This window comes from Littorina saxatilis, linkage group LG4 (assembly GCF_037325665.1).
Source record: "Littorina saxatilis isolate snail1 linkage group LG4, US_GU_Lsax_2.0, whole genome shotgun sequence".
Classification (NCBI taxonomy): Eukaryota; Metazoa; Mollusca; class Gastropoda; order Littorinimorpha; family Littorinidae; genus Littorina; species Littorina saxatilis.
Genome location: NC_090248.1, coordinates 12,818,896 through 12,890,984, shown reverse-complemented (window position 1 = coordinate 12,890,984; position 72,089 = coordinate 12,818,896). Strand labels below are relative to the sequence as shown.

Below are 72,089 nucleotides of genomic sequence, written 5' to 3'. Positions count from 1 at the left end.
AACAAGAAAATAATCTAATCTTGCTTGCTGTGGAGGGTTGGGTCTTCTCCAAGTATACCTTAGTATTTCTGAATTAATTTCTCTCCACACATCTATGAGATCCAATTCAGAAGCAATGTCCATTACTTTTTCTTGTGCTTTCGGGTTATTGATGTGTTTATAATTACAGTAATCTAATGTTGGGTTTAATACTAAATTCCAGTCACCAGAAATTATTATGTTTGGGTTTTGCAATGATAAAATTTTTTCTTTCAAATTTTCATAGAATTCAGGATCATCATTATTGGGGCCATAAATATTTACCAAAATGAATTCTATATTCATTGTTTTGATCATCAAAATCAGAAAGTTGCCTCGGATATCCTTTATTACTTTTGTAACTTTAAAATCAAAATTATTATTAAAAAGAATTGCGACACCTCGAGATTGTGAACTAAATGATGCAAAAAAACACTCATAACCCCACTCAGCTCTAATCTGTTTTTCAAATTTCTCTTCGAAATGCGTATCCTGCAAAAGATAAATGCTACAGTTCTTCTGACGCAAAAATTGGAAAACATCTCTACGTTTTTGAAAATTATTCAACCCCTGGACATTACATGAAGCAATTTTCACGTTAGACATAGAGTAAATTCAGTCTTGTTTTCCAGATGCACCCTGAATGCCGCAAAATGTTCAACAATAATGCCTGTTTTTTTCAACACAAACCACAAAATAGCACAAAACAAAAAGGAATGTCTACCTGACATCCTAAATACATACAGACAATATATCAAATCAATAAGAACACTCAAGACTCCTTCCAGCACAACTCGATGAAATGAAAAGCACCCGCCTTTATCTATACAAGGGCTAATCAGAACTATAACAAAACTAGAAAACTAGGGTTCAAAAACAGAATATAGATTTCAAAGACAATGTTGAAACAGACTAGAATTAGAAACTACATGTAATGATGTATGTACCAGTTATCAGACAATGAAAAGCGTGTTATCGTTTGTAATGTGTCTCTGCACACTCAGATTACAATACTGCTAATCAAATAAAAAGACAACATTTTTAGATAGAATAAATTATGAAGAGTTTTAACTCAAACCTTAAAACTACAGTTTAGCAAACAGGTTAATATTTATAAACAGAACTTTATTCCTTGTTTTATTGCCATTTGTTACCAATTAACACTCCTCAGTGTTTCTTTGAATTAACATTATTTATCCAAGTACAGAGGCAAATCAATCAACCAAACATCAGTTTCAATTTTCTTTCGCTAGCTGTCGGCAAACAGAAAAACAAAAAGACAGGCAGCATCTTACAGCGCTGGTTAACAAATGTGTGACTGTTTAGCACAGAAACATTAAATCAGACTTGGGCTTTGAGGTTTAGGTAGGTGCCTGTGTCTTTATAGGCTGTGATATGTGTGTGTGTGTGTGTGTGTGTGTGAGAGAGAGAGTGTGTGTATGTGTGGCACATTCATTTTTATTTAGTCTCAATATACTACACAAATCACAACTTGCAACAAGGGGGATACACTGGTGTCACATATATATATAGATTTGCAAAATTCCACACCGATTTCACATGCAATTATAGGTTTCCTTTTGTATGATCTTAGACAATAGTCAATCTGATTTCGCTTGAACAGTTATAGGTTTTTATTTGCACAATCATAATTCATAACCATCACTGATTTCACTTTCCAGTTATAAAAAGGTTTTCATTTGTACCGTTACAGTCCGCAAGAAGCACTGATTTCAGACTCAATTGTCAGTTGAAGATTTTCATAAATTTACACAGTCCCAGTCCATACACACTGATTTCAATTGTCCAGTTAAAGTTTTTCATTTGCACTGCCACAATCCACAATAAATGTAAACACTGTTTTCAATTGTCCAGTTGAAGTTTTTCATTTGCACTGCCACAGTCCATAATAAAACACTGATTTCAGTTGAAGTTTTTCATTTGCACTGCCACAGTCCACAATAAACACTGATTTCAGTTGAAGTTTTTCATTTGCACTGCCACAGTCCACAATAAACACTGATTTCAGTTGAAGTTTTTCATTTGCACAGCCACAGTCCACAATAAACACTGATTTCAATTGTCCAGTTGAAGTTTTTCATTTGCACTGCCACAGTCCACAATAAACACTGATTTCAATTGTCCAGTTAAAGTTTTTCATTTGCACAGTCAGAGTCCACAATAAAAGTTGTAGGTTTTCATTTTTACATTCATCATCAACAGTCGACACTCATTTCTCTTGTACAGTTGTCGGTTATCATTTGCATTACATACTCACTGTAGGCATGGGTAGTTTCAATACATGTACTCACATGTGTGTATGTATGTGTGTGGGAGTATGTGTCTGTGTGTGTGTGCACCCTAATGAAGTACCATCAGTTGTCAGTTACATGTAATACTTCGCGTTTTTCTTAGCAAATTTCTTTTATCAGAATATAACAGCACTTGGAACACAATCATCAATCCCTCACGCATCTCATTTGACAAGCTGTCAATGAATAACAACACACAAAAAAAACAAGCGGTACATATCCAATTTCTGAACAATGGTTCACATTTTAGACCGTTTTCTTTTACGAATGGTAATACAGCAGACACATGCTACGTAATGTAATTTCTAAGGGCAGATTTCAACCCATACCCATCTCACCTTCATTTACCAGAATTTTTATTTATTCCCAGTATCTTTAAAGTCACCAATCAATGATAAAAATGTAGACTGAAAATATGATTCAAAATAGACATTTGCAATTTCACTGTATATCCTATCATTCTCTCTCTCTCTCTCTCTCTGTATGTGTGTGTGTGTGTGTGTGTGTGCATGCGTGTGTGTGTGCATGCGTGTGTGTGTGTGTGTGTTGCATGTGTGTGTGTTTGTTTGCTTGTATTATGTACATTTTTCTGTGTCACAAAAACAAAGGCTTTACTTGTGGCTTTACATGTAGCAATAAAACAAAACATGTACTGTTGCAGCGAAGAAGAAAAAAACAAATAAAACAAAATGCCATGACCTCTTATGCTCACACTATTTCAACACATAGTACTGTATAATAATTCCGAAACAAACAAACAACTCATCAGCAAAACAAGAGGACCGTCAAAAGTAGGTCAAGGGGGAGAAACTCATGAGTATGCGCATGAAGTTTTAGCGATCACAGTTCTTTCCCCTGATTGTATTTCACCGATCAGACTAGATTATCGTGATTTAGATCCGTAGGAAAGCTACGCATTGTGGTTGAATTCAATGTGACAAACAAGAATATTCGTGAGATTATAAGGTCTTCCACATATTGCCTTGCTTTTCTTGCAAGTACAGCCCCTTCCCCCTTTCGACAACACGCACCACTTTCCCGTCTTCTCTCCTTTGCTTTGCTTCCGATCTCAGTTCGGCACGAATTCTGCGAAGGCGAGGGGGGAGGTCCGTTTTCAATGAGAACTTTTTCCCCTTGAGCTTAGAGCCCCTTTTCAGCACGGACTCTCTGTCACACATACGAACAAAACGAATAATCACCGTGTCGCCTCTGACCGGGTGACAGGCCGCCATGTCAAAATCGCGATCAAATCCTAGCTCAGACTTCATGAAAGCATTGACTCTGTCTTGACAATCTTCAGAAGTAGTTTTGCCCAGACCCCACAAAAGCAAGTTGTACTTTCTAGAATTAAACTCTAATTCCTCAATCTTGTCTTCAAGTTGCTTTTTGGTAGACTCAAGCTTCCCTTCAACCATCGTGATCTTCTCTTCCACATGCGTGTTTAGATTTGTAATGGCGGTGCGAATCTCGCGAACCTCTGACAACAGAGTTTTCGCCCACTCTGGGGGCTCCTGCAAATTGGCAACCTCACCCACGCCTACCTCCTTGTCTATAAACTTGTCCATGTTAGCTTGATTGACCTGGTTGCTCTTCTTAGGCCCCATGGTTGGCTGAACGCAGCTTTTTATTGAGGCAGTGTTTGAAAGCGTGTGCTTCACGCGGTAGTCATACCGGAAGTCTTACTTTATTTTTTTTGGTAGAAAGAGCCAATAAGCACCATTGTACTTCCTATGTCTTGAATTAACAGCTTTGTGTTGCATGACCTTGGATGACCTTGACCTTGGGTCAAGGTCACATGTATTTTGGTAGGAAAAATGTGTAAAGCAGTTCTTAGTGTATGATGTCTTTGCTAGGTTTAGTTATTTGACCTCAAGGTCATGTCAAGGTCAAGCATGTGAGTCGTATGGGCTTTGCCCTTCTTGTTTGTTTTGTTTTGATTAGTGAACGAGCCAAAAAAAAAAGGGGGGGGGGGAGATCTTTCCTTCGAGAGAGCTGTATCTTTGAGTTGACTAATAGAGTTCTATTAATAAAGAATTACTTATATTGATAGGGTAGACTTTAATTTGTGAACTTTGAACGGTTATACGATTTATAAGTAGAGCTTTGCCGGGTTGCAAATTAATCGCACATGTGTTGTCAGCGTTTCTTCTGCGAACAGAATTCCTCTGCCGCGAAATGTACAACACACGGCACTGTTGAGTTTCTTTGTGCGCATCCGAGCGGGCGAGAGAATATGATTGATCGTAGAATCGAAATCGGACAAGTGAATAGAAATTTGGAGAAAAAGATTGGCATAGCGTTCGGATTTTTTTCTCCAATGTTGCAGACCTTACAAAGTGTTTCTGTCGCACATTTGTATTTAGATACGGCATAAACATATAGCATATTTACAGAGAAGTATACACGGGGGACGTGAACATCTGCTTGGTATTTCTGTTGCAGCAGACAGTAACTTCCAACAAATCAACCAAACAAAAACAAAACAAGTCGCGTAAGGCGAAAATACAACATTTAGTCAAGTAGCTGTCGAACTCACAGAATTAAACTGAACGCAATGCAACGCAGCAAGACCGTATACTCGTAGTCCACCGCTCACGGCATAGGCAGTGAAATTGACAAGAAGAGCGGGGGTAGTAGTCGCGCTGGGAAGGATAGCACGCTTTTCTGTACCTCTCTTACAATTTTCAGATTTTTAATGACCAAAGTCATTAATTAATTTTTAAGCCACCAAGTTGAAATGCAATACCGAAGTCCGGGCTTCGTCGAAGATTACTTGACCAAAATTTCAACCAATTTGGTTGAAAAATGAGGGCGTGACAGTGCCGCCTCAACTTTCACGAAAAGCCGGATATGACGTCATCAAAGACATTTATCAAAAAAATGAAAAAAACGTTCGGGGATTTCATACCCAGGAACTCTCATGTAAAAAAAACCACCCCGTGCGATACATACATTAACACACACAGACACACGCGACGGTGGCGCGGCAATACAGTATGTGTCTATTTTGTGCACTATGTTTTATGTTCGTTTAAAACAATAAAAAAAACACTTTGTCATATCAACTACTATTTGAGTTATATCACTGTACGGATGTGATGTGTGAGGCGGATGTGTGGCAGTGAAAGTTTGCTTTTATCTTGTGTTTTCTTATCGTCTTTTAAGTGTTGTGTGACTCTATCATTTGTAAATCCAAGCATCCCCAAAACATTCAACCACAATAATAATGCTTGTAATACATCAACACATTAAAAAATAAAATAAAAAGAAAGTTACTCTCATCCAGAGAGAGACACACACACACACTTACACACACACTTACACACACACTTACACACACACTTACACACACACTTACACACACACTTACACACACACTTACACACACACACTTTCACACACACACACAGAATTTTTTAAAATATTTATTTCAAAGGTGTACATTTTTTTTTACCCGAAATTCATGCCCATATTTTTTTTTTAGGACACACACACAAATCTCAAACCTTACAATTCTAAAAAAAAACAAAACAACTACATTCATTTCTCTTTCTTTTCTCTGGTTGGGGGAGCACTCTCGCCGGCGGCCTGCTTTCTTCTTTTCTTAGAAATGAGGATAACAAACTTTCGCACAATCAAAAGTGTTCACATGAAAGAAAAAAAGGTCCACATCACAAAACATCCATTCTTCTTCTTCTTCTTTGTTCATGGGCTTAGACTCCCACGTTCACTCATGTTTTTTGCACGAGTGGAATTTTACGTGTATGACCGTTTTTACCCCGCCATTTAGGCAGCCATACGCCGATTTCGGGGGAACAAAACATCCATGATATTGAGGTAATACAGCGGGAGTCACTTAGTGACCAGGGTTGTCCGAGAAAGAAGACGACCCTTGTGTTACTCGCTATTTATAAAGATTGCAGACGAGGTAAAACTGGTTTTTTTTATACTATGCAAAACCTTTTGTCATTTTTTATTTCACAACTTTTACGTTTCCATTCCTTTTACTGCGAATCACAGATTGTCTAAATAATTGTAAGGGCTCAACTTCCTTCGTTATTTTATTTGAGCTCAAAACCTTTTGTCATTTTTCATCGGACAACTTTTAGCTCAAAACCTTTTGTCATTTTTCATCTGACAACTTTTAGCTCAAAACCTTTTGTCATTTTTCATCTGACAACTTTTAGCTGAAAACCTTTTGTCATTTTTCATCTGACAACTTTTACGCTTCCATTCCTTTTACTGCGAATCACAGATTGTCTAAATAATTGTAAGGGCTCAACTTCCTTCGTTATTTTATTTGAGCTCAATAGCTGAAAACCTTTTGTCATTTTTCATCTGACAACTTTTAGCTGAAAACCTTTTGTCATTTTTCATCTGACAACTTTTACGTTTCCATTCCTTTTACTGCGAATCACAGATTGTCTAAATAATTGTAAGGGCTCAACTTCCTTCGTTATTTTATTTGAGCTCAAAACCTTTTGTCATTTTTCATCTGACAACTTCCAGCTGAAAACCTTTTGTCATTTTTCATCTTACAATGTCATTTTTTTTATCTCACAACTTTTACGTTTCCATTCCTTTTACTGCGAATCACAGATTGTCTAAATAATTGTAAGGGCTCAACTTCCTTCGTTATTTTATTTGAGCTCAAAACCTTTTGTCATTTTTTATCTCACAACTTTTACGTTTCCATTCCTTTTACTGCGAATCACAGATTGTCTAAATAACTGTAAGGGCTCAATTTCCTTTGTTATTTTATTTGAGCTCAAAACCTTTTGTCATTTTTCATCTGACAACTTCTAGCTGAAAACCTTTTGTCATTTTTGGCTCACGAAGTGTAGCCTATGCGATGCTAACTTTTGTCTGTCTGTGCGTGCGTGCGTGCGTGCGTATGTATGTATGTATGTATGTATGTCTGTGGTAGAAACTTTAACATTTGAAGACGTCATATTACATTGACGTCACATTATGACGTACGAGGGTTAGACGTCACGCGATGGAATTACTGAAAGTCTCGGTGATTGTTATTTTGAGCGGGCCGAGACTATTTGGCAGTCGTGTCCATGTAAGTAGGCTACATGCAGACAGACAGATCTAGATCTAGTGTCTCGCTTTCTTGCACAGTTTCACCTATGCTCTTTCTCTCTGTGTGTGTGTGTGTGTGTGTGTGTGTATGTGTGTGTGTGTGTGTGTGTGTGCGTGTGTGTGTGTGTGTGTGTGTGTGTACTGTGTGTGTGTGTGTGTGACGGAGTGATTGAGTTTGTGTTACTGTTTGTCGATTTCTTACGTGAGCCTTGAAGGCTTCGCCTCTTGTTCATCTTACAATGTCATTTTTTTTATCTCACAACTTTACGTTTCCATTCCTTTTACTGCGAATCACAGATTGTCTAAATAATTGTAAGGGCTCAACTTCCTTCGTTATTTTATTTGAGCTCAAAACCTTTTGTCATTTTTCATCTTACAATGTCATTTTTTATCTCACAACTTTTACGTTTCCATTTCTTTTACTGCGAATCACAGATTCTGTGTGAATAATTGTAAGGGCTCAATTTCCTTCGTTATTTTATTTGAGCTCAAAACCTGTTTGTCATTTTTCATCTTACAATGTAATTTTGTTATCTCACAACTTTTACGTTTCCATTCCTTTTACTGCGAATCACAGATTGTCTAAATCGAGGCGCAATTTCCTTCGTTAAGTCCCCAATGTTTTTGTTGTTTCATTCTTGTTTTGCCTTTTGTTCTTGTTTTGCCTTTTGTTCTTGTTCTTGTTTTGTTCTTGTTTTGCCTTTTATTCTTTTTGTTTTTTGTTCTTTGTTGTATTATTATATTGGGACTTATTTTTCCCACTTCGGTCGTTGAGATGTCGGTCTGACGTCCACCAATCAACCCCACCCGCTCCCGAGGGTATCTGCTTTTTATAGATGTTGAGGTGGATTGGTGAGGCCTGTGATTGGTTTTTTTTTTAAGGCCAGTGATTGGTTATGGCCTTTTTGTGTTCTTGGTTTTGATTGGTTGACTTTCTCTCGGGCGTTTTCATTGGCTGGTTGAACCCGAAGCACTTACTATTATTCCTACGACAAAAAAAATAAGGTCACAGCACTAATTTTGATTGGCTGCTAATAATATTGCTGATATTCCTCCTCCGCCACGTGACACACACGGAGAGATAGATATCTTTCCTCTAAAAAGAAAAATATAAAAAAAGAAGTTCTCTTTGAGCACTTTACTGTTTTTAGCAACATGCTAAAAAGTCACCACAACACCAAAGGACTTTTTTTTTCGTTTGAAATTCTGTGAAGCGAGTTTGGCCAAATAAACAAAAAAAGTAGTTCTCCCTGTTTTTTTGGTCAGAATCATGTATGTCTATAATATCGTGGCACAGCACTACTTTTTTTTAGCATCATGCTAAAAAGTCACCACACCAAACACCACAAGGACTTTTTTGTTTTAAAATTTTTCGAAGTGAGTTTGACCAAATAAACAGAAAAAGTAGTTCTCCCTTTTTTGTTTGGTCATGATCAGAATCATGTATGTCTATAATATCGCAGCACAACACTTTTTTAGCATTGTGCTAAAACGTCACCACACTAAACACCAAAGGACTTTTTTGTTTTAAAATTCTAAATCTCCGTTATCTGATCAACAGTACAGAGTGAGTCAATAGCTTACCTCTGAGACTACAACGCAGGTGCCGACGGTACAAGCGACTTAACTATGAAAACCTCCACCCCCCCCCCCCCCCCATTCCCCCATAACACCACCACTATCACAGCCCCCCTCCCTGCCCCCCTCCCCCGGCATTAAAAAGACAAGATCCTCAATACATATAAATGAAATATGGAAATATTTGAGAGCAAAGCAGACTTTTGTGCATATATTGATCGACTTGTTGACAAAGTTCATTACGATGTCCCACAGCATTTTCACGGTTATTCCAGACTTTCAAGCTGGTTTTAAGCAAGGTGTGCCTTTGTCTGTTTAATGTTCATTACATTTAGTCAACTTGACTAAATGTTTTAACATAGAGGGGGAATCGAGACGAGGGTCGTGGTGTGTGTGTGTGTGTGTGTGTGTGTGGCACTTTTCTGCATGGCTTGTCGATTTCACTGCCTTTGCAACGAGCGGTGGACTGACGAAAAAAGCAGTGCGTTCAGTTTCATTCTGTGAGTTCGACAGCTTGACTAAATGTTGTTATTTCGCCTTACGCGATTTGTTTTGAATTTCGAATATTGTCGGAAATCGCAACCGCATTAACATTGCTGATTATGGCGCGACGCAAGGGAAATAATTTGCCGTTTTTTTCTTGCAACCAGCAAAATACACGGTGCTCCACCTTTATCTGAGATTCTCTGTCTGTTGTCTCTCTCATTGTCTCTCTGTCTGTCTGTCTGTCTGTAACTCAGTTTCTCCGCACTTTTAATTTTTTATTATTATATATATTCCGATTACATTTCGCATTTAAAAAAATATTACTTCCCATGTGTATGATTATCTAGCGAATATTACATGTCTAGTATTTGCATAAGGATGTGCAGGTTGTTCAAAGTTCGTTCTTTCGTTCGTTTGTTTTTTCGTTCGTTCGTTAGTTCGGCCGTTCTTTCTCTCTTGGTGCGTTCGCGCGTGTGTCATCATCTTCATCCTCATGTGATCTGGTAGCTATTTTGTTTTGTTTTGAAAACTACAACTAGGTACACACACGTGTACGATTTGTGGTTTTAGTTCCATTGGTATTACTTCCAGAATGAGAGAGAGCGAGAGTGAGAGAGAGAGAACGCCAAGAGGGTTGGTGAGTGAGGGAAGGGGGGTGGGGCGCTAAGATTGATGGTTGGAGTATCCTTAGCGGATTATGACTTTATTCAGTTATTCTGCAGAAAAACAGAAATGCTGGAGAAAAACTGTTTGTTTCTGCAGCATTTCTGCATAATGTCATCTTTCGCGAGAGCAACGTTTTTGTCTGCAGTAAAACAATTTTACTGCAGTAAAATTGAAATCAAGAATGCTGCAGTAAAACGGTGATGTTGTTTTACTGGAGAAAAACTGTTTACACTTTTTCTTCAGCATTTTGGCATTATTCAGTTATTCTGCAGAAAAACAGAAATGCTGGAGAAAAACTGTCTTTTCTGCAGCATTTCTGCATAATGTCATCTTTCGCCGAAGCAACGGGTTTTTCTGGAGCAAAACATTTTACTGCAGTAAAATTGAAATCAAGAATGCTGCAGTAAAACGGTGCTGTTGTTTTACTGCAGAAAACCTGTTGACACTTTTTCTGCAGCATTTTGTACTGGCTCATTATAATGTTGGAGCACGCGAGCCCCCCTCTGTCGAGAGATGGACTCATCCAGAATTACCAATAGTTACAAACTATTATACTATCCCAGGGGGCGACGAATACAAACGCTACTTTACAAGGTCGTTCTTTTTTCTCCAGACTATTCTGAAGAAAAAGTTAATCGCAATAATGCTGCAGAAAACCAAGTAAACATTATGCTTCAGAAAAACTGTTTTACTGCAGTAAGAAAACGTTGCTTCGGCGAAAGATGACATTGTGCAGAAATGCTGCAGAAAAGACAGTTTTTCTCCAGCATTTCGGTTTTTCTCCAGAATAACTGAATGATGTCATAATCCGCCAAGAGCCAGTACAAAATGCTGCAGAAAAAATGTAAACAGGTTTTCTGCAGTAAAACAACAGCACCGTTTTACTGCAGCATTCTTGATTTCAATTTTACTGCAGTAAAATGTTTTGCTGCAGAAAAAAACGCTGCTTCGGCGAAAGATGACATTATGCAGAAATGCTGCAGAAAAGAACGGTTTTTCTCCAGCATTTGTCTTTTCTGCAGAATAACTGAATAAAGTCATAATCCGCTAAGGGTATGGAGACCGCTGCTGTAAAACACAAATCGTCAGTTTTCGCTGTATGAAAATAAAATATTGTCATCATTTTCACGAGTTTTCATTCACAAACACCTGGGAAATAAATCTCATGTTCCCCATGCAATAAATCGAGGTGGTGAATGGGTTTGAGCTTTCAGGTGAAACGTGGATTGTCAAAGTAAAAGCCAATCAGGCTGATTGTTTGATGTGTGGAACCATCGCGGCTTTGGATTTGTGTTTCCGAGGACAACGATTGTAAGCATTCACTCTCAAAGACCCAATCAATGTTGATAATTACCGCGGCGACTCATGGTCAATTTGCAACTTATCTCTGTAATCGCAAAATCCACAACGAAAAGTCATAAACACTTAAAAAGAAAAGAAATATGCTCAACACTTACTGAACTCACACGTATGATCGCAGCTCTGTACATTTTCAGACTGGAAGAAAAGCGTCAACAAGCTACGTTTGACGTCACATACAAGGTTGACGTGTTATCTCGAGCTACTGTGACGATGCTTTGTGGCCCGGAGGTGGATTCTAAAAATTCGTCTCCCTGTGGGTTATTGTGCATTTTGTTGCACAACCAAAATGATGACAAAAACGATGTTTGGTGGTTTGTCGTCAGACCAGCATTTTGTTGTTGGTCCTCGGGGAGCATATCGCCTTTTGTCTCATATTTATCAACCGCGGCCTTGGCCTTGGTCGATAAAGATGAAACAAAAGACGATATGGTCCCCTTGGACCAACAAAAAAGCTGGTCTGTCAACAAGCCACCAAACATCTTATAATGTTCTTTTCTTCGAAAGTGCGGCAGCCATAGACTTGGAATAACGCCTGCAAAAAACCGCATATTTCTTTACCAAAGATCAAAGTTGACTCTAACCACAGTTTCAATGCATCTTGACACGCGCGCGATGTCACTGAAAATGATAGAATCCTACGCTACTGAGGATCCCACAGTATGATATAATTGTGTATCCCCGGTGTCGTTTGGTACAAGTGTCTTGATCAGGCCTCGCGTGTGTCTGCGATTCGGGAGAAGCCGCTACGTGAGGAATATTCAAGGCTCGCGCTCTACTCTAAAACACGTGCGCATATCCATCGTTTGTGGAAACAGTGGAAGAGGTCTGAAATGCTTTAGTTCCTAGAGGACCTAAAAGTGAGTATGATTTCGTTCTTTTGTCCGTGACTGTTTCAGGCTGAGCGCACATGGTAGTTTTTGTGATCACAATCCTTTTCTTTTTTCTTGTAGTTTCTTCTTTGTTTTATAGCATGTACGGTATCTTTTTTTCGCTTCCATCTTTTCTTGCTTTTCTTTACCTTTGTGCAAGATTTCTTCCTCTTTGCATAACTTTCCTTTCTGATGTTGTTTGATGACGTGCGCAGTGGCGTGGTGGTAAGACGTCGGCCTCCTCGTCGGCCTCCTAAGGCCTAAAAAAAAAATAGGTGTGGTTACGGTAACCCGACCTACCCTATTTTTAGGGGCCGACCCTATAACTTTTTATTACATTTGTCAAAAAAACCCACAAAAAACAAGAAAACGAGTGCAGAAAACGCAATGAAAGCGAAAGCGCTCGAGTCGCACACTTATAGTTCCCTGTCAAGTAGGTTTAATTTGTACACATTAGAAAAAAAGTTAAAAAAAAAAAAGTGATTGCCTACCTTCCTACCCTATTTTTGGGGGCTATGTTACCGTAACCACACCTAATTTTTTTTTTTGGCCTAATCGGGAGGTCGTGAGTTCGAATCCCGGTCGCTGCCACCTGGTGGGTAAAGAGTGGAGATTTTTCCGATCTCCCAGGTCAACGTATGTGCAGACCTGCTAGTGACTTAACCCCCTTCGTGTGTACACGCAAGCACAAGACCAAGTCCGCACGGAAAAGATCCTGTAATCCATGTCGGAGTTCGGTGGGTTATGGAAACACGAAAATACCCAGCATGCCTACTCAACGAAAGCGGAGTTTGTTTGTTTGTTTGTTTGTTTGTTTGCTTAACGCCCAGCCGACCACGAAGAGCCATATCAGGGCGGTGCTGCTTTGACATATAACGTGCGCCACACACAAGACAGAAGTCGCAGCACAGGCTTCATGTCTCACCCAGTCACATTATTCTGACACCGGACCAACCAGTCCTAGCACTAACCCCATAATGCCAGACGCCAGGCGGAGCAGCCACTAGATTGCCAATTTTAAAGTCTTAGGTATGACCCGGCCGGGGTTCGAACCCACGAGCTCCTGATCACGGGGCGGACGCCTTACCACTAGGCCAACCGTGCCGGTCGAAAGCGGAGTGAGCTGACTAGTGACTACGCTCTCAGAGTATAGTTTGGGGAACCCAAATGGGCAAACGAGCTCACACGTAACCAGAAAAATTCTGGAACGCTGAAGAAGATAAGAAGTTGTTTGCTGTTACCATTTTTCGTATGGCGCAGTCTGTTATTTTATTTTCTCAGTAATTTGATGTAGAATGTCTCGATTATTTTCATTAAGTTATTGCGATACAATTTTTGTTTAATGCAAAACGAAAATAGTCCAGAAAACTGATAATTCAAAGCAGATTTATTCCTTGAATAATTTATTTTATTTGATGTAACAGTCGTTATATTACTTTTGTTGTACATGAAATTAATAATGAAATCCCAATCAGCGGAAATATATTCCTCACTTCGTGATCCAACGTTGCGTTTACTAGCAAGGTACTATACCTTTTCCACAGTTTTTGACCCGAAGTAGGGGATGGGCGTTTGTGCTCAATACTGGGCGCTTCCAAGGTACTTTACTGCACTGACTGCACGCTAGTCACTATCATACTTCATTTTCATAGGTTCAAACACCGGATACCGAATAAATCATTTGCTGTGGAAAAAAGCAGCGCGACCGATATTCAAATAGTGTGGGCTCTTTCTCTCTCTCTTTCTGTGTGTGTGTGTGTGTGTGTGTGTGTGTGTGTGTGTGTGTGTGTGTGTGTGTGTGTGTTTTATATCTCTAATCTGAACTACATATTGTTAGGAAAGAACTCCAGAGGACACAACATGATTACACTAATTTTGATTTAAAAACCTCGATTTTGAGGACGGGTAGCATGTTTTGAATTTCTGTCAGAGAGAAAAAGACGCAGAGAGAGAGAGAGAGAGAGAGAGAGAGAGAGAGAGAGAGAGAGAGAGAGAGAGAGAGAGAGAGAGAGAGAGAGAGAGAGAGAGAGAGAGAGAGAGAGAGAGAAAACAAACGAACGAACGAACGAATTTTATTTTACAAGGATAAAGGTTTAAGGCACATTGCCTTGTCTAACAACATGTCCTTAAACAAATACTAAACAGATAATATCCACAAAAGAAGCATACAAATGGAACGAATTGATAGATGAAAAAGAGAGCAAACATTTCTTACAGAGAGAGAGAGAGAGCACACGAACGAACGAACTTTATTTTACAAGGATAAAGGTTTAAGTCACATTGCCTTGTCTAACAGCATGTCCTTAAACAAATAAACAGATAATATCCACTAAAGAAGCATACAAATGGAACGAATTGACTAAATATAAAAAGAGAGCAAACATTTCTGAGAGAGAGAGAGAGAGAGACAGACAGACAGACAGACAGACAGACAGAGACAGATAAAGGAAGATAAAGACAGAGATGGAGTTAGCCGGTGACTGGGAGGGCTAGCGGGGTAGTTGAGGGGTGGGTGCGGTTGGTAGAGGGATGTCGATTATATAAATATCATCACGCGATATTTCAATCTTTTTACGTTTTGACTAAATGTTTTAACGTAGAGGGGGAATCGAGACGAGGGTCGTGGTGTATGTGTGTGTGTGTGTATATCTGTCTGTCTGTCTGTGCGTGTGTGTGTGTAGAGCGATCCAGACTAAACTACTGGACCGATCTATATGAAATTTTACATGAGAGTTCCTGGGAATGATATCCCCGGACGTTTTTTTCTTTTTTTCGATAAATGTCTTTGATGACGTCATATCCGGCTTTTTGTAAAAGTTGAGGCGGCACTGTCACACCCTCATTTTTCAATCAAATTGATTGAAATTTTGGCCAAGCAATCTTCGACGAAGGCCGGACTTCGGTATTGCATTTCAGCTTGGTGGCTTAAAAATTAATTAATGACTTTGGTCATTAAAAATCTGAAAATTGTAAATAAAACACCATTTTTATAAAACGATCCAAATTTACGTTCATCTTATTCTTCATCATTTCCTGATTCCAAAAACATATAAATATGTTATATTTGGATTAAAAACAAGCTCTGAAAATTAAAAATATAATAATTATGATCACAATTAAATTTTCGAAATCAATTTAAAAACACTTTCATCTTATTCCTTGTCGGTTCCTGATTCCAAACACATATATATATGATATATTTGGATTAAAACCACGCTCAGAAAGTTAAAACGAAGAGAGGTACAGGAAAGCGTGCTATGAAGCACAGCGCAACCGCTACCGCGCCAAACAGGCTCGTCACTTTCACTGCCCGTTTTGCACTAGCGGCGGACTACGTTCAGTTTCATTCTGTGAGTTCCACAGCTTGACTAAATGTAGTAATTTCGCCTTACGCGACTTGTTTTCTTTGAAATCTAAGGCCATTAGCTAACTAATGTTGCAATTGGAACATTGATTGGAACAGGCGAGGCATGCGCTTCTCTCTGTTAACTAGCAGCTTCTTGGACAGAGTCAATATTTTGCCACGCCTTCTCTACAAAATGTTGCATTTTAGAAGGCGAGGTTCTGGATAATGTAATGAACTTGACGTTTTTCTGTGAGAGGCCTAGATTCTAGAATTTGGTCAAATATACTGCATGCATGTAAACAAAAACAAAAACAAACAAGAATTCTTGTCGTACGTCTTAGGTTATGTTTGATTATTGCTTTGTTCATGTTTCCTCTTCTACTTTCTTTTTTCTTAATAAAATTTGTTTCCAGTTGATCAAACCATCCTTGAAATGTTTTAACATTTAATCAAGTAAGTGTGTGTGTGTGTGTGTGTGTGTGTGTGTGTGTGTGTGTGTGTGTGTGTGTGTGTGTGTGTGTGTGTACTTAGTGATTCCTAGAAAACTACCTGACAGATGTTTCTGAAATTTTGCATGCGAGTTCCTGCAGATGATATCCGCAGACTTTTTTCTCTCTCATTTTTTTGATGTCTATCCGGCTTTTTGTGAAAGTTGAGGCCGCATGGTGACGCAATGTTTCACTCAAATTGATTGAAATTTTGCAATTGGTCAAGAAATCTTCGCCTCAGCCCGGACTATACGATTGCATGTCAGCTGGGAAGCTTAACAATTAATTGATGAGTTTGTTAATTAAAGTTGTCAATAAAATCGGATTTTCTCTAACAGATTTCAAAATGATTGTATTGTATTCCGCATCAATTCAAGACTCCAAATACTAAGATATGTTATGTTTGCAGTAAACATGTGCTCACAATTGAAGAAAATAGGAAGAAAATAAAAGGACTGGGTGGCCGAGTGGTAACGCACTTGCGCTCGGAAGCGAGAGGTTGCGAGTTCGACCCTGGGTCAGGGCGTTAGCAATTTTCTCCCCCCTTTCCTAACCTTGGTGGTGGGTTCAAGTGCTATTCTTTTGGATGAGACGAAAAACCGAGGTCCCTTCGTGTACACTACATTGGGGGGGGGGGGGGGGGGTGTGCACGTTAAAGATCCCACGATTGACAAAAGGGTCTTTCCTGGCAAAATTGTACAGGCATAGATTAAAAAATGTCCACCAAAATACCCGTGTGACTTGGAATAATAGGCCGTGAAAAGTAGGATATGCGCCGAAATGGCTGCGATCTGCTGGTCGATGTGAATGCGTGATATATTGTGTAAAAAATTCCATCTCACACGGCATAAATAGATCCCTGCGCCTTGAGTCCGAGTCTGGAGATACGCGCGCGATATAAGACTTCATATAACAAAATAGGTTCTAATTTCGCATACTACGCGGGGCCCGTCTCGGTCACAGTGATGGCTGGTTTTTAATGTTGATCTTTTAGTTTCAGGTCGACATTTTGACTGAATGTTTTGATATCGCTGATACATAAGTATAATCAATTTATCCACTTGACCAAATTCACAACAGGGACTTATCACTCTTCTTTGCATGTTTTTATGCCTACGTATTTTCAAATACTCTGCAACACATGTAACCCAAATACAACATGTGCCCGTACACTACTGCTTCTTTTATGAAAACATTGCTTCGGCCATGTTGATTTTAATTAACCAATTTTCTTGTTGTCAACTTTGATTGGGTCTTCGAGCTTGAGTGTTTACAGTCGTTGTCCTCGCAAATACGAATCCCCCCCTAAAAAGCGATGATTCTCTTGAGAGAGAGAGAGAGAGAGAGAGAGAGAGAGAGAGAGAGAGAGAGAGAGAGAGAGAGAGAGAGGGGGGGGGGGGGCGGTGGGGGGAAGGAGGGAGAGAGGGAGGGAGGGAGAGAGAGTCACATGCACACACACGCGCAAAAACACACACGCGCGCGCCCAGATAGTGAGAGAGATATACACACAAATACTGTTGTTATACATACACGCGCGCGCAGAGACAGAAAGAGAGAGAGAGAGAGATCAAATCAAATCAAATCAAATCAAATTTTATTTTTCGAGGGTTGTGGCATAAGCAATACAACGAGCTTTTTTTCAACCAGCCCTCGCCCAGAGAGGGGACTAATAAGAGAGAGTGTGTATTAGAGAGAGAGAGAGAGAGAGACTGAGAGAGAGAGAGAGAGAGAGGGGGGAGGATATATATATACACACACACACTCACACACACACGCACACAGATACACACAAATACTGTTGTTATACTTACACGCGCGCGCAGAGAGATAGAAAGAGAGAGAGGGAGAGAGACACAGAGACAGCAACCGGGGGTGGATTTGAAGAGAACTGTACTGATGAGCGCTTTCAGACAATTTTGTTGGCTTCCCTTAAAAGACTCCGGGGAAGTTGCACTATTCCTAGTCAGCCATTAGAACTGACACAGAAGCCGAGTAAGTGTGTTTGTACGCTTCTTAGATCTTTATGTGCCGTGACTTTTTTCCCTCCTCCACATGAGATCTGTTTCTCGTTTTAGTGTTTCTCTTTATTCGAATGTCATTTCAATTCCTTTCATGCTGAGATCTGGGCTTGGATAAAATGAAAATAAAACGAAACAAAGGAAAGAATTATCTTCCGGAAGAAACTAAGCAAGAGAAAGAGAAAAGAGGACAATAAGATGAAAGCGAGAAAGCGAGATAGGTAAGCAGCGATCGGAAAATTGAGCGTGTCCTTTTTCTCGGCCATTTTAATTGTTTAAAGCCATATGTACTCGATGACTATACACGCTAATTGCTTTACCAACAGCTGGAGACAGACTAAATTAAGTTCCCTGCAAAATATTGTGGTCTGGGACCCCTTAAATGTTGAGATATTTGAATTTTCATTTTGATCTGGATCGTCCTATTTATAGATTTGGCAACACATGTAACGTTGATGCAAGGGAGAGAACACCGCGGCTTTGTTGACATCCTCACTTTTTCAGAGGCTAGAACAAGCTGTAATGCATGTATTATGGTCCGCGCATGGTGACGTATCGTCATTATATGGTCTTAATGGTGCGTTTGACATCGATTGTGGGCAAACTACACTTTGTAAACACGGGAGTGCGTTAGTATGCCTTTAATATCTTAAATCGTTATCTTTGGAATTTGATGTTTTCTGATTTATTTTCTTGTTGAGGGCCTTTGCAAAGTGACACATTGGGACTTCTCAATCTCGTTGCAATTTGTCACCTAAAAATAACTGCCTACAACCTACACGCTACCGGGACGTTGAGAAACATCACTTCAACAACCGAGATGGCATCGCACAACAACACGGCCAACTTGACCTTGGCCGGCCTTGACCCCGGTATCTCATGGCAACGTATAGCGCTAGGAGTGGTTCTGTATGGGCTGGTGCTGGTGACAGTGTGCGGCAACGCCCTAGTTCTGTTGGCCGTGGCACGTGAGAAATGTCTGCAGACTGTCTTCAACGTCTTCCTCGTCAACCTGGCGATCACGGATATCTCCGTGGGGCTCATCGCTATGAACTTCTTCGCGGTCTTCAACGTCCTGCAAAGATGGCCCTTTGGTGAGGTAAGCTTGTAAGCTGGCGAGGTCTATGTGGAGACGGTGTGTTTGAAAAGAGGGTGGATTGTCATACGCTTTGATACATTACTGATATCTCTGTTGGCGTAGGGCTCATCGCTCATAAACGTTTTGGCGGTTTTCAACGTCCTGCAAAGATGGCCCTTTGGCGAGGTAGGCTTGTAGCTGGCGAGGTCTATGTGGAGACGGTGTGTTTGAAAAGAGGGCGCATGGCCATAAGCTTTGATGTATCACTGATATTGTTAAATAAATAAATATAAATATAAACATATTTATTTTTTATTTTTTAGTGGACGTGGACGAACACGAGATTTTTCTCAAATGTCTTTTAAGCTGTGAAGATGAGCATAGGGGGTAATGGTGACTTCTGGATAATTTTGTGCAACTTTTTCACTGCAGAAAAGCGACTTTTTAGATACTATACCTTAAGCCTAATCAAAAGTAAACCGTGGAACAATCAGAACAAAGGCCAACCACAAATGAAAGTAGCCTGCAAATTGCTCATCAAGTAATTTTACGGAATAAGAAGTATACGTTAATTTGCTTTCCAAAGTTAAGCAGAGATAAGTCACTTCAAAGACAGCAGTTAATGAAAGCTCTGCATTATGGGAAATTGCCCTTCAAGCTTGTTTATGGAAGAAGGGGTCATCTTGTAACATACATGTCACTGCATCTTTTGCATAGAAATACCAATTTAGAATTAAAGGCACAGTAAGCCTCCCGTAAACCATCACAGAGCTCCCCGAGCGTCTACATACAATACATTTGAACGCTCACCGAACGGGAACATCCTGGCTGCTTTCTGTCGAGCGTGAGAAATTTTCAAAGAATTTATTTTCGTGGACTTGGTCCTCTACAACAATGGCGCCTCGTTTTGGTGCTGGACGGCTTTTATGAATATTCCGAATACCGGAAATCACGCCCGGACAGTAAGCCTCCCGTAAACCATCACAGATACTGTCAGGCTTTTACACACAGTACAAACACCCTTCCATTTGAACGCTCACCAAACGGGAACATCCTAGGTGCCCTACGTAAAGAGCGAGCAATTTTTAAAGAATTAATTTTGCAGATTGTCTCGAACACTTTTTGGACCCATCCTGAACTCAGGTCAAAAATGAGTTACTTCCCTTCGGGTCTCATTCTATCGATGTAAACTGGCGACAGCCGTGGATCGATGATTATCAGAATGTTTTTAGACCGTGGTGCGTTTTTGTGCTAGACCTAACTTTTAAAATCTAAATAATAAATTGACAGCTTGTTACACAAACATTCTTTAATCATAAAAGAATTCTTTTTTTTTATCAAGACAAGATCAGTACAATTCGAAGTGGTGAAAGTTTGAAAAAAGAAAAGCCCGGAAGCAGGGTCACGCAAGGGTCGTAGCAGACGACGGTTTATGCATATCGCCGTTCCTCTCAACAGTCAAAAGCCATCGCTAGAGTTCTTGTGAACCACAGCTGTTTGTTTCGTGCATAAAAACGTGCTATTGTAGATAAGCTCACATCGAGTCGCATTCAAATGACTAACTGACGACTACATTGTGAAAAGGGGAAACTGGATCACACGGGTTCACGATGGCTCAGGGGTAAGATAAACCACGCAAAAATAAATTCTTTAACAAGAAGAGCAAACGCTCGATCGAGTCACTTTCGCAGTTCTGAATATTATATGAGGCATCAGATGGACAGGAAGAAATTGCTATTCACAACACAAAACAGATGTAAATAATTTGATGTAAAGAATAATCCTATAAAGTTTGAATCAAATCCGATGAATAGTTTCAGAGATATGATATTTCAATTTTTTTCCTTCAAGACATACCTGTGACCTTGAAAAAGGTCAAAGGTCACCAAAGCAGACGTCAAAGTGTAGAGGTCACTGGGAGTCACGTTCACATAAAATTTGAGCCCGGTCACTTTTATAGTTTCCGAGAAAAGCCCAACGTTAAAGGCACAGTAAGCCTCCCGTAAACCATCACAGAGCTCCCCGAGCGTCTAAATACAGTACAAGCATACTTCCATTTGAACGCTCACCGAACGGGAACATCCTGGCTGCTTTCTGTCGAGCGTGAGACATTTTCAAAGAATTTATTTTCGTAGACTTGTTCCGTTAACAACAACGGCGCCTCGTTTTTGCGCTAGACCTAACTTTTAAAATCTAAATAATAAATTGACAGCTTGTTACACAAACATTCTTTAATCATAAAAGAATTCGTTTTTCATCAAGACAAGATCAGAACAATTCGAAGTTGTGAAAGTTTAAAAAAAGAAAAGCCCGGAAGCAGGGTCACGCAAGGGTCGTAGCAGACGACGGCCGGTTTATCAGTGCAAATCGCCGTTCCTCTCAACAGTCAAAAGCCATCGCTAGAGTTCTTGTGAACCACAGCCGTTGTTTCGTGCATAAAAATAACGTGCTATTGTAGATAAGCTCACGTCGAGTCGCATTCAAATGACTAACTATGACGACTGCATTGTGAAAAGGGAAAACTGGATCACACGGGTTCACGATGGCTCAGGGGTAAGATAAACCACGCAAAAATAAATTCTTTGAAAATTGTTCGCTCTTTACGGAGGGCACCTAGGATGTTCTCAATTGGTGAGTGTTTAAATGAAATGGTGTTTGTACTGTGTGTAAAAGCCTGACCGTATCTGTGATGGTTTACGGGAGGCTTACTCTGCCTTTAAGTTGTGTGTTGCCGAACAGAAAAGGCTAGTTATCTCCCTTGTTTTTCTGATAACGTTCGTAAAAGGCTACAGATGTAAATACTTTGATGTAAAGAATAATCCTACAAAGTTTCAATCACATCCGATGAACTTTGTCAAAGATATAAAATGTCTAATTTTTCCTTTGACGCTGACCTGTGACCTTGAAAAAGGTCAAAGGTCAACGAAACCATCGTTAAAGTGTAGAGGTCATTGGAGGTCACGACTAAACAAAATATGAGCCGGATCGCTTTGATAGTTTCCGAGAAAAGTCCAACGTTAAGGTGGTGTCTACGGACGGCCGGCCGGACGGCCGGCCGGACAGACTAACACTGACCGATTACATAGAGTCACTTTTTCTCAAGTGACTCAAAAATTGTTCGCTCTTTACGGAGGGCACCTAGGATGTTCTCAATCGGTGAGTGTTTAAATGAAAGGGTGTTTGTACTGTGTGTAAAAGCTTGACCGTATCTGTGATGGTTTACGGGAGGCTTACTGTGCCTTTAATGGACACGTGGCGCCCCATACCATTTTCGTATATTTTTTATTTCAGGCTTTGTGTGGCCTATGGATCTACGGCGACTTTGGGATGACCTTCTCCTCCATCTTTACCTTGCTGGCGATCTCTCTGGACCGCTACTGGTCAGTGCACTGGTCAAACCATTACCGTTTGCATAACAACCGGCGTAAAGCCGCCATCGTTACAGCAATCATCTGGTGGGTGTACGATTCTTTGTGTGCTATGTGTACTTTAGCAATTACCTGTCAGTGGTGGTGGTGGCGGTGGTGTGTGTGTGTGTGTGTGTGTGTGTGTGTGTGCCGTGTGTGTGTGTGTGTGTGTGTGTGTTTACAGTAGACAGGATATTATGAACATTTTTTTCAGCAGTGTTATGAATTACCTGCAACAGATCATGTAAGGATTGGCAAACATTTCCGGTACGAACACATATGAGCACTTCAAAGGGGTTGTATTGCTGAGACATGGGGCTGTTGAAGGGTTCAAGCAGATATGACGACCATTTATTTAATTTTCTCAACCTTGCCACAGGTAGAGATTCGATGTTTTTGAGCTGCCTTATGAAAGATAATTTAAAACAGGAGTACGAGCCATGCATTGATCCGCAAAAAAGAAACAAAAAACAAAAAAAGTACACGAGAAACACAGCGCCTCTGATTGTTACGGTTAACGACAAGTGTGAGCTGCATTGGACAGACTAAAGCAAACACATTAATTGGCTGATCTGCACTGACATGTTCAATGCTTGACTTCTCTTTTTTAATTTCATATTTCTTGGTCAGTGACTCTTTGATTTAAAAGTGGAGGTCTGGGTATTTTGCAAAGAACAGGCTGCAGAAACCGCATTATCTAATCTGCAACAAAATTAGGAGAGAATCATTTCTCATGATCAATGGATAGTGTAAGAAAATAACATTCAAAATTCTGCCGTGGAAATGGAGCGTTCTTGCACACTATCAACATACAGAACAAACTGATAGAACGTCTTCCCGAGAAAGAGATAATGATGCTTTTCATCCCGTGAGGGCTAAATTATACCTACACAATTTCGGCAGCTCGGGTAATAAAACACGACTTAAGGGAAAGTCGCCAATCCCGGAACAGTCGGCTAACTTGGAGCACCTCAATATGCGGTCAACGGTAAACAATTCATGAAATTTTGTTTAGCAGAAATGTCTAGTGACCTCCCCCGATGTTATTGCAAAAAGAACAAGAAGAGCAAACGCTCGATCGAGTCACTTTCGCAGTTCTGAATATTATATGAGGCATCAGATGGACAGGAAGAAATTGCTATTCACAACACAATGAGTCACGTTCACATAAAATTTGAGCCCGGTCACTTTTATAGTTTCCGAGAAAAGCCCAACGTTAAGTTGTGTGTTGCCGAACAGAAAAGGCTAGTTATCTCCCTTGTTTTTCTGATAACGTTCGTAAAAGGCTACAGATGTAAATACTTTGATGTAAAGAATAATCCTACAAAGTTTCAATCACATCCGATGAACTTTGTCAAAAATATAAAATGTCTAATTTTTCCTTTGACGCTGACCTGTGACCTTGAAAAAGGTCAAAGGTCAACGAAACCATCGTTAAAGTGTAGAGGTCATTGGAGGTCACGACTAAACAAAATATGAGCCCGATCGCTTTGATAGTTTCCGAGAAAAGATATAAAATGTCTAATTTTTCCTTTGACGCTGACCTGTGACCTTGAAAAAGGTCAAAGGTCAACGAAACCATCGTTAAAGTGTAGAGGTCATTGGAGGTCACGACTAAACAAAATATGAGCCCGATCGCTTTGATAGTTTCCGAGAAAAGTCCAACGTTAAGGTGGTGTCTACGGACGGCCGGCCGGACGGCCGGACGGCCGGCCGGACAGACTAACACTGACCGATTACATAGAGTCACTTTTTCTCAAGTGACTCAAAAATGGCAACTGCGGCAAAACCAAAGAAGAGGTACGTTTTTTTAACTTTTCTCCCTTCTTCTTCTTATTTCTATTGTCTAGAATTCGTTTTATTACTCTTTATCTATATACGTTCACATAAAATGTTGATTGCTATTACAAACCTACATCAATGTGTTACACTATGAACGGGGAAAAAAGATTGGAAACGTCACATGTATCCTACAGCTAAAGTCGAAATCCATGCAGGTGCCATGCGGCTATGCTGGAACACATATAGAGGCAAACATGGAACAGTGTTCCAGCTTTGACGCATTCTGTTCCATCTTACCCTCATCAAACGATAAAGTGAACACTGGTGTTTTTAGTCCGTGGCAGGCTAATTTCCCCCTGGATAATTGTTCCCCGACAACTGCCCCCCCCCCCCTCCGGATAATTGCCCTACTAGGACAATTGCCCCCCGGACACCTGCCCCCCCCCCCACCGAGGGAGGACAACTGCCCCCCGGACACCTGCCCCCCAATTTTTTTCTCACCACTCTTCGTGCAAGTTTTTGCAAAAGCCGTTCACTTCAATAAGAGTGTGTGTGTGTGTGTGTGTGTGTGTGTGTGTGTGTGTGTGTGTGTGTGTGTGTGTGTGTGTGTGTGTGTGTGTGTGTGTGTGTGTGTGTGTGTGTGTGTTTGCTGGTGTAAATGCGGGCGTAAGTGTGGGCGTGCAAGTGTCTGTGTCGGTTTGTCTGTGTGTATGTCTGTCAGTTTGTCTTTGTCTGGGTGTTTACAGTATTTATGTGTATGTGTCTATATGTGTGTGAGTGTGTGTGTATATATATGTGTGTGTGTGTCACGAAGAAAACAATCTGCAATTATCACTTCTTCTCCTTTCAAACAAAAGCTGGAGATGTCACTCGCAAAAAGGAATGCAAAAGAACAGAAGAGAGGAAAGAAGGTAGCTACGAAATGTTCGACTCAGAGAAACAAGACGGGAACATCTTCTCAGAGGAAGAAAAGGGGAAAATTATCGACGATGCGTGCTATCCCGGAGGAATACACTTGGTACTGTTTTATGTGTGGCACAAACTCCCCTGAGGACATGGTGCAGTGCCAGCAGTGCTCTTTATGGGTACACGAGGATTGCGCTGTCAGCAGAGGACAAAGGGACTTTGTCTGCGACATCTGTACATAGTTATTTGTTTGTGTTATTTGCTTTGCGGCTTTATGCGTATTGATTTTAGCATTTAGTTAATTGGGCAGGTAGCCCTTTTAATATCTGTTTGTGATCAGAAGAGGGGTAAAAATTATGCTGCGAAATATCTTGGTACTGCTTCTTGTGTGGCACCAACACCCCTTTGAACATTATACAGTGCCAGCAGTATACACACGGCATTGATCACACGAGGACTGCACTGAAAGTAGAAAACAAAAGGACATTGAGTGAAAAATCGTTTCTTATCTTCTTTTTTCATGTTTTACAAAAACAAGTTTTTTTTATCCGATTTGTTTAGACCTAGCCCTTATTTATATTTTTTTCACATTTGAGGCATTAATTGTTATCAAATTTACTATTTCTTTGGTAAAAATCCAATGTTATGTGGAAAAACAGACATTTAAATAAGATGGCTAAATCAAAATGTTATGACGTATGAATTTATCTTGTATGTGTGGCAATGTGTAATTGTGTGCGTGTGATTGAGAGTGTGTGGGTGTATATATGTGTGTGTGAGACACAGACAGAGCTAGAAAGAGAGTCAGTGTGTTTTTGCATGTGTTCCGAGTTTGACAACACAGTGTTCCACTTTACACACCCATGCGTCCAACCTGGAACAAATGCAGAAATTTTTATAATAGTCAGTTTGATGAGTTGTGTGACTTTTATTGTATCTTATGTTGTTCGTTTGTTTACTGATAGAGTCTAGTATGTGACAATATAAAAAACGCTTTGCAATAATAATTTTTTTGTCTGGTACGGCTGTTTCTCCTTAACTGTTCCAGGTTTAGCGACATTCCCATATGTATCCATGTTGATGACATTTCCAATATGCCAAGCATGGCCGAATTCAGTGTTTTTTGGTGTTTTCCCCTAATCAGTGCGAAGTTTTCGTCCGTGAGGCTTGATTGTACGTTCCTGTTGGTCGATGCTATATTTGGTGACCTTTCCAAAATACGCGAACTGTCCTTTCAACCATTCTAAAAGTGACAGACACTTTCGGAATTCCAAATGCCGGCTAACCCCAATAAAGAGAGATAATGTGGGGACCGGAAGGGGGACTGGGGGGAGGGAGGGGGCAAGAGGAGCCTGAGTGGGATTGCATTTATTCCCCTGGAGAAAGTCTCACCTCTGTGTTCATAATGTGTCGATGCTTTAATGACCACAAGGGAGGCAATAAGTAGGACATTTTCTTTTGGAAGCATTTTCATGCCATGCTTTTAGTCCTTTACCAACATAAGTGCAGAAGATTTCGAAGTACAAACGCAATCTTATTTTTGTTTGTGCGCAACAGAGGGATGGTGCTAGGTAATAATTAGGAAATTTTCTTTTGGAAGAATGTTCATGCCATGCTTTTAGTCCTTTACCAACATAAGTGCAGAAGATTTCGAAGTACAAACGCAATCTTATTTTAGTTTTTGCGCAACAGAGGGATGGTGCTAGTCGGAGAGGTGTAAATCAATTTTACCAGAGAGAATGCATTAATTCAGAGTCCTCAGTTTTGAAAAAGACACACCCTGTGTACTGTACAAGAGTATGGATTTGAAATGAGTGTATTGCGCACATCACTCGTTGATAAAATGTAAAACTTATGAAAATAGTGTTTCCAAATTAACGCTCGTCTGGTAAAGAACTCTCTTGTCGAGGATTGTGTGTTGTGGTTTACTTAAAAAAACAAATTGACAAAATTGTAAAACAAAAAATAAAAACACCTAAAATTCAAACACCTGAACCAGGGCGCTTTCAGAACGCCGTGCCATAATCATTTGACGTACTTCGGTAGACGTACTGTAGAACTGCGTGGCAAAAGCAAACAGAAAACCAAAACCCATATATATATATATAATGTATATATGGACGAACAGACATTATACTTGTTAAAACTGAAAGGTAATCGAACAGGGACAAAGGCAACACGAAGAATCGACAACTGGCTTCGCGTAAAATCAGGAAACTTGACAGCAAAGCTTTTTTTCTCCTATACTTTCGGATTTTTGGGGAAAAAAGGAACATACGATTATGTCTATCTGTGAACGACAAGAAGATTACGGCAACGTCAGTCTGACATGGCACAGTGATTACAGATTACACACACACACACACTCCCACACATACACAATACGCGCGCGCACACATGCACGCACGGAAGCACGTACGCGCACGCACATGCACACACACACACACACACACACACACACACTCACACACGCGCGCGCGCGCACACACACACACGTTCTCTTTCAATTTCTCTCTCTCTCTCTCTGTCTCTCTCTTTCTCTCTCTCTAATTCTTTCCGACGGGTGGTCAGTGACAACACAGGAGACAGACAGTCACTGCTCTGCAGAAACTGACGATTTTGCGTTCGTCAAGGACTGCAGCAGCGACGAGAATCCAGGCACGTACGTACTGGATGATAAAACAGGCACCTCGCCACATTCCAGGGACCCCACCCCTGGAAAAAGCATGTACCTTGCTTTGAGTGGTTTTTAAAAAAAAAAAGATTTAAATAAATTTTGTGTGTGTCTCTAACAACCAAAACAATGCTGCTCTTAACCCTCAAAACAAGGCCCAGAATGCACCAGATTGCACAGATTTTAACCGTAGCAGGCGCGCGCTTGTGGCTTCGCCACTTCGCTGATTTGCCCCCCCCCCAAAAAGGAGGAACCCCCCCCCCCCCTTACAACTCATTTGGTCCGGCCCTGTCATTCTACAGAGCAGAAGTACCTGGACAATCTTCAACATGGTTCACCAGTCGACAGAGGAAAGTTCGAAGATCAACTCAGAACAGTGCTTCACAAAGTGTCTGTTAAGGAACGTGACGAATTTGTATCTCGGTTGACAGTTCGGTTCGCATTTTCAGGGGCATAGGACAATGCAAAAGTGATAGGACATTTGTCCCGAACAAAAATAAATGAATAGGACCTTTTTTTCTCGCAACAAAACGTACACTAACAGCATGGTTTCGTCTGCTTGGAGAGACACATCGCTTCGCAAAACATCCATAAAATAGCAAATCAAAGTACTGTAAATTGGAAAGTACTGACAATGTCCAGATCAAATGAAAGCATAATCGGACAATGACCACTTTGTGACAAAAACAATAGGACATAATGTCCTCTTGCATGAAAAATGTTTAGGACATTTGGAAAAAATATCCGTGTATGTCCGATGTCCAACGTGGATGTGAGCCCCTGCATTTGAGAGAACGGTGTAATTTGCATTGCACACAGAGAAACAAATCTTGACAATACAATTACAAAACTGACGCGGAAATGTTCATGTCGGGTAAAAATTTGTACATTGTAAAACGTCTTTTAATTTTGAAATTGTTTCCCTCGCCCCAAACCTCCCCGTCGCAATGAACTTTCAAGTGTTAGCGATTACTGTCTGAGTTCTGAGTCTCTCTCTCTCTCTCTCTCTCTCTCTCTCTCTCTCTCTCTCTCTCTCTCTCTCTCTCTCTCTCTCTCTCTCTCTAACTTATATTCATATGTTGTTATTACTATAAAAAAAAACACCCAACCCATTGAGCTACTTCGTTGTGCTACAACGTAGATAATAGGCTGTTGGACAACTTGAGAAGCAAGCCCCGGAATACTTAAAAAGAGTTAGAAGATTGCAAAAACTTGGAGGGAAAATTTAAATTGGCAATTTCATGTAGAGCTTTGATCGCTTTGTCCTGTGTCATTTTCTTGCCACGGATCGTTTGACTTGCTCCCTGGACTGTTATTAGGCCAATCACATAAAAGGGAGCTTTATCTTTGCTTTAGATGCAACATGCGACGGGCCTTAATTTATGGGAAAGGCTGGAAAGGTCATCTCTTGTTGTGCCTCTAATTTGGGTAATAGTTTCATAGTGTCCTTCCCTCGTCGTTCACAAAGACAGTCTCACGCTGAAAAAGACGCACACAGAGAGAGAGAGAGAGAGAGAGAGAGAGAGAGAGAGAGAGAGAGAGAGAGAGAGAGAGAGAGAGAGAGAGAGAGAGAGAGAGAGAGAGATATTTTTGACGCTTTGACACTTTATTGTCATTAGCTAATAAAAGCCTTATAGACAAGGTAAAACAACAATTTCTGCATCATTCATAAAAGGGGTAAAAGGACGAATGAACAAAACATTAATAACAACAAAAACATAGCAAACTAGTTTATGAGTACGAACAAACAAACACACCGACACGAAAGCCATAGGTAAACAAAAATATCTAAGACTAAGGGTAACAAGTCGCGTAAGGCGAAATTACTACATTTAGTCAAGCTGTGGAACTCACAGAATGAAACTGAACGTAGTCCGCCGCTAGTGCAAAAGGCAGTGAAAGTGACGAGCCTGTTTAGCGCGGTAGCGATTGCGCTGTGCTTCATAGCACGCTTTACTGTACCTCTCTTCGTTTTAACTTTCTGAGCGTGTTTTTAATCCAAACATATCATATCTATATGTTTTTGAAATCAGGAACCGACAAGGAATAAGATGAAATAGTTTTTAAAACGATTTGTGAAATTTAATTTTGATCATAATTTTTATATTTTTAATTTTCAGAGCTTGTTTTTAATCCAAATATAACATATGTATATGTTTTTGGAATCAGAAAATGACGAAGAATAAGATGAAATTGTTTTTGGATCGTTTAATAAAAAAATAATTTTAATTACAAGTTTCCGATTTTTAATGACCAAACTCACTCATTAGTTTCTAAGCCACCAAGCTGAAATGCAATACCAAACCCCGGCCTTCGTCGAAGATTGCTTTGCCAAAATTTCAATCAATTTAATGGAAAAATGAGGGTGTGACAGTGCCGCCTCAACTTTTACAAAAAGCCGGATATGACGTCATCAAAGGTATTTATCGAAAAAATGAAAAAAACGTCCGGGGATATCATACCCAGGAACTCTCATGTCCCTTCAGAAGTCTCAGCATGCTGTTTCTGTTTGGAGTTTTTACTGAAGCTGCAAAATATGTGTACACAAGGCCGAGTTCCAGGCCATTTTGACCATAATGAAGGAATCATCATGCTGAGCTTCAGACGACTGCTTTTGTGATGGTGGCTGTGTTATGGCGACTGTTTTTGATGATCACAAGGAAGCATGTTCACAACAACTTCTGTTGTGTTTGATGTTGCTTCAGTGTCGTTCACATACTTCCTTGTGTGTGGCCAAACCAAAGTGTCCACAAGATCGCCAACATTGGCCTGCATCCAGTCCATTTTCTCTTGAGAAGACAGAGATTTCAAGGGCTTGTCAAAAAAGCGTGCAGAAAGAATTCTCTCGGTGCAGTCTACTCCAAAATGCTCGCAAGCAGCTTCCACAATGTAAGCATTGACAAGAGCCAGCTCACTACAATCGTTGAAGTGAGTGGTGACATCCTTGCCATCTGCCTTTGTACGACACAGGCGTACCTTTTCTGCTCCAAGCGTGCCTGTCTCTAGGCTTTTGTCATTGTAGAGGATCTTGTAAAGGTTGACAGTAACTTCATCTGCAAATGAAAGAGTTCAAACGTAATGGGGTGCAGGTGTTCAAACGCTTTGCTGGAGTTTCGGCGGTGCACCTCAGTCGCTTGGCCCCTGAAAATCTTTTTCTTGTGAGTTGATCGCCACCGATATGCACTTTTGTGGAATGTCTGTCCGACTGACGGTATGTATGTCGGTATGTCTGTCTGTGTGTCAATATTTGTCTGTCAGTCTGCCTGCCTGCCTGCCTTATCAGTCTTTCTGTCTTCCTGTCTGCATGCCTGCCTGCCTGCCTGCCTGCCTGTCTGTCTGTCTGTCTGTCTGTCTCTGTCTCTCTCTTCTCTGAGTAATGTTTGTATTTTACTTTAAAGCACTCAAGGTGTTTTATAAGACCCACACAGTGCCCCATGCAAACTTTGCTTCAACACCTTGGAATAGCTGCAGCAAAGTTTCTCTGTATCACTGTGCAGCTCCGATGATTAACTAAAGCTACTTTATATACTCCCCTTGAAAGGTCATTTAACGTGTGCAAAGACTATGTTTGTGTATTAAATAATAAATGACAATATTTCCTAAATTTGTACAATTACATTTAGTTACACCCGTTTTTACTTCCACAAGGCATTTCAAGCACACATTTTTGATCACATCATCCTTCTCACTGCAAAATGTCGCGTGACTGTTCTCCATTTTCCATTACTTTATTATCCCATTGCTGGGACTAACTCGGGTCGCTTCCTACAAGAGTCGCGCTACCCAGGTGTGTGCGTATTTAGGTGTAATCAGCCATGTCCCAGTACTGCTTCGATGCTGTACCAAAGAAACTACAATGGGCCTTATGTACAGTGTTTGGCTGTACTCATTGACATCCGGTGTTGTTGTATTCAGGTGTTAATCGCAATGCACACAAAATACCGGTTCAGAAAACACGAACCGGTATTATGTTTTTCAACCGAATTAACCGACTTTTCGGTATACCGCTGTGGCTCTAACTGATACAACCGCGGCAGCCTGACGTGAGCAGAAACAGAGGTAGTGGAGCCACAAGCCAATCACGTCGATGAAGAATGGTCAGATACGATACGGGGTTGCAATATTTCAGCGGTCATCTGTCTCGGGCCTTGCCCATTTAAACCGACAGGAGGTGGCGAGGTCAGTTCTTGTGGGAGGGGAGAGTCGGAGGTGTTATGTGTGGAGATAATGTCCACCTCCGTCGTCTGCAAGACCTTGTGGAATTGCGCAGTGGCCCTGTGTCTAGGCTCTGACGTCATCAAGAAAACGTGGGTGTCTCCAGAAAAGTGTCAAATAATGACAGAAAACTGACTCAATACGCTCAAATGTTCTTTTTGAGAGGTACACAGTACATGTGTTAAAAGGATACATGAAATTTAATTCAGTAATTGGCAATGGATCGAGCTACCAATGCAATTACAAGCGAAGGTGTTGAATTTTGTTTACTAAAATTGTGTTTTATGTGCTTATTACAAAGTTTTTTTTGGGTCTGTACGGGAAACATCGCTTACAATAGCTTGTATGACGTCCTATCGCTGCTGTCCTACAACGTTGACATCGACGTTGGAAGGATAAGGACACAATTATCGTTCCCCCCGCGGGTTAGGGGGAAGAATTTACCCGATGCTCCCCAGCATGTCGTAAGAGGCGACTAACGGATTCTGTTTCTCCTTTTACCCTTGTTAAGTGTTTCTTGTATAGAATATAGTCAATTTTTGTAAAGATTTTAGTCAAGCAGTATGTAAGAAATGTTAAGTCCTTTGTACTGGAAACTTGCATTCTCCCAGTAAGGTAATATATTGTACTACGTTGCAAGCCCCTGGAGCAAATTTTTGATTAGTGCTTTTTTGAACAAGAAACAATTGACAAGTGGCTCTATCCCCTCCCCCCCCTTTCCCCGTCGCGATATAACCTTCGTGGTTGAAAACGACGCTAAACACCAAATAAAGAAAAGAAAAGAAACACCATTATCGTTCAAAGATGATCACTGAAGAAAAGTGGTGATACTGAACACAGCGGCAGCATCATAATCGAGTGGGTAACGCTCAGCGCAGGGAATGGATACCACCCAGCGTCAAAAGAAAACACACATTGTAGGTTTATAAAGGAACCTAATGGGTCAAAAGGTGTCTCTTATTCTCCCAAGAGCTATACTGTTTGGTTTTGGGGTTAAAACTATGACATCACACACCAGGAACACCTTATTACAGTTATTCAAATCTAAAGTGGATCTCGACGTGTGTTGTTGCGGGACATTGATTTCCCCTTGCTTCCTTCTCCAACGCTAGCTTTGTTTTGATTCCCGGCCCACGCTTTGTCCCTGATGTTAGCGTTTGCGATTTTTTTGAGAGAGGAGAACTTGTTTTGTACTCTGTTATATCATAGAGACAGCATGATGTAGACTGCACGAGTACTTGTGGTGTGTGTGGCCACCCGGCCTTGGGTCTGGGTTGGCGAGGAGAGACAGGAACAGGAATTTAAAAGGGCTCCCCAGAGAGCGTGTCCCTGCGTCATATACGAACTAGAAGCAGAAATCACGCACTAGAAATTCATAGAGGGGGTCCCGGGACGCACTTAACCTACAAAGCGCGGGTTCCGGGACGCACTCAACTTCCTCTGTCGTGCGTCCCGGATACTCTTGTCCGACTTTAGTCGTCATGCAGCTAAGCCAAAGTGCAACCACAAATTATCCCATTTTCACGCGGGAACAAAGTGTTCGTGTGTGTTGCATTTGACTTGGTACAGTCGAAGTGTCCTCCTCAAATATTCTGGTAATGAATGCGTACCAGAGTTATAATCTAAGTTTGGCAGACAAACAGAGGGAGTGAACACTATACACACCGCCATATATAAGGCGGCGTAAAAAAAAAGGTATGAAATAAAGAGACAGAAAGAGACAGAGAGAAGGTAGGGACACACACACACACACACACTCACGCATGTGGCTGACTGTTCAGTGCAACAATTCACATCCACCCTCACACGAACGAAAGAACTGAGCAAAACTATGCCTTTACCGTCAGTTGTGCTTTGGATTTTCAGGACTGCCATGTTCGCGCTGTGGACGCCGGCTTTCGTGGTGGATAGGCTGAACAACAGCACGCCAGGGGAATGTTTCTACGATCCTGAAAAGAACCAGACTTTTGTCACCATCGTCGCCGTCTTCGGTTACCATGGCAGCACAGTGGTCATGCTCTTCTGCTACATTAAGGTCAAAGGACAACAAACAAACACACAGAAACAAACAAACTTGTAAAAGTGTCATTTCTGCCATTGGATTTATTCGTTTATTCCTGTGTCTCTCTTCCCTCCTCCTCTCCGCCTACCCGACGTAAGCTGGGTGGCTACAGCCACATTACAATGCAGAGTCACTATACATCTTGTTGTTATGTAGAGCTCACTCCAAAACAGGTCCACTCCCTCTCGTGTCTCTCAGAGTTCTCTTTTACACTTGCCTAGGTTGCGCTTGGGAAAATCAATTTGTGAACTGTCTCACTTTGAACAGTTATAAATTGTATGAGTAGAGCTTCGGGTTGCAAATTAATCGCACATAACAAACATCGCGCTTCTTCTGCGAACAGAACTTCTCTGCTGGCGTCAGTCCAAACCGCGACACTTTTTAACACGCACCTTTTCGTTGTGCGCGCGCATCCCAGCGGGCAAGAGAAAATGAGGTGGTGAAGAGAAAGTGGTGGGCTTTGTTCTTGTCTCTAAATCTAGCTCTCATTCTCTTTCTCGCCGTCTCTCCGCCTCTTTCTTCGTCGAAAGTAACTGTCTTGAAAGTTGTCATTTTCCCCCCTCGTGATGTGGTAATTGAGTGCCCTTTTTGACGCAAGGACATTTTCTTTTTTTCTTTTCTTCCAGGTGTTTATGTTCGTGCGACGACGCAGCAAAGTCGGGCCTCTGCGCCGTAGAAACAACGGCCCTGACGCTGACACGACCCTCAGAGACACCGCTGTATCCAACGGACCGTCCCTTCAACCAACGACGAACATACCGAGGGAAGGCCTGTCTGGTGACGTCATGGAACTTGATGACGACAACAAGTCCAATCCGTACGTCACTGCCGTGTCAACCAATCAAGGAACAGCTGAGAAAGGAACGGGCTCAATGGAAATTCAAACCACAATCTCTGTCGTCCAAGAATCTTCCAGCAGAGGACACTTTCTTCACCCCGATGCTGCGAAATCCGAAAAAGAACAGAAACCAAAACAATTATCAGCAGACACAAATACCGGCCAGGCTCGTGACAACAACCAGACACGAGACCATAGCGTTAGCTGTATTGGTCAGAATAATCAACAATCAGATTCAGACAACATTCAGTCGCAAATAACAGCAGTACCTCAGAGAGCGAGCTACCAGCAGTCAAGTATCTCCAGCAACATGAAAACGGCACTTCGTAGAGAACAGAAAGTGTTCCGGACCTTGACCTATGTGGTGGTAGGGTATCTTATCTGCTGGATGCCTTTTCACGTGTCATTTGACGTCATGGCGATTGACAGGACTCTGGTCCCAGAGCGATTCTATGACGTGACGTATTGGTTGGCGTACTGCAACTCGGCTATCAATCCCTTCCTGTACAACTTTAGCAGTCCCGATTTTCACAGGGCTTTTAAAAGACTGATGGGGAGACGATGAAATATGTATCACCCACCCCACATCCCTTCACTATAGGCCCATTGCAGAAACTCAAGTTAACAACAGCATTTCTACTCGGCGCGCGCGGTATGAGAATCACGGGTCGTAACTCTCTGGAATTGGTCATCCGCCGCCATGTTGGATGCCTTGCACGATCTCTGACAGTGCTTGAGCGTTGGGTGGCGACTCGACAAAAGTGAAAATGACACGTTGTGTGGCCAAAAACTGCAGTCAGCAGGCACACTTTAGGATCCCTAAAGTTGTTTACCATCAGGGTGACAACTGGAAGGAAGTTACTGAGCGGAGAAGACGATTATAACTGGTTATTTTTTGCTGTGTGCAGTGCGCTAATCAACAATTGTCCATCGGTTGTGCCTTTAGAGTGAACACTGTGATAGGATGCTTTGAAAATTATACTTTGCAGTAGTTACCTGAGCTGCATTGTACCTCATTTGCCTGTCTTGAGAGCTTTATCTTGTGAATTTTGGTGCACTGTCTGCATGGTAATTTGAGATAAAAAATAAATAAATGAATATATAATAATGTATTCTTGCTTTACTTTTTACATTTAGTCAAGTTTTGACTAAATGTTTTAACGTAGAGGGGGGAATCGAGACGAGGGTCGTGGTGTGTGTGTGTGTGTGTGTGTGTGTGTGTGTGTGTGTGTGTGTCTGTCTGTCTGTGTGTCTGTCTGTCTGTGTGTGTGTGTAGAGCGATTCAGACTAAACTACTGGACCGATCTTTATGAAATTTGACATGAGAGTTCCTGGGTATAAAATCCCTAGACGTTTTTTTCATTTTTTTGATAAATGTCTTTAATGACGTCATATCTCCGGCTTTTCGTGAAAGTTGAGGCGGCACTGTCACACCCTCATTTTTCAACCAAATTGGTTGAAATTTTGGTCAAGTAATGTTCGACAAAGCCCGGACTTCGGTATTGCATTTCAGCGTGGTGGCTTAAAAATTAATTGATGACTTTGGTCATTAAAAATCTGAAAATTGTAAAAAAAAAAATTTATAAAACGATCCAAATTTACGTTCATCTTATTCTCCATCATTTTCTCATTCCAAAAACATATAAATATGTTATATTTGGATTAAAAACAAGCTCTGAAAATTAATTATATAAAAATTATTATCAAAATTAAATTGTCGAAATCAATTTAAAAACACTTTCATCTTATTCCTTGTCGGTTCCTCATTCCAAAAACATATAGATATGATATGTTTGGATTAAAAACACGCTCAGAAAGTTAAAACAAAGAGAGGTACAGAAAAGCGTGCTATCCTTCTTAGCGCAACTACTACCCCGCTCTTCTTGTCAATTTCACTGCCTTTGCCATGAGCGGTGGACTGACGATGCTACGAGTATACGGTCTTGCTGCGTTGCATTGCGTTCAGTTTCATTCTGTGAGTTCGACAGCTACTTGACTAAATGTTGTATTTTCGCCTTACGCGACATGTTATGTTGTGCTGTTGTGTTAAAAAGGCAGATCCCCTTTGGACTCATGCATGCACAGTTTTCTTCATTTTGTCTGCATACACAGTGAAATACGCAAAAAGAACAAGAGTGCAATGAAGAAGACTAACAAAGACGGCATCCAATATGGCGGCGCGAAGAGAGTATGAGCGGAGTTGTGCCCCTTAGGGCTAAAGCTAGCCGATCCATTTGATAACGTCACGCCGAGTAAGAAGAATGAATTGGACCTATACATGAATGTAATCAATGGGGAAAATGCTGAGCTACTGCATGGTTCAAAACACTGGTTGACCTTTTTGAACTTGAAACTGACGAGAAGACTGTGTATGCCCCAAAAAGTCTCATCCTCTCCGCTTCTGTGTATTGTGCCAGTATACAACCCCCCTCCAAATCATTTAAGAATGGATCGGTGGAATAAAGGTTTGAATACCGGCCCGTGTGAGGATATGTCATCAGTCCGCTCGAAGCAGGACAAGCATAAGATATATCCTATGTGTGTGTGTGTGTGTGTGTGTGTGTGTGTGTGTGTGTGTGTGTGTGTGTGTGTGTGTGTGTGTGTGTGAGTGGTTATGTCTGTCTGTCTGTTTGTTTGTTTGCTCCTTTCACTTCATGTAGGCCTAATAAGTTCATCAATCGTTTAAAATACAGCTTCTGTAACTTGTTGTTGTTGTTGTGTGTGTGTGTACGTGAGTGTGTGTGTCTGTGTGTGTGCCACGGTGTGTGTGTGTGCGGTGTGTCAGTGTGTGTGTCTGTCTGTGTGTGTGGTGGTGGGGGGGGTAACGACAAGGATTGCCTTGACATTTGGAAAACTCGGCCTAAACTTTTAAAAGTTTTATGGTCATCGGTTCGGAGGCAATATTTCAGAAGACAATAACACCTCGCAACATCACTGCGGGATACTTAACTTTTCTTGTGTTGCAATCACTGTAACGACCAGTACTTCCAAACGTTCAGTCAATTGTTTTCATGTGAAGATATTTCGTCTTTATGATGTCGCAACCCGATCAGCACGACTGAACATGCTGAGGCGACGTTTGATAGTCGTCCTGAGTTGGCTTGGTGACCCTAACACTCCCTGGGACAACTTCCGCCCGCTTCTGTGGCTCTGTCGACGCCCGTTTTAACCGCTTGCTTTCGGCCTTTATGTGATGGGGTGGAAGGAGGAGGAAGTAGATTGATTGAGTAGTGGGTGAAGTAGTCACCTAATAGAAGTAGACCCCGAAGTAAGGAGAACGCCATGTTGTTGCCTCCTTTTGTGTCTTGCACTGAACGAACAACTAGGCCTACACTCTTGTTCTCGTCTTGGACTTTACCGTCAACCGTGTAGGGAATGATTATCTAGTAGTTCACTGGCACAGACCGACGAATCACTTGATGCAACATGAAACTCTGGAAAACCATGGCTGTCAATTCACATTTCTCTTTTATTCCTATTCCTCTCCTCGCCAACCCAGCCCGAAGGCCGGGAGGCCACACCAATAGTACAACATGATGATGCAGTCTACATGCTGTCTATGTAAACAGAGATCTTCATTAAATAATAAACTGAACATCAGCAAAACATCAAAGCAATTATTAATAAGGTTTGAAAAGCTTGACTTACTATGTTAAATAGTGGATTGAAGGCTGAAAACGTCATTTACAAATTACATCTGAGATGGGGAGGGCGGGTGGGGGGAGTGCTGAAAGTGTGGATGAGAATTAAAAAAAAAAATGCTGAGTGACAACAGGGAGGTTAAAGGCTTCCCTTTTGGTAGTGTTCATTAATTAATTCCTATTGTTTACATGTGCCAATAATGTTATAAAACTGTACCTAAGGGGATATAATAACGATTGGCTGTAGCTTTCAAACACAGAAAAAAGTATTTCAGTATTGCAATGCAAAGTGGTTTTGATAGTGTCGAATGTAAACAGAACAGTCTCAAAGTGAAAGTGGATGTTTTCCGGAAATTGCGAAGTTAAAAAGAATACAGAAAAGCGCGCTTTCCTGCTTAGCACAATACGCTACCGCGCTAATCTGGCGTGTCAATAATATCACTACGTTTTGGACGTGGAAGGTGAGCGATTTCCTTCACGCGGGTATTGACGACGCTGTACTGTCTGTGTTGACGGTCTAAAAATAGCCCAACCTCTGCTTTGAGACCCATGTTCACCACCGCCCTCAGCTAATTCAAGAAATCACCCCCCTCCTGCTAGGTCACGTGCACTCAAGTTAACCTCTGCTTTGACCTGTGTGCCAAGAGTCAGATGAGAGAGAGAGAAAGCGAGAGCGAGAGAGAGAGACACACACACACACATAGACAGAGACAGACATAGAAAGACAGAAGCGGAGAGACTCAGAGGGAGACACAGACAAAGACATATATACAGAGAGAGAGAGAGAGAGAGAGAGAGAGAGAGAGAGAGAGAGAGAGAGAGAGAGAGAGAGAGAGAGAGAGAGAGAGAGAGAGAGAGAGAGAGAGAGAGAGAGAGAGAGAGAGAGAGAGAGAGAAATGTAACTGATCTCGTGAGAACGGTTGAGGCCTTGCAAGGTTTTGACGGCAACAATAATTATTGTAGTTCTCTAAGACTTTATTTCTGTTTGATTTGTAATATGTTGGGAAGACATATTTATCAACTAGAGGAATACCCGGCTTCGCCGGGGTGAATCGCGAGACAGATACAGCCAGCGTGGCGGTTCACCACAATCACCTTTGAAGGCGAAGTCCTGTCAAACGGGATTGAGAATTTTAGAGATTATTTCTAAGCCCTATATTATCTGTTATGGCTTCTCAAATGCCAGAACATACAGACAGTTAAAATTAATATTAAAAGTCCTACGGTTTTGAGCCATTAAGGACTTGAGTGTTTGTCCGCTTTCAAAAAGAGGAAAGAAAGAAATAAAAAATAAGGAGAGGAGGGCAGGGGGTGGGGTTGAGTTGATAATGCTCTGTGGAATTTGTTAAAATGAAAAGTAGTTAAGATGTTTCTTGGTAAGAATTATAAGTCTGTATTCTATATCTTGAATAACGGGTTTGTAAAATGATTTTTTTTTTAATTCAAATCGAGTTAAAAAGTGGAACCTTTCAGGATCACCAATAAAACCAAATAGATGAGCAAGTAAGAGGAACACGAACAATAAATCTCAAAACTTTTTACAAATAAAAGGATTAAAATGTAAGCCACGAAGGCCGTGGTAATAAAAACAATATGTACAGTTTGGCGACTAGTGGGCCTTGGGTGAGGATATGTTGTCTAGAGGGTAGTCGCTGGAATCAGGAGGGATGGCGGGAGCCACTCGACCTCAAACTGAAACACGCTGATGTGATAATCTGGGCTTAGTTATACCCACAGCCCCATGTCCGAGTCCCTGACCAGTCGGCACAGCAGCAAGCTGTGTGACCAGCCTAGAGAACTGCTACTGCGCAAATAATCCTGGGGACTCAGACCATGGAGCTGCATATGGTCATATAAGGTTTTAAAGGTAATTCTATTTGTAGCGCATGGAGCGAAAATGTGTTGAAATGAATAGGGTTCTCCACAATGGCAGGACTTGTTAGAGATATGGAAGCGGCAGCCGCCGGCACGGAGGCGTCTGAAGATAGTGAGGAGGTTTGTTGGGAGATCGGGGTGTAGATCGTTCATATCAATGGGTTGATAGGACAGAGATGTTACGTACTGACTTCGAATGAGTTTACGGATTTTACTGTAGAACTCGGTTACTGAGTAGCCGATGTTAGTGTTAGCTGGGCTAGATTCTGCCGCTTCTTTGGCAGCGACATCCGCCAGTTCATTTCCCCGGACCCCTACGTGAGAGGGGACCCAGAGAAATGATACGGATGTGCCGGATGAGATTAACTGGTGACATATAAAGAGGATTTCTCTTTGTAGCTCTGCCCGATTTGATGTGTTTCGATGCAGAGCTTGTAATGAAGAGCGCGAGTCAGAGCAGAAAACTACCGCACGCGGTGTGACTGGGAGGTCATTTATAAAAGTGCATGCCATGAGCAAGGCAAATAGCTCGGCTGAGAATATGGAGATGTCTTTATTAAGAGTATATTTCCTTGAGATTTTGAGATCTGGGATCACAAAGGCGCAGCCAACGCTGCCGTCTGCAAATTTGGATCCGTCAGTAAAGACTTTTAAATGCTCCGAGAATTTGTAGTTTAGGGTTTCTTTTGTAACAGTAGCCAGGTAGACATACAGACAGCCAAAAGTCGCCAGACCCCATCACAAACAGAACTCTACAATCCACAGGTGTTGCCTCCACACACACACACACACACACACACACACACACATAGACACAGACACAGAAGCCGTATATATCTATCTATATCTATAAATATATAGAGATAGATGACAGTGGACTTTTCGCGTGGCTATATAAATTGATTCGACCTTTTCACTTTTACAGTAAGTTACGGGTACATGCAAGGAAAGCCCACAACTTCTAAGGCGAACAACTCTGCAGAGTCTGCTGTGAAGGGCGACGGTAGTCTCCCTGTCACACTCGACCCCCTTTGAATGAACTTAGGTCACTCCCAGGTGGAATGGGAACAGCACGAAAATGATTCAGTGGCCTGAACATTTCATGTCGAGTCCCATCGCTGTCGACGACGCCAAATGTAACTGAGTGCCTAAACACCACAATCACCTTTGAAGGCGAAGTCCACTCAAACGGGATTGAGATTAACTGTTATGGCTTATCGAAGGAAGGCTTGAACTTACTGACACGTTAAAATTAATATTAAAAGTCCTACGGTTTTGAGCCATTAAGGACTTGAGTGTTTGTCCGCTTTCAAAAAGAGGAAAGAAAGAAACAAAAAATAAGGAGAGGAGGGCAGGGGGTGGGGTTGAGTTACTGACACACCAATGCCGCTAGACCACATCACAAACAGAACTCTACAATCCACAGGTGTTGCCCACACACACACACACAAACACACACACACACAGAGAAGCCGTATATATATATGTATATCTATTTCTATAAATATATAGAGATAGATGACAGTGTATTTTTCGCGTGGCTATAAATTGATTCGACCTTTTTACTTTTACAGTAAGAACAACTTACGGGTGCAATCGTGACATTCTAAAAAGAGTAACGTAGTAACGGGAATATGGATTGACGGAGGAAGGGAGATAATCGCGGCTGAAAACACTGGAGAAGATAAGGAAGAGTTACTGGTAGTGGATCCCGACAACAACAACAACCAACAACAACAAAATCGGTTCAGCGCGCACAGCGCTGCGCGCTGAGAGCACGTGTTGAAATATCTCATCGATGAGGTTGTGTCCGGGGTGTAGCTGAATACGGTGTCCAAATTTGAAAAAGATCCACCGAGAACTTTGGCCGTGCATCGCGAACAGACAGACAGACAGACAGACAGACACTAGTCGTATATATATATATACTAGATGATTACCCGCTTCGCCGGGTACCGGCTTCGCCGGGAAAAAGTAGAGCCGAATACCAGGCTGCGCCTGGGCCAGCCGGGTGTACGCCGGCTTCGCCGGCTTAGGAAGGAAAGGAGATAAACGCACAAAACACTGGAGACCTTCTAAAAATAGTAACATGCAGTGACCTTCTAAAAATAGTAACGTAGTAACGGGAATATGGATTGACGCCACGCGGAGGAAGGGAGATAATCGCGGCTGAAAACACTGGAGAAGATAAGGAAGAGTTACTGGTAGTGGATCCCGACCAAAAAAACCAACAAAAAAAAATAAAAAATCGGTTCAGCGCGCACAGCACTGAGGGCACGTGTTGAAATATCTCATCGATGAGGTTGTGTCCGGGGTGTAGCTGAATACGGTGTCCAAATTTGAAAAAGATCCACCGAGAACTTTGGCCGTTCCTCGCGAACAGACAGACAGACAGACAGACAGACACTAGTCGTATATATATATAGATAGATTGATCAACAAAATAAAACAATACAAAACGACACAACATTGTCAGGGGCGGATCAGTTGCTTCGTAAGGGGGGGTGCACTTTGAATTGAAAGTGAATGTGATGGGCGCGAAGCGCCCGAATTTGCTAGGGGGGTCCGGGGGCATGCCCCCCCGGAAATTTTTTTTGTTATAAGAAGCAAAATGGTGCCATCTGGTGCCATTTGAACTTAGAAATGGTCATAGAATCAGCTTTCCAAATTTTTTTATTTTTTATTTTTTGCTGGAGGGGGGGTGCACCTGCACCCTGTGCACCCCCCCCCCTCGTCCGCCCCTGATTTTTAAAATCATTATTCGCCAACGTTGAACGTTTACGAAGGCCTCAATCTTCCCGCGCCGTATACCAGATTAATAGGTGCTTGATTTTGGTATTTTGATTTTACATAACATTAAACCTTTCTTGGGGTTCATGGTCATGGCAACAGCCATAATAATATTATATCATGTATAATATTACATTTCAGCATATGTGAATTACATGTCATTATGCCAAACTGTCATACATTTTTATTCCCACATCATTCTGATTGATAACAACCAAACCTACTATCAGTGGACACATCCAAATGCAAGCGCCTGTTCTTGACAACTTGCCACTGATCTAAAAATATAGATCAGTGCAACTTGCTGGGTCCTTTGCCGCCACAGACACTGTTTAGCCTGTAGGTAAAATGTACAATGTATTTTCTGATTTGTGCACAAAAGCTTTTTTTCTTTTTTCTTTTTTTTTAACATAACAATGTTTAATGTCACTGTATGTTTGAAAGACCATGGTCACATTTGTAAAACAAATGTTAAAGGAAAAGTCCAAAGTTTTCAAGTATCTCCAAAAAATTGAAAATCGAATGCCAAATGTTACAAACATCTCTGGAAAAATATTGTAAAAATTGAAAAAAAATTGTTGTTGTAGTTGAAGATTTAGTGTTGCGGGGCTAACCAAGACAAGTCGCCTGGGGTCAAGTAGTGGTCACGTGGTTTTCGGTGCACTGTGACGTCGGTGCACTGTGACGTCACAAGGTTTTGTGTTGATTCTACCTGACTAGTACCAGCTTGATTTTCACACAGAAAAGTCACCACTGTATGCCCGAAAAGAATGCCTCGGTGGAGAGCAGCCGCAAACTGCAACAACTCGTCAATGTCCCCAGGCATTTCATAGCACACTTTCCCTCATAAAACTATGAGTCTCTTGTGGAAATGGAAGAGGTGTGTGCAGCACAAGCGTGCAGATTTCAAAGTGTCGGGCACTTTCTGGACACAAATTTCGCCATTTTTCTGCAGCACAAAAGTTGGCGTTTCATTCCTGTTACAAATGTTTTGACCACTGGCAGTGTCTTCCCTTCATAAAAGTCCGGAGAGGGCAGTATTACGCGAGGCTGGTACAGTCGACGAGCCATCGAAACTCCGAGGCGACATACGAACAGCGGATTATCTCACAAGAAGGAATGCGTTGAAGGTCAGAGTACATGCTTTTATTTTCATGCATATGTTCTGCGCGAAGTTAGAATCCGGTTTCATTCTAGAATGGACCGGGTCCAGGTTGGAATTCTTACCCTGCGCAAGTACAGGGGTGCCATTCTAGAATGAAACCCTTGTTGCTGGTCCATTCTAGAATCGGCCGTGCGCAAGGTTGGAATTTGGGTCCAAGTTGGAATAGTCATTTCAGTTAGACTATCACACAGCCAAAGCCACAAATGTGGATTTTCTGTTTGTTTTTGTTTTTTGTGTGTTTGGTTGGTTTTTTTTCTCGGGTTTTTTACACTTTACTCAAAGACATCGTGAATTGGGATTGTGATGTTCTGAAAGTGATTACGATTTTGAGAGACACTCAGCACTGATCGCTACGAACGGAAATTTCCGGACTGACAGTGTTTTGCCGATCTCGCTTGTAACTTTTAATCTTATTCATATACATGAAGTTGGTCTTCTGAATTGTGAAGATAAAGTATTTAGCTTTGTATCGATATATAATATGACTATATAGTTTGAGCGAGGGAAAGGCTTTTTTTTTTTTTTTTTTTTTTTGTTAACTAGCTTTAACGTTCTATCAGGCATGCGCCTCTTAAGAACGGTGCTGCTTTGACCACAAGACTCGCAGCCATAGCAAACCCCTCGTTATGAGCGCCGACCACAAAGAAAGCAATTGGCTGCGGTGGGCCCCACGAAAATCGGCAAAGGCGAGGCTAGTTTCTGAAGAAAATCGTCTCTGTTTTCTCCAAAATGACATATCATCCCATAACTGGCGTTTGTATTTCGACATAAGGTCTTGTGGCATCTAATCATCGATTTCATTCTTTCATTTGATTCATTTGTGAACGCTGAGCTTCGAGTATTTATGCTTTTCAGGGAAAATTTTTGAAAATTCTGACTTTCCACAGTTATTACGGAAAATCAAGCTTGTCAATCAAGATGCTGTGAATTGGAATGTCATTACTAATCATTAGTTGACCTCTGGCTCAAGTGGTGTCATCTTGCTACACGGTTGAATTGCAATTCGTCAATCTCTGCCGTCACTGGGCACTGAGAACGTCAGGAGCCTGTATTTTTTTCAAGGGCAATCAGAGGTTATTTGAAAGTATGACATGGTATAATGTTGTGATTTTGGAGAGAAAAATTAATTGACTGTCATTGCAATGAGGCTTGGTCAGAAATAAAGGGTATTCACTGATTTTAAGCTACAATTCAGTTGCTTGGAAATGACAGACCTCCAATCCATTTGTAAATCAAGTGAACTCTCTTGAATGATTGGTACTTCCTCTACAAATAAATGTGCACCAGGATATAATTCTTGGAACTTTGTTCTTTTGTGTAGTAGTAATGCAGGGCTGTAGGAGTTTGAAACGTGGGCATATCACAGTTTGGAAGGTAGGGATTCTGATAGATTAAATAAAAACTGTCAAACTTTTAGGCATGGAATTCCCCTTTGAGAGTATTTGTTGTGGTAGTACTACTACTATGAATTGCTTTCAATGTTTTCCCATAATATTATAAAACCAGACAAAAGTTGTTGTTGATTTCTGTTTTTGTTAATGTCAACTTTTTTTTAAACCTGTGACAACAGCTCTATAACTCACTCTGTCCTTCTGTTGGTATGTCTGTCGGTTAGTCGGTCTGACCGTCTGTCTGTCTGTCTGTCAAAAAAATTGTCAAAAAAACGGATTTTTTTCAGGGGTAGACAAATCAGCCCCATTTTATCAAAGGGAAGGTGCAGGTGGAGATAATTCAAGGGAAGACAACTCTGTCTTACCTACAAACATTACGGCCCCCTTTATTCAAGGGTTTCATTCTAGAATGGCACCCCTGTACTTGCGCAGGGTTAGAATTCCAACCTGGACCCGGTCCATTCTAGAATGAAACCGGATTCTAACTTCGCGCAGAACATTTACACGTAAACATTGTTTTGCTGCGCAGCGAATACGAATTGGTGCAGAACAGTGTGTCTGGGTACGGCTGATATTCGCTGGAGTACAGATGCGCCACAGGCTAGATCTACAGAGTTACAGAACGGTCTGAGCTGAGCTAAGAGTAAGAGTAAAAAGTAGTCAGGGTTGTGGACACGTAAGACAATGCGTGTGTCACGTTATCTATTCTATTCAGTGACCCAGGCATGGTACTCTTCCGCCGATCGGCGGAAATCCGCCGAAAACGAAAATCTGAAGAAAAAAAAATAAAATAAAATAAAATAAATAAATAAATAAATAAAAATCTGCTGATTGACTTGAGATTATTATTTTTTCTTACTCAAGCCTTGTTATCTTTCACTTATATCCCTCTCAGCTTCAAGGAGAGGGCACTAAACACATTTGAATTAGTAAAAAGTCGTCAGCTTCAGGGGGCCTTGCCCCCTGACCCCCACAAGGGGCGCTGCCCCTTGACCCCGCCAGGGGGCCTGAGCGGCCCCCTGGACCCCCGGCTTTATTTCAGCTGAAACTGCCATTCCTTCAGTACCATGCCTACAGTCGCAAACTATGCCCTGATATCAATTCATGAAATTGGCAGCGTTTGCTGGAAGCATGGTTTAATGCTATTTTTACCAGATCTAAGCATTTGGTGGATGTGCAACCGGTAAGGTAAACAGACACCTGCATGCTAGAGACAAGAAGATTACGAATTGTGCAGGGAATTAATCTTTCTGCATTGACTGAGAGACACAAAACCAGTCTAATTGCTACAACATGGATACACATCCAGACGACTTCCAGAGGGTGTCTAAATGTTCAGTGTACTGTATAGATCTATGAGAAGCATACTTTCGAATTGATTTATACTCACACTCATTTTCTCTCTTCTTTTACTTCCAGACCTTATTCTAGCTTTGCAAAAAACGAGAAAGTGTCTTTGACAGATACCATCCAAATAATACATTATGAAAACAAGTACAAGTTCATTTCTACTCATGTTAATCGTTTATGCTTTCTGTGCTGAGCGACATATGGATTGAATTTCTTTCGTAACTCACCTCCCGTCAACCTGCAAAACTATATATCTGTAAAAGTAGTTTCAAATAAAGTTAGTATGCTTCCGAATAAAAAATATGAAAGCATTTTCTGAAATGTTCAATTATAGACCAAAACGAAACATTCACGAGTATGTTGTTGACCTGATGGTCTTTATGGTAGACAGCAAGAGTTGCATGTTCAAGAAGTTTAACTTTAAGCAGTACATTTGAAAGAGCAAGGTAGTTTAAGGTGGTATAATTTTAATGGTAGGTTCCACTGTAAGGCGACATGAAGGGTATCTTTGACGGACTCATTCAACATTCATACCCATGCACATCACCTCAAACACATAAGCTTAGTTCTTGAGTCAAATTTATTGGCTTCATAAAATAATATTGTGAATTTTTGTCCGTTTGCAGATTGGCTTATCTATGAATTTTTTTCGAAAATATCTTGCGATCTACGTACGCATAATGTAACACGTGAAGAAGAACATAAAAAGTTCGTCAAGAGGAATCTAATTTGCATTTGCCTTCCTTATTGTTAATTTTTTCTTCATAAAGACTACTTGAAAGAAACAAAATGATTAACCATTTCAAGGCCTCTGAACACGTTTAAAAAAAATGCAGGTCTTTGCTCACTAAATCAGGAAAAATCATCTCTCGACTTGAACACATACCAATAATCAACAGCCTCACTGCTTCTTGGAGCTGGATTTTGTGTGTGGAATGAATTACACATGTGGCGTTTTATAAATTAATTCATAGAAGATGTACATTCGTGCAGAAAGGCTTTAATTTGATAATTAGGTCTTCGTGATGTTCTCTTAAAATAACTAACATGTGTGCCCTTTACCGGGCCTCTGAACCAGTTTTGTGAACATGCAGGTTAAACTCGTGCCTTTTCTGTGTTATAGTAGTGTATTTCTCATCCAGGCATGGATGCGTCCTCTTAAATGGACAGCCCTTCGACAGCCCTTTCCGTGTAAACGATTGGGTTCAAAATCTCAAATCTTACCAGGCTTTAACATGGGATATGGACATCCTTCCGTTTTGAAAAATACCAGAACTGAACACTCTGTATGGGTACTCTCTTTGCGAATGTAGAATTCTTAAACGCCACACGTGTAAAACATTCCCTAAAAAATCCAGCTCCAAAAACCAGTCAGGATGTTGATTCCTGGTATATGTTCAAGTCAAGAGATTTTTTTTTCTATGTAAAAGTCTTCGCAGATCTGTGTAGTGAGCAATTTTTGGAAAAGGACGTGCCTTTAAGCCTGTATAGACAGTTTGATTGTTGAGATACCTGGTGGCAATGGCCGCACGGCCGGGTGGCAAGAGGTAGTAATGCACAGATGACAACAAACCGACATGCATTTTAAAAAAAGTTAGGAGGCAATTGAGAGGGGGAAACATTTTGTTAATTTCCAGAATCTTTATGAAGAAATAATGAACGAGAAGAAAGTCTGGCCTTTAAGTAAATGCAAATTAAACTATGTATACTTTTGACAAACTTTTTCTGTTCTTATTCACATGTTAAAATGTGTGCAGAGATCGTGAGTTACTTCCAAAAAACCATGTTTCAGGCAACAGGCAAACGGACAATACTGGACACAGGCTATGCTGACCGGCTCATGGACTGACTACCTGATGCTGAAGTACACCAACAGTGGACAATATCTGGAACAAAATGTTGCAGCATGTGAACCATGCACCGGACCACGTGACAACCCAGTATCATCTTCAAACCATGCAGGAAGCTGTTCAACCAAAGATACTTGTTCAACACAGTCACACGATTTGTAAAAGTATAGTTTCAGCCTTCTGTAGCTCAGGGAGTTTGAACCCCACTCTTCGTCCGTTTAGGAAAGTATTTCTGATTGTTTTGACTGCACAGGTTGGTAATGGTACGATGATGCTTCTGCCGAGAAACCCCACTCGCTCAGGGGTGTCGTTTGGGTCGGCCCTTTGGCCAATCGCCGATTTTTTTTTTTTTACTTTGGCCGAAACTTTCATGTCCCTATCGGCCAAATGTCCGAAGAGTATTCGCCTGAATCGGCCAAAGTTTGTCCAGTTTTTTGTATTGGTCAGGCTTTGATTGCTAAAACTGCTGCCGATGTACTTAGTCAACTGACTGGCGTTGATTTCCTTCGCGAATACCAAAAACGAAACATCAATGTTTTGAACAGAAGCCATTGACGAAAATTATAGATGCAAGAGTGGTTTCCCTTGGACAAGGGAAACCACACTCTCAGCGTTTGCGTTCGCCGGTTCGCGATAGTTTATCAGTCAGTCAGTGCTTTCGATTTGGATGTGAACATCATGTCGCAACCAAAAAAGAAAAAAACCTAAATTGGCTAAGGTTTGCTACCATTCGCCAAGGTAAGTGATTCCTGACAAAATGACAGAAACACCGCGAATGTGGACAGTGTCAGTGTGAGTGGTATCAATGTTGTCGAGTCGATCGAAGCAGACGATAGTCACCGCGAATCGCAATCTGCTGAGCCAGAGAATAACAAGTCGCGTTAGGCGAAATAACAACATTTAGTCAAGCAGTCGAACGCACTGCATTTTTTCACCAAGACCGCATACTCGTAGTTTCGTCAGTCCACCGCTAGTGGCAAAGGCAGTGAAATCGACAAGCCAGAATAGTGCGGTAATGGTCGCGCTTTTCTGTATCTCTTTTCTTTTTAGTGTACTGAGTTTGTTTTTAATCCAAACATATCATATCTATATGTTTTTGGAATCAGGGACCGACAATTCATTAATTATTTTTTAAGCCACCAAGCTGAAATGCAATACCAAAGTCCGGCCTTTGTCGAAGATTGCTTTGCCAAAATTTCAATCAATTTGATTGAAAAATGAGGGTGTGACAGTGCCGCCTCAACTTTTACAAAAAGCCGGATATGACGTCATCAATTTATCGAAAAAATTAAAAACACTGTCCGGGGATATCATTCCCAGGAACTCTCATGTCCAATTTCATAAAGATCGGTCCAGTAGTTTAGTCTGAATCGCTCTACACACAGACACACACACACACATACACACACACACACACACACACACACCACGACCCTCGTCTCGATTCCCCCTCTATGTTGAAACATTTAGTCAAATCTTGATTAAATGTAAAAAAGTAACCACCAAGAAAAACCCACAAAAAACAGACCGTGATTAAAATCGCATTCCACGTTTTTACATTTAGTCAAGTTTTTTTAATTTTTTCGATAAATGTCTTTGATGACGTCACATCCGGCTTTTTGTAAAAGTTGAGGCGGCACTGTCACACCCTCATTTTGATTGACATTTTTGTAAAGCAATCTTCGACGAAGGCCGGACTTCGGTATTGCATTTCAGCTTGGTGGCTTAAAATCTAATTAATGACTTTGCTCATTAAAAATCTAAAAATTGTAATAAACATTTTTTTTATATATAAAACGATCCAAATTTACGTTCATCTTATTCTACATCATTTCCTGATTCCAAAAACATATAAATATGTTTTATTTGGATTAAAAACAAGCTCTGAAAATTAAAAACATAAAAATTATGATCAAAATTAAATTTCCGAAATCGATTTAAAAACAATTTCATCTTATTCCGTGTCGGTTCCTGATTCCAAAAACATATAGATATGATATGTTTGGATTAAAAACACGCTCAGAAAGTTAAAACGAAGAGAGGTACAGAAATGCGTGCTATGCAGCACAGCGAAACCATTACCGCGCTAAACAGGCTCGTCAGTTTCACTCCGTTTTGCACAAGCGGCGGACTACGGTCATTGTGAAAAAATGCAGTGCGTTCAGTTTCATTCTGTGAGTTCCACAGCTTGACTAAATGTAGTAATTTCGCCGTACGCGACTTGTTTGAGCGACAGTGCCAACGCAGGACTGAAACGAAGGGTAGTGATGCGAAAAGTGCATGACTTGACGCGGACTATGAAAGGGATAAGCCCCATCACATAGGGCTATCGCCACTCCAGTGTTAATGGCAACAAGAAAAGCACGTCTCCATATCCCTCTTTTCCACAGGTGTATTGTGAGCCCAGTGCACACCCGTTTCAACCCTGTGTACGGATTTTGACGGATTAGCTCGTAGACGTAGACGCCGCCTGAATGTTGCCAATTAGGCCAGGTAATGCTTGAACTGCGGTTCACCTTGAATACTTTCAGGCTTCTTTTTCTACTCTCTGTTCCAATGTAAAGGCTTTTTTTAAGGGAAACGAGCTATTTGTGTATGGCAAAACACGTACGGCCGTGGATTTCCTTGCGAGGGGTTATAAGCTTACTTATTTCTTTTTTTGTCCTCGAAAAAAAGAAGAAATTCTGTCCGTGAATTATTTTTCTTTTTTCTGTCTGTAAAGCCGGGGGAAGTTAATTGTTTTTTTAATTGTCACAGTATGCAAAAGGTCTTCCTTCTAACCATACTATATATGATGTCGGGAGCAGATATCAGTGAAGATAAATTGCCATTATTTAATACCAATGTTAAAAGAAATAATGAGTGGCTGCTGACACCAGTTGATCCTGTTTAAAATCAAGGATAAGCCACACATTGTTTATAAAATAGCTAAAATTCTTCAGCTTCAGGAGGGCTTTGCCCCCCAGACCCCCAAACGGGACCCAGGACCCCAGGTTGTAACTCTCCCCCCCCCCCCCCCCCCCCTCTGGCTTGACTGCTCCGCCCCTGTAATCTGTGTTCCTAAGACAATGATTGTATGTATTGGTGTTCCCCTCTTGAGTCTTGTGCTTCAATGTTACGGTGACTTTGGATGAGCCAAAATAATAGCCGAACTTTTTCCAAGATGCCCTAAAGCTTTCTGACAGTTTCGGCCAAATGTCCCAACATGAAAATGTCTAGCAAAACCCCTGTCGCTAGCGCACCAGCTGCCTGTTATGGGTAAGCGACGTGCCTTATTTCCTGCAAAGCAAGACAGAATAAAACAGCAGCTTAGTTTGAGCTTTTAAGACATTCGTACCAGAGAAAACGTGTACGTGTTTGTTTGGAGAGGGTGGATAGAATCATAAGACACGCTGTGTCTATGTGACGTAGAGCAGGTTTTCAAATTCATGCTGAAGCACTGTGTGATCGCTATTCTTTCTGGCATATCTTACCTTGATTTCAGATAGACTGGGAACCGAAATGAGGATGTCTACATGAATAAACTATGCTGATATGTATGTGTTTAGAAATAAAGAATAGTTTTAATGATATATGATGGTGTGTTTTGTTTTTTAATCCAATGTGATATTTTCGTATTTGAAAACAAATTGTACACTCTGTGGTCAATTTTACTTTCAGATAAATAAATCTATCATAATGGAAATCATCTGTTTGTGTTGTGTTACTTACTCATTTTGATCAATGTTGAGTCGTCCATATTCCTGTGTGTACGCATAGTATGCAGTTTGAAGGTAGTAGATGTCCGAGCAAACATAGGAGGATGTGCTGTTAGGCTGTCTATCTCCTCATCCAGGTTTTCCAGATATTCGAATTTAGTTCCCTCTTGGAGTTTCTGCACTGACACCTGATAAGCAAAATACACGTATCACTCTGTGACCATGGCAACATGTATCATCTGTATGCCCCGTTCAAAAATTACCTTGAGATTCTAAGGTATACACAGAAATTGCAGTGGATCACAAAAACAACACGAACAGTAGTACATATATTCACAGTTTAAAAATTCATGCAATGAGAGTCAATAACCCGATTTAACCCCAGGTAGATTCAGGGTCCCACTGACTGAATCTCATATGGTTGCTTTTCGGCACACACCATACATTTTTAATGGGACTGTGAGGTTTTGTTACTACAGTAAAATAGTAGCAACGTACTGTCTGTTCGTGACGTTTGAGAAGGGGTCAACCCGCTATTGCCGCGGCCCGTTGTTGCCGCGTCCCGTTCAGTGTTGCCGCGGCCCATTATTGCCGCGGCCCTTATTTTCTTCTTTTTATATTTAGTCAAGTTTTGACTAAATATTTTAACATCGAGGGGGAATCGAAACGAGGGTCGTGGTGTATGTGCGTGTGTGTGTGTGTCTGTGTGTGTGTGTGTGTGTGTGTGTGTGTGTGTGTGTGTAGAGCGATTCAGACTAAACTACTGGACCGATCTTTATGAAATTTGACATGAGAGTTCCTGGGTATGAAATCCCCGAACGTTTTTTTCATTTTTTTGATAAATGTCTTTGATGACGTCATATCCGGCTTTTCGTGAAAGTTGAGGCGGCACTGTCACGCCCTCATTTTTCAACCAAATTGGTTAAAATTTTGGTCAAATAATCTTCGACGAAGCCCGGACTTCGGTATTGCATTTCAGCTTGGTGGCTTAAAAATTAATTAATGACTTTGGTCATTAAAAATCTGAAAATTGTAAAAAAAAAATAAAAATTTATAAAACGATCCAAATTTACGTTTATTTTATTCTCCATCATTTGCTGATTCCAAAAACATATAAATATGTTATATTCGGATTAAAAACAAGCTCTGAAAATTAAATATATACAAATTATTATCAAAATTAAATTGTCCAAATCAATTTAAAAACACTTTCATCTTATTCCTTGTCGGTTCCTGATTCCAAAAACATATAGATATGATATGTTTGGATTAAAAACACGCTCAGAAAGTTAAAACGAAGAGAGGTACAGAAAAGCGTGCTATCCTTCTTAGCGCAACTACTACCCCGCTCTTCTTGTCAATTTCACTGCCTTTGCCATGAGCGGTGGACTGACGATGCTACGAGTATACGGTCTTGCTGAAAAATGGCATTGCGTTCAGTTTCATTCTGTGAGTTCGACAGCTACTTGACTAAATATTGTATTTTCGCTTTACGCGACTTGTTTTATATTTAGTCAAGTTTTGACTAAATATTTTAACGTAGAGGGGGGAATCGAGACGAGGGTCGTGGTGTATGTGTGTGTGTGTGTGTGTGTGTGTGTGTGTGTGTGTGTGTCTGTCTGTCTGTGTGTGTGTGTAGAGCGATTCAGACTAAACTACTGGACCGATCTTTATGAAATTTGACATGAGAGTTCCTGGGTATGAAATCCCCGAACGTTTTTTTCATTTTTTTCATAAATGTCTTTGATGACGTCATATCCGGCTTTTCGTGAAAGTTGAGGCGGCACTGTCACGCCCTCATTTTTCAACCAAATTGGTTGAAATTTTGGTCAAGTACTCTTCGACGAAGCCCGGGGTTCGGTATTGCATTTCAGCTTGGTGGCTTAAAAATTAATTAATGACTTTGGTCATTAAAAATCTGAAAATTGTAAAAAAAAATAAAAATTTATAAAACGATCCAAATTTACGTTTATCTTATTCTCCATCATTTGCTGATTCCAAAAACATATAAATATGTTATATTTGGATTAAAAACAAGCTCTGAAAATTAAATATATAAAAATTATTATAAAATTTTTTTTTCGAAATCAATTTAAAAACACTTTCATCTTATTCCTTGTCGGTTCCTGATTCCAAAAATATATAGATATGATATGTTTGGATTAAAAACACGCTCAGAAAGTTAAAACGAAGAGAGGTACAGAAAAGCGTGCTATGCAGCATAGCGTAACCACTACCCCGCTCTTCTTGTCAATTTCACTGCCAATGCCGTGAGCGGTGGACCACGAGTATACGGTCTTGCTGCGTTGCATTGCGTTCAGTTTCATTCTGTGAGTTCGACAGCTACTTGACTAAATATTGTATTTTCGCCTTACGCGACTTGTTTCTTCTTTTTTTCATTATGTACATTAATTTTTATTGACGAGAAAATCTCTTACGCAAGGAGAAAGGACGACCCCCAGCGGAAGTTTTCGCCACGTCCGCAGGGATTGGAACTCGCAATCCTGTGCATTGGAGGCAGGCGCGGCGGCCCTCCCGAGGGAGGGAGAGAGGGAGGCACGGAGAGAAATAGTGGGATGGAGGGAGGGAGGGAGTGAGAGAGGGGAAGGGAGGGAGATAGGGAGGGAAGAAGAGAGAGGGAGAGAGAGAGTAGAGATGGGATGGAGGGAGGGAGGGAAGAAGAGAGGGGGGAGAGAAAGTGTGGGAGGGATGGAGGGAAAGAGATAGTGGGATGGAGGTAGAGAGAGAGGAGGGAGGGAGATAGGGTGGGAGGAAGAGAGTGGGAGGGAGAGAGAGGAGGAGGGAGGGAGAGAAAGAGAGTGGGATGGAGGGACAGAGGGGAGGGAGTGAGAGTGAAGGAGGGAGGTAGAGAAAAGTCGATTGTTGGCGGCAGGGAGGGAGGGAGAAAAGGAGGCAGGGAAGTAGTGAGATAGAGAGAGAGATGTGGACTTATTATCTGCTTATCTAAGCACTCTAAAAAGTAGAAATTAACACAAAAGATGTGCATTGATTTCTTCTTTTTGATGAACGAAAAATATCATTTTTGAAAAAAATGGACTTACTCGGTTTTGTCAGCACACGGCAGAGTTACCAACTCTGTTGTTTGATGGCATCTGACTGGCGCAATTTTTCTTTTTTTTAAACGGAATCAGGGGATCTTTCTTGCTGGAAAGTTCCGCGGCAATAGCGGGTTGCGGCAATAGCGGTTTGCAGCAATAACGGGCCGCGGCAACAACGGGCCGCGGCAATAGCGAGTTGTAAGTTATGTAACCTTTGAGAATACCGATCTATGCACTAACGCATTGTCTTTTTGTAGTGTGACTGTCCGATATTGCGTACTCCTAAAAATCAATGATCAAAAAGTTTGAACTGCTGTAATCGTGTTTCAGCATATATGTCTGACAGTGCTTATTTGCTTCCAAAACGGCTTGCGATATCACGCCATCAGCGTTTCGCCACTGATCAGAAAATCTTATGATTTCAGATCTAGTTTAAGATCGGAAATCACGTGTGCTCGTTGAAAAAACATAATTCATTTATTACTTCCCTTTGACCGTTTCGCAAGAAAAATGTCAGGATCATTCACTATTAGCACATTAGCCCAACGCCATTTGAAATAAGTTTCACTGTTTAGTGGTGTCAATGTCATGTAGTGTCTTACTGTTGCAAATAAAAATACCAGGATAAGTGCAGTTTTGTCCGAAAGAAACAGGCTTTGCACAATGTTAACTTGCTGTCTACATGTTTCGTTGTGTGACTGAAGAATTACTCAGAATTCCAAGAGAAAATAAGGATAGTCGCGTGTGAACATCACGGTGGAAGCATTTATTCTAAACTGGGCAGTTCAAGGACGAAATCCGTGATTAAAGATAGGAAAATAAACAACACCATAATAGCATAAATCCATAATCTTTACATGCTTACAGATCTGTGGAAGCACATCAACTGATCTGTGAAAAACACACATGACTTCGATCTAGCACTGCAAGAGGTAGCGACTACCAGGGACCTATATTTAATATATAGGTCTATGCGACTACGGACTTGTGTGTCAACATCACAACAAAGAGAATCACATACCATTTCGTATTGCCGCTTATGCTGGCTCTGTTTCAAGCAGTTCCTTGTGGCCTCGCAAGCATTTTGACGACGAAGAGGCTCAAACGGGCACGGTAAAACCTCAGGCTGGCTGAAAACCGGTCCGTATTCCACTTGTCTTCCTCACTGCTGGACCGGCCATATTTGTTGTTCAAGGCCCGTGACGTAGCACATGTATGTGCACAAGGTCATGAGCCAAGACTGCGCGCGCGATGGAACGATTCAGAACAGCCAACAAACGAGTCAAAGTATACTTTTTGGACGTCTGTGTTCATTTTTACACACGCATTTGTGGTTGATGAATTAAGAGGGTCAACATATCAAAAGTGACGCTAAACCTTGGACTTTTCCTTTAAATTAGAAAATAAATAACATTTTGGTTCATGATTTTTTCCTATACCTGTGCTGAAAATAAGAAATAGAAATGTCGGTATATAAGTCACTCAAATGCAGTTTAGTATGAATGGTTTGAGTTTGTTGCGGTTGACCCTGCACAGTTCGACTGTTTTTGCTGAACAATTTTGACGTCACCCCTCCCATAGGGTGACGTATTTCACAACTTCCTGTGTTACACAAACTCAGTGATAACCAATTTTGCCTTCACCCCTCCCATTGGGTGACAGATTTCACAACTTTCTACTGATGAACAATGTTGCCTTCACCCCTCCCATAGGGTGACGGATGTCACAACTTCCTGTGTACACAAACTGATGACGTATTTCACAACAAAATGGCGCTGCCCATGGTCAACCTCGAAACTATCCGTATGAATGGGGACCTCCTGGCCCCCATAATAATAAATTGACAGCTTGTTAAACAAACATTCTTAAATCATAAACGAATTCTTTATTTTTTCAAACTTTCAAAACTTCGAATTGTACTGATCTTGTCTTGATGAAAAAAGAAACGCCCGGAAGCAGGGTCACGCAAGGTCGTGGTTCTCGTAGCAGACGACGGTTTATGCCCTTTTCTGTATCTGAACAGCTCTCGCGAGACACGCTCTTTGTTATGCTTTGAACTTCGAACCTTGGCTTGTGCTGCTCGCACGAGATCGCTGTACCACATGCTTTGCTATGCTCTGAAGTTTGCGAGAGATTACGAGAGCTTGGAATACCGATAGGGTCAGTCAAAAGCCATAGCGAGAGTTCTTGTGAACCACAGCCGTTTGTTTCGTGCAGTCAGAGGTACATAATAATGTGATATTACAGATAAGCTCACAGCGAGTCGCATTCAAATTACTAACTGACGACTGCATTGTGAACAAGAGGCGAAGCCTTCAAGGCTCCCGTAAGAAATCAACAAACAGTAACATAACACAAACTCACTCACTCCGTAACACACACACACACACACACACACACACACACACACACACACACACACACACACACACACACGCACACACACACACAGTTAAAACTAACGCATCATATCAACTCCATGTATAATTTTCAAAAGAAGGCAAACAGATAAAATGACTAGGGTAATAGGTTAGGTACCTGCCATGTGGGCAGTCCTCAGTCCTATACTTTTCATCAAGACTTGTCACCATGCCGAGTAGATCTAAATTCGGAAGTCTTCATGTGGCTGAGGCATATATCTGACATAGCGTCGATCTTGTTGTAGGTTAACCTCCTTTTAGGCTGGGAAGCGTTTGGATGTGTGCGAAGTAATTGCTATAAAATTCATTTTAGGTGCAGTTGATTCATTTCAGTGTGCCTGCACACATCTAATCGAGTTGGCCGGGAAAAAACCATGCGATGAGTCCGAAATATCGTACATTTTATTTTAGTTTTCGGAGTGACAGTTTTTCACAAGCTACCCAAGGAAACTATTCAATAACATCACACGATAGCTTAATCAGCATGGCGTTAGCAGTTTATTGGTCTCATCTATGTATAGATATATTTGTTTGTTTCCCAGGGGCGCATTTCACTGCTCGCATTATAATGATTATTGGGCGATTGCAGATTCAGTCTTTCTCTATGTGCCTTGTGAAATTATGTCCATTGAGAACAATGTGGATCGTGCATGTGACTGTTAGGTAATAAGTTTTTTTCCATGTTCAGCTTCACCTACTTACGTTGCGTTTATTTATTAATCTGTGCATTTGTTAGTGGATATGTACATGTATTTCTTTCAAGGTTACCTAACATTATATCAGTGCAATAGGACAAGCAATCATTCAGCTCAGTAGGCCAAACACTGTTATTGCACCATTGAAGTTTGCACTTGGCGTGCAAATGCACCGATCATTCGGTTCACGGTTTCTGATCGATACCCTCAGCCACCTTGGCTTTAGCTGTTCTTACACAGAGGTACGGAAATTTGAACTGAATGCTGCGCAATCATATGGCATTGATCTCCCACCTACTACTGTGTATGCCTGCCTGTGCAGAAATCCCCGACGCAATGCATTCCATTCTAGCGAGCAACAAACGCAGCACAAAGAGTTGAGCGTGGCAAGGCAGAAGCGAGATCACACAGACATTCAGCTGATCTTCAGATATCTGCTTGATAGGAACCCTTTCACTGTGGATACAGCTCTCCGATCCATTTCAAGCGGAAAAGAAGCTGAAGCTACTGTGAATGCAGAACAAGCAAAAGGCGTAGGAAACAAGATTCTGAGCAGCATGATCGGAAATAATGTTGTGGATTTCACCTTTAAAAAGAAGGATCAAGCTGTAACCATGGCTCTGAAAGCCAAGTCGTCCAATCTGCACGATGATCTAGTACATGTTCACTCCATGCTGTTGTTCCAGAGACTAGTGACAACTGTGAAGAACACCAACGGATGTCTTGAGGACGCCTTTGCCTTTGAGATGTGCAGTGTCCCAGCATCGCTGTTTGATTTGGGTGGTCTGCCAAGACAAGGTACCAAGGCTGCACTGGCAACTTACATCTGGACTTCAACAAAGCAGGTAAATGGTGTTATTCCTGATGATGTAACATATGTCATCGATGGTGGCTTGCTGTTGCACCTTCTGCCCTGGTGCCGTGGTTCAACATACAACCAGCTTACTCAGAGTTACGCAGACTTTCTCATTCGTCATTTTGGCAAAGGAACTGTTGTTTTTGATGGATACAGCTGCGGACCTACCACCAAAGATGCAGCCCATTTGCGAAGAACAAGCAGAGCCAATACAGCATGTGCCATCACTTTTGAGGGTGACATGGTCCTGTGCGAACCAAAGGAGCGCTTCCTGACGAATCCAAACAACAAACAGCGGTTCATCAACCTCCTTAGTTCCCGTTTTTCACAGCACGGCTTTGACACTGTCCATACAACTGCTGATGCTGATAGGCTCGTCGTAAAGACTTCTCTGGAATTGGCAAGGACGGGAAACGTGATTCTGGTTGGCGAGGACACCGATCTGCTCATCCTTCTGTTGTACCATCTTACGCCAGATCACTGCTCCGTCTTCTTCACATCAGTGAGATCATCGACAGCAAAATCAGCTGCAAAAGTGTGGGACATCAGAAAAGTCCAGACTGTTCTTGGATCTCAAGTTTGTGAGAACATCCTGTTTGCGCACGCCTTTGGTGGATGCGATACAATTAGCAGTCCATTCGGGATTGGAAAACCAATGTGTTTAACGAAATTGACCCAGTCAACAGTGTTCGTGCAGCAGGCCCATGTCTTCAGCGCCAGTCCTTGCAGAGACACTTGTGACAGGGGAGGCTACCGCTCCTTTCACAACAGACTCTGCACCCGAGTTGTTGGCCTTTAAAAGTCAACACCGGTGTATTGTAGAATTCTGTTTGTGATGGGGTCTGGTGGTTTCCGATTGTCTGTATGTTCATGGAAACCTTCGGGTTTGCATAACAGTTTTTATAGGGCTAAGAAATTAGCTCTAACATTTTCAATCCTGTTTGATTGCACTTCGCCTCCCGAGGTGATCATAGTGTTTCGGCACTCGTTTACACACTGATGAGCTGATAGGAGCAGGAGAAAGGGCCTTTGTAGAACTCTATGGGGGGAAGGAAAGAGACACTTTGAACTTCCTCCGCTACATCAAGTACATGCAGAAAGTCTCTACATGTACCTCATCGTTTCAGCCCTGCAAACTCCCACCTACATCAGCAGCAGCTAAATTCCATTCCATGAGAACATACTTCCAGGCGCAAGAATGGATGCACTTGCATCAAGAACAGTTCCTCCTGGATCCGATGGACTGGGGATGGGAGATTGTTCAAGGCGCCATGCTTCCTATTCTCATTGACATTGCTGCTGCTCCTGGTGATCTACTCGATGTCATCCGATGCAATTGCAAGACAGAGTGTCGAACAGCAAGATGTTCATGCCGAAAACACGGCCTCGTGTGTACGTCTGGCTGTGGAGAGTGCAGAGGGGAGAGCTGTGCCAACACTGTGACCGAGGTTGCCTGTGTAGGTACATCAGACGATGAAGACGGGCTTTAGCGCAAGTACGAGGTCATGTTGAATAGAGTGTGCGTGTGCATGTTCACATATGTAATGCAACAGTAACGGGTAAAGGAGGGAGAATATCAGCACAGTAATTGTCAACTCACATACCTGTCAAACGCGACCCGGGAGACGCGCCCTGTGAAACCACACCGAATGCGCTAGATTTGAGCTTCGGCTACGTTATTTCGCGCTAAATAAATGCAATTCAACCTATTTATCAACTGAATGTGCTTTTCTTACATACTATATGAGTGACATATGGCACATCCCTTAAAATAAGACATGTTATAGACGTGAGAAGTGAGGGACGGAGCATATTCGGAATACCGTTATTGCGCAGTTGTCATCATTCTTTAAAAGCTTCAAAAATATAGTTCGCATGGGAAAACGTTGGCCAACTCGGTTTTACCTGATCAATGGATGCATGTAGAGTACAAAAAAGGTGAAATAAATTTTATAGCAATTTGTTCACACAGGAGGTGAAATCTGATGAAATCTGCCTAGCCTATTTCTGAAACAAATGGCAAAATGCGATTAGTTATGATGACTACAACCTACACAAATATAAACAGTGTTTTGAAACAGAATAGTCAGGTTATACAAGCCACTTTACCTATGCAGCATGGTAACCCTACAATATGCGAAACATGTCGACTGCAGCAGCCTGGTTCTTAAAATAATTCTGACGGTCAACACAGCCAGAAATGCCAACAAAGACAAGAAAGCTGTTGCAAGGTAAGCTTACCAAACGTTACATAGCGAATCATATGATAGTGCGTAAACAGCACAGTAGATCTACAATCAAAGAGAGGATTGAGTCTGGAATGAAACGCGATACAGATCTAGCATTCAAAAACTGTCTTTCACGTTCAAGGAAGTTGTTGCAAAGTACTTAAGACTTACTAAATTGTACAGACAAAACCATGACAGTGCATGTTTTGAATCTGAGGAAAAAATCGTGATCATTTTGACTTTGAGAACAGATTCATTCCGTTTCCTTATATCTGCATGTTCAAGTAAATGGTGGACAGTTTTTTTCGGGCAGAGTAAACTTGAGACTCTATGTACTGCAAGTCTTGAAATTCACATAAATCGAACCACGAGCAAAGACATCCAAACATTACAGGCACTTTAGATCAACTCATTTCACTAGAGGTGACTGCCTAGCACTGTGTTTGACATCCGTGTCTGCTGAAATAAAAAGAAATTAAAACAAAACGGATTAACAGTAGGTGACACGTTATCAGAGTGGGAGACACTAGATCTGTCTCTGAACTTACCGGGATACGGCTGCAAGATCGACACTGACTGCCGCGCTTTCGACAGCTCTTCCTCGCGTGGACATTGGAAACACGCTGTGCAGATCAAATTGTAGGAAATCTCCCTTTGGTATCTTCTTTATTTACTTTTCTGGAGCTTAGAAACCGAACAACATGAAATCGTCTTCCCCGGCGAATCGGCGAGGTGAGAACTGGACCACAATCCTTCGCGCGACCCCTGACCTGATCTTGACACCTGACTCCTGCCGTCTACATGCCAAACACGACACAAACCAGTCAACTGCTTGTACCCCTTCAAAACCCCCCACCACCCGTTTTCTTTGGATACACGCTTTAACTACACACATGCCGACACAATGTTGATCATTGCTTCAATAATTTGAAGATGGTGCTTGAAAATTAACCACGTGAAATGAGTATTTCGGTGTTTAGCCAAAAATGTTAAAGTTTCTACCACAGACATACACACATACATACGCACGCACGCACGCACAGACAGACAAAGTTTACCATCGCATAGGCTACACTTACGTGAGCCAAAAAGGGAAACTGACTGGGTTCACGATGGCTCAGGGGTAAGATAAACCACGCAAAAATAAATTCTTTGAAAATTTGAGACTCACATTTCTGTTCAAAGTGGTCAGAGGGCTGGTCCCCGCAGTACCCCCTGAGAAATTTCTCCAGCAACAAAAATCAAAAAGACAAGTGAAACAAGAGTGAACAAAGACTTTACATCATCAGCCACAGTCAGAAATATCACAAGAAACAACAGCCAGTGCTTTACTGTCACAGTGGAGTGTACTAAAACTGACACCAGTGTACAGGTACTCTTTTTTCACAAGAAGTTATTGACTGGAACAACCTTGATGACAACACGATCCAGTCGTCAACGGTCAACGAATGGGCAGAGGAAAACTGCCAACCGCTGATTAAAACACCAAGTGCTCTCCCCAATTTTTCTGCCAACGGCAACGGGTCGGAATATTCCCAAGTTTGGGACCTGTTGGCGACGGTAATATATCAAGATCAAGATTGCTCGCTCTTTACCTAGGATGTTCTCAAGCGGTGAGTGTTTAAATGTAAGGGTGTTTGTACTGTGTGTAAAAGCCTGACAGTATCTGTGATGGTTTACTGCAGTCGGCAAAGTTCTCGGTAAAGTTCTCGCTGCCGCTATTCCAGCAGACGACATTTTCTCGTATTCATTATACAGGAACTGACGTCATCAAACATGTCTGCGCCCATGAGTTAGACAGCGCTGGAACATTCCTTAGCAACACGCTGCTTTTCTGGCGAATTTACTGCTTGTTTTGATCTTTTATCAACCTCAACATGGCAGTTTCACCTCACGAAGAAAAGATGGTGAATCTTCAGCATCAGATGAGGCAAAATCAAACGGATCTACAGGAGTTTATTGCTGATCTAGGGAACTGGGAAGACGAGATGAAAACAAAAGAACAAGATCTCAAAAAGAAGAAAACCGATGGACCGGAGGTTTGGCACATGTGTTTGTCTTTGTGTGGTTTTGATAGTAATATTGCAAAATCATTTTCCCAGATAGATAAAAAAAAATAAAAAAAAGGCGTTGCACTTGCAGAGATAGATAGATTTTATTCTGATAGAGTTGGTACTTCTAACTTGGACTGATTCAGGGTGCACAGCCCTAAAAGTCCAAAAAATGTACCAGCAAGAACACGCCAGTAAATACAGCACCCTATTAGGCCTATACTCACGTGACATGATTGTATATATGTGACTATCCCCCAAATTCGATTTATTCAAAAACGCACCGAGCGGTGCTGCTGATCGAACTTAGGACCATGTATTCCCTCATTTGCATTCTAGTTTGTGATGATAAATGGTATTTTGACTTTGAAATTAGCTTCAACGCAAAATATTTATTTTCTTATTCAAGGTGAGTTTTCTAATAAATCAAATTTGGGGTAAAATCGATCGAATAACATCACAAATTTGCTTCAGTTGCAAAATCTTGCCATGATTTCCCCCTCAAGATAATTGTACTGCTTGAAATTGAAGGAGTAAACATTCAGTCTGCAGTTAAATGTACATGTCACATGAGTTTAGGGTGCTGTATTTACTGGCGTGTCTAGCAAAAAAGCAAACTTTACTAGCCAAACCAACAATTTGTTTCAGCAACTTTACTTGCATTTGGCGAGTAGATGAACATTTCTACTTGCCAGTTACATGTTTCTACTCGCCATGGTGAGTAAAATACTCACCACTTTCAGGGCTGGGGTGAAACCCAAAAATTATAAGCAGTATAGGTTGCCTTCCAAACAAATTCTGTTTTTCATTTTCATAGCCGGGATGTCGTTAGGCGTCGGACATTGGACATAGACCGATTAAGACTAAGAGGCTCAAATGTCCGATTCACATTGCCGCATGGTGGTCAGATGTCCTATCGTTTTCAACTGAGCGCTGGCAATTTCCGATAATAACTCAATTCCTTCGGACAGCGCGATATTCCATAGTGTTCCTTTTAAGGTACACATTTTCAAAAAGTGACCAAGCACCCTCGCGTACAGGTGCACTAAAGTTATGCAGTGCGGATCTTGCGTTTGGGTGACGCCCGTCTGCAGCACATTAAAGTTAGAAGTATGGGAGACAACTCCTACTGACTAAGTCTTGCGTCTGATTTTGCTTTCAGTTCGATACATTTTGACGAAGCGCACTGAGTTATGCCACCGAAAAGTAAAAATAAAGCCTGCCAAAGTTCAACAAAAGCTGAACACGTTTGGCTATTCAATGGCATCCTGTGCTACATTAGGGTCAAAAACAGTGTGGAACACGGCGAGCGTCATTCTTGAAAAGGAAAAAATTCTGACGTCCTATTGAAATTTCTGAAAGCGGTCAAATGTCCTATTGATGCTGAAGAGCTAGGACATTTGTCCTATAGGTATGAATTTGTAGCAACATCCCTGTCATAGGTACACTATATACACTTTCTCTTTCATTTTTGTGACCTCAGGCTCACCAAACAGTGAGGACAGTTGCCCTGTATAGGAATTGCCTCAGTAAAAATTAAAAAAAAGAACAACATGTATAAAGTAAACAATCTTGTTGGTAATGTTGAACTATAGTGTTGTGAAATAAAAGCTGACAATCCAGTGTCATTACATGTATTAATTTATTTTTGATAAAACTTAAAAGTCCCTTTGATCAAACCAGGGAATATTTATCGTAAAATTAATTGACGGATTGAGCTCCAACTAAAAGCATGAATAATTAATTTGGTCCTTTGATCAAGGAAAATGGCGGCCATATGGTAGGGAAAAGGCATACATAATATCAACAGAATTGTCTCCCTTCCTGCTAAAAATAATGGCTGTGCCGATGTTTTCCTTCTATTCTCTAAAATCAATGTAAATGAAAGGTTTCTGTTCAGTTCATTCCTTAAACTTCAAAGGTATCTAAAAAAGTAAAATGACTTGTTCAGTAAATGTTGTGCTTACAACTATAAGAGCATGTTCTGCAAAATTAGAAGCGTACATTTCAGTAGAAAACCTGAATTTACAACGCTAAAGTTCAGCATTACCAACTCATCCATTGAGTAAACCTGCATCAGCATATATGGTCCTTATGCCGCTCTGACACAGTGCAGAATTGCCCTTGCGAGTAGAATTCGCCAATAAATCTTACAGATCGGGACATGGTCACCATAATATACATTAAAAAAAAACCCATAAAAGTCACAAATTGTAATAATGTTATACCATTTGGCGACACCACCGAATGTACGGCCCCCGGCGTGAGCGGACACCTGACATGTACGGACACATTTGCTCGGCACGGAGTGTTTTCCTTCTATATTTGCCCCCCCTTAAACGGACACCTGCAAAACGTGGACGCGGACACTCATTTTCGGTCCCAACAGCAGGTCATACCTCCAATGTACGGACAGACCATCGTCAAATTTTCACCACAACAAAATCGATAACAGAGCAGTCCGGCTCTTGGTACAAAGATCACAGCCACAATGGCGTGACGACAGTCACTGGTAACTTGAGTGCACCTGTACCCATCAGGAGGGGGGGTAGTTTTGGTCAGAAGTGGAGTACATGCGAAGATGCCAACATGAAACTGCACTGTGCTCATTATTCTTGTCTGTTGACGTAAACAACAGAAACCACAGTCGATGAAGGTCCTGAGCGAAAGAGAGTGAAAAACCGGCCACAGTTCTCAGCATCGTGTGTCTGTGTGTAACCTCTTTCATTGACAAGATACTCTTGTTTCCCCTCAGCCTTGACCATGAGTCGGTTGCCTAATCTGTGAACCCTTCAGTTGTCTTGCTTTGTCAAAAGTTACGACACAGTCAACTGGTTTTGCTCTGAGTGAACAGTTGGAGCTGACCTCTCTGGCCATGGCTGGAGGGAGTGAGAGAGAGAGGGAGGGAGGGGGGGATGGAGGGGTAGCTGGCTAAACTCGGTGGGGTGTCCGGTGTCACTGCATGTCAGCAGGAAGAGCATTGGAGAGAAATAGAGAGGTGTACTCTTCCACACAATTTCCAAGCATCAGTTGTCACGGCTTGGGGTAGGCATTTAGTGAGGGAGAGTGAGAGCTGTGTTATGTACAGTGTATTTCCGACTGAAGAGTGAAAAGTCACTGCCATGCCACATGATCGGCATGCAGTCAATAAAGATGAAAATAAATTACATGATTATGACATGCAGCTCTATCTGCTGCTATTTATTCAAACTGGTCTTCAAGCTTATTCTTGCAAGGCATCTGCACACGCTCCTCTGTGCTGTGTTTGTGTGGCTGCTTTCGTATGTCAGTGCATGGTGAGTGTGTTCACTGCCTTGAGGATTTATTTTATCTCTTCTTTTCAACACTTTTCATACAAATCATTTTTACAGAACGTTTAAAGAAGTATTAGGAGTTTATTGTTTAGCAGCCACAAGAAGTGATTAGCATAGACTCAATGCTGTTGTTTGTGTGTGTATGGGGGAGGGGGTGGTGTGGTCACCCCTCCCGTGACCGGACACCTGCAATGTACGGACAGTTTTGCTATGGCCCAAGGGTGTCCGTTCATGAGAGGGACTGCTGTAATTATATTTATGACTTACTATATTTGGGACTTATAATACTTGGGACTTATTATAATGTTTATATTGACTATCAAGCAAACAAGTAAAATTTCAATAAAAACTAAACTTCCGACTCCGATCCCCTCCCCTGTTTATGACTGGCCTTTGGCTAGTACTTCTCATAATTTACTAGCCAGAGAGCAAATTTTACTCACCAAACCAACCATTTGTTTCAGCAACTACACTCGCATTTGTCGAGTAGATTAATATTTCTACTCGCTATTTACATATTTCTTCTCGCCATGGCAAGTAAAATAGTCACCACTTTCAGGCCTGAAAATACCAACAGTGAAAAGTAAACTGATGTGCACTGTCTGGCGGCTGGAGAACAAGTGACAAAGAGATGCGGTTGCAAAAGCTTTTATAGCATTCAATTGCACAATGGCTTCATTCGTAAGGTGTTTGCAAGCACTTGCAAGGCCACTCGCAACATTGGTAATAAATTCGGAAAAAATTCTATATGGATTTGTATGCATTCGCAATGATCGGCAGAAATTCGCGAGCACTCGCAACCATTCGTAAGACATTCGCAAGGATTCGTTTGGCTACAAATCTATCAATATTTTTTCTGTCCGATCTTCTTTTTTTTGCCAAATTCAATATTTTTGTAAAGGATATTCGGGACTGTGTTAAGAGCAGCATTTGAAAATCTTATTAAAGGTTGCAACTCAAGACTTTTTCTAGTTTTGTGCGTTGATAAGTAAGACAATTGTCTGGTAATGTACGTTTTACTGAAGAATGTGTGAGGTATCAATTTGCTACATCTAAGGGGCCAGGTTTTTAGCTATTGATTTTGCTTGAATGTATATAAGTAGAGCCATGCATACAGATCAAATAATTAATTTCTCAAAGATCTCCATCAGAGTGTACAGAATACCTGTCCTTCTACCCTTGATGTAAAAAGGAAAGGAGAATCTGAAGTGAGTATGAAGCTTACAATTAGTGAATTAATTACATAATGAATGTACATTTATTATAATTATAGTAACTGTTATGTGAATTGAACTGAACTTTCAGAAAATGCCACCAGTAAGGAACAGCCTGGTCAAGAAAAAGCTGAAAAAGAAAAAGAAGAAGAAGCCAGAACAAGGCAAACCAAAGAAAATTAGTGGCTTTGACTTCAAAGCCTGGGATAAATTTGATGTGGTAAGTGTGCATCAGGATTCAGATAAACAAAACTATCAGATAAAGTTGTGTAATTTGTCATCTTAAAATCAGCTATTGTCTAATGACTATAGAGAAATTCACATAAAAGTGACACTTTCAAAATTTGTCTTTTTCTCTCAATTGTATGCATTATGGTACACATTCAAAGTTGAACTTAAAAATGTAACTGCAAAGAACTCCCTCTTCGTTACATGTTTTCTTTTACATAAAAGTCATGAATATCATAACAATATAGAAATAATTTGTTTTGTCAGTTGTCTTGATTTTGCTATCTTTTTTGCTAGGACAAAGCCTTGCAAGAGATTGATGGAGAAGAGAAAAAGTCTTCTTCAGAGTATGAAACGGATGAGGAATGGGAGATGGAGAGAAAGAAGCATCTCGCCAACGAAGAAAAGAACACAGTAAGTGTAACCAGTGCATAGGCTAGTCAAAGATCTATAGTGGTACTAGTAGTATAATACAATTAGTAGCAATCCCTGACTGGTGGTACATTTGATTTTTTTCTCACTTAGTATGAAAAGTATGCCATTGTCTTTTTACAGTTTAATGTGACATTTCAAAAGCTTGTTTGATTGTAGGTTTGTTTTAACTTTTATTTTGGTTGTACATATATATATATATCACAGTAGATATTGATGTATTAACCCATAGGCTGGTTGTCGCGACATATGTCGCGCTACTTTACGTATACTGTCACCTGGTTGTCACGACATATGTCGCGCTACTGGCTCAGTCTGTTTGGTCGGTTCCGATTACCTCCCATGGATGCGAAAACCTAAATGACCGTTTCTCTTTATTTTTCTCTCTGTTAATTCACCAGTGGCTATGTAACATGTGTTGCAGAATTGCACCAGTTTAAGGGTTAATATTTGTGTGAGTTTGCATCACACCTTTAGGTTAATGCTATTATTACATGTATTTGGCTAAAAGAACAAACAGACATTTTCAGCAATGCTATACCAAAGTCTGTTAATGCTAATAGTACATGTACACGTATTTAATTGGCTAAACGAATGTGACTTGGAACTTGGTTGAACTACATGGAGTTCATTTACTGCTGAGAGATAACAAGTTTTCTATCGAAACATTGGCCCATCTTTTTGCAGGGCAATTCCCACCTGTCTGCAGGGGCCTATGAAGTGGCCGTGGAGTGCTATTCACGCGGCATAGAGCTGGATCCCACCAACGCCCTCCTCCCAGCAAACCGTGCGTTGGCACTGATCAAGATGGAGAAGTGAGTTTTCTGCATCTTGAGCATGAGTCTGGTGATTATGATTGTGTTTTGTTCATCCATGGGGTTGTGAGTAAGTGTTGAGAGTAGAAGGAAAGGGTGAGGGTGGGGGTGTGGTATGTGTTAAAATAATAAGTGGGCACTGGTGTTTCGTCAAGCTTTCATTTTCAGCTGATGATTTAGACTTCCTTGAAGTAACTCGACATTAAGTAATACAAGAGAGATTTTTTGGCTTCATTTACAGGTATGGAGCAGCAGAAGTGGACTGCACATCGGCCATCGCTCTTGACCCTCTGTATGTGAAGGCGTACCTGAGACGAGCGGCAGCTAGAGTGGGTCTTCAACGTCTTGAGCCGGCGCTGGAGGATTACAACCGAGTCCTGCAGCTGGAGCCAGGCAACGTGCAGGCCCAGAAGGAAACTGAAAGGCTGCGGAAGGTTGGTTTAGGAAGAGTGTTGGTGCGAGATGGGTGGGGGAATGCGAAATAGGTGTATGTGTACACATGTGTGTGTGCTTTGCAGAAGGTGCTAATGTGTCTGTGATTAGTGTGAATAAAATGAATATGAATATGTAGAACAGAAATCTAAACAACAAAAAGTAGAACAGAGTTGGAGAAGGGAAGATGGGTTGACATGTGTTTGAAAGGGTGCTGTGAGAGAGGGAGTGTGTACGTGTGTGTGTGTTTGTATGTGGGTGTGTGTGCATGTGTGTGTGTGTCTCTTTTTTGTGTGTGTCTGTGTATGTGTGTGCAAGATGTGTTAATAAAAAAAAGATACCAAGCGCTATTTCACCAAAAGAAACAACCCTGACATATAACCTCTTTTATCTTCAGGAAATACAGAGGGAGAAAGATGGCCCAAGACCAGAAGCATCATCATTGGAGAAGATTTCCACCAGTGAAGTGAAAGCTGTGTACAAACCGCCGGAACAGAGATCTAAGGTAACCATGTGTGGTGTACATTGAATGGGTATTTTCAAGCAGTTACGTTTGAATACCATTCCAGTTGTTTGAAGCACACTTAACATTAGTACTTGATTTATTTGCATTTCACAATGATTTGTTAAGAGTTTCCAATGACACACCTAAATGAGGTAAGTACAAACATTACATTGTTTCATCTCTTATTGTCGTTTTCCTCTAGATTTGGGTCAACTGCTTGTTGATGATTCTTTTTTTGGAGGTAAAATGTCAAAAACGCAAAGCAGGAGGTTCCGAGACTATTCTTCAGTGTCATTTTTAGCAATGCTATACCAAAGTCTGAAAGAACATATCAAGTAAAAATACTATTTTGTTTGACTGACCAGCCCAACTCTTTAATGATGTTACACTTACAGTTGCATAGAGTATGCATGGAAGTAAAATGAACTTTTGCTTACTTGCAGAAACCACTGAGGAGGATAGAGATTGAAGAGATCGGCATCAAAGAGAACACAGAGCGGAAAGCAGCCATTGCCAAGGTCGAAGCACAGCAAAGCAGTGTTAAGAAAGAGATTGAAGCTAAGGACAGACAGATATTTGAGAAATTCACCGGCAAAGCTAGCGGTGACACAAATAAAAGCAGAGACTCAAAACTTAATGGTGATGCAGAAAGCCAGGTTTTTGCTAGCACTGAAAATGGTTCACAAACATACTCTCACAATTCACACACCTGTGAAAAAGACGTTGCAGGCTCTAAAGATTCCAAGTTGGACAACAGTATTGTGCCTCCAGTGAAGACTGTTGCACAAGCAAACAAGAAAAAGGATTCAAAAGGTTCGCAGAAGGAAACTTCCACCCCTAAGCCCATCTCTCCACGTGGGGGAGTAGTTGCTCATCCTCTTGAGAGA

At 41.3% G+C, this 72,089-nt stretch overlaps 3 protein-coding genes and 1 long non-coding RNA gene across 4 annotated transcripts in view; 2 read left to right on the top strand and 2 right to left on the bottom strand.

Annotated features, from left to right (window-relative positions):
* Positions 1 to 29,672: 29,672 nt before the first annotated feature.
* LOC138963987 (uncharacterized) lies at positions 29,673 to 34,245 on the bottom strand. The gene is made up of 2 exons (XM_070335849.1): positions 34,135 to 34,245; positions 29,673 to 31,131 (listed from the first exon to the last, which is right to left on the bottom strand). The coding sequence occupies exons 1-2, from the start codon at positions 34,166 to 34,168 to the stop codon at positions 30,710 to 30,712; spliced, it is 456 nt and encodes a 151-aa protein (XP_070191950.1). The 5' UTR covers positions 34,169 to 34,245; the 3' UTR covers positions 29,673 to 30,709.
* On the top strand, positions 34,167 to 35,758 carry LOC138963986 (alpha-2B adrenergic receptor-like). The gene is made up of 2 exons (XM_070335848.1): positions 34,167 to 34,328; positions 34,982 to 35,758. Exons 1-2 carry the CDS (start codon positions 34,167 to 34,169, stop codon positions 35,756 to 35,758), a joined length of 939 nt encoding a protein of 312 aa, XP_070191949.1.
* Positions 35,759 to 49,007: 13,249 nt separating this feature from the next.
* LOC138963985 (uncharacterized) lies at positions 49,008 to 57,432 on the bottom strand. The gene is made up of 3 exons (XR_011454980.1): positions 57,034 to 57,432; positions 52,967 to 53,141; positions 49,008 to 49,291 (listed from the first exon to the last, which is right to left on the bottom strand). It is a non-coding gene; the product is annotated as an uncharacterized lncRNA (long non-coding RNA).
* Positions 57,433 to 63,974: 6,542 nt separating this feature from the next.
* The window catches only part of LOC138963983 (RNA polymerase II-associated protein 3-like), an 11,211-nt gene continuing 3,096 nt past the window's right edge, over positions 63,975 to 72,089 (top strand). The window contains exons 1-7 of the mRNA XM_070335844.1: positions 63,975 to 64,250; positions 68,882 to 69,010; positions 69,316 to 69,432; positions 70,138 to 70,265; positions 70,507 to 70,699; positions 71,095 to 71,202; positions 71,646 to 72,089. The exon at positions 71,646 to 72,089 is cut by the window's right edge and continues 84 nt beyond it. Coding sequence (XP_070191945.1) covers positions 64,089 to 64,250; positions 68,882 to 69,010; positions 69,316 to 69,432; positions 70,138 to 70,265; positions 70,507 to 70,699; positions 71,095 to 71,202; positions 71,646 to 72,089 — 1,281 coding nt within the window. The 5' untranslated portion in view covers positions 63,975 to 64,088. The remainder of the gene's footprint in view (positions 64,251 to 68,881; positions 69,011 to 69,315; positions 69,433 to 70,137; positions 70,266 to 70,506; positions 70,700 to 71,094; positions 71,203 to 71,645) is intronic.

What these genes read in the sequence shown, in the direction of transcription:
- LOC138963986 (XM_070335848.1), top strand. Translation starts at nt 34,167, where the DNA reads ATGTTCGCGCTGTGGACGCCGGCTTTCGTGGTGGATAGGCTGAACAAC. An exon ending in TGCTCTTCTGCTACATTAAG is followed by an intron (nt 34,329 to 34,981) that starts GTCAAAGGACAA and finishes CTTTTCTTCCAG; the next exon opens with GTGTTTATGTTCGTGCGACG.
- LOC138963987 (XM_070335849.1), bottom strand. Translation starts at nt 34,168, where the DNA reads ATGGCAGTCCTGAAAATCCAAAGCACAACTGACG. An exon ending in AATCCAAAGCACAACTGACG is followed by an intron (nt 31,132 to 34,134) that starts GTAAAGGCATAG and finishes TTTCATTTGCAG; the next exon opens with ATGAAGTTACTGTCAACCTT.